The sequence below is a fragment of the Phalacrocorax aristotelis genome, chromosome 5 (genome assembly GCF_949628215.1).
Source record: "Phalacrocorax aristotelis chromosome 5, bGulAri2.1, whole genome shotgun sequence".
In the NCBI taxonomy this organism is placed as follows: Eukaryota; Metazoa; Chordata; class Aves; order Suliformes; family Phalacrocoracidae; genus Phalacrocorax; species Phalacrocorax aristotelis.
Genome location: NC_134280.1, coordinates 13,492,341 through 13,563,710, shown reverse-complemented (window position 1 = coordinate 13,563,710; position 71,370 = coordinate 13,492,341). Strand labels below are relative to the sequence as shown.

Here is a 71,370-nt window from a genome sequence, read left to right as displayed (position 1 = left end):
GTTTGAGTGAATCGATACCAAAGGGTGAATGCTGAAACCAAAGGAGCAATGCCTTCAGATATACTTCCAGTTTTAATCTTCGCCACTTATCAGAAAGTGATGGCACCTGATCCAGGCAACTATCTGCTTGTTTCCTTCCTGTTTTCTTTCTTGGGGTAGTGTTTACACAGCAAAACACATGCAGGATGCACACAACCTTCCTTCTGCGCATCCACATGTAGGTGACTTCTTTGCTGTTACTGATTAACCGTTATGTAATTGAGACTAGAAACACATAAGTGTGAGGAGGGCAACATGGCTGCCAAAGAAAACTTGTGTCTTGAATCTCAGGTATAAGGGTCACCAGAGAACTGTGTAAAGAGTAATCAAAATGCATATGGCTACTGCTGAAGGTGACTGCATCTCAGCAGGGAATGTAGTTCTTTCTCCCTCTGTTATATTCGGCCAATTGCACTGTATCAGTACAAAAAACATTCCCCAAACTCAAAAGGCTAGGTCCAGTCACACTGGAAGTCTGTACAGAACTGGAAACAATGTGAATCATTTAAGCCCTCAATTTGCTTTCTCAAACTGCCCAATCTGAGAACACCACAAATCTTCTACCTGATTCTGTTACCAGCTTTGCTCATTTCTATTTTAAAAAGGTTTTGTTGATTTTTATTTTGTAAATTTTAACCTCTTCAAAAAATATCCCAAGTGCACTGAATAGGTCACCTCCTGCCACAGAACCTGTTTGGCTTAATAATTAAGAGATCGATCACCACCGGCCACAGACATAAAAGTTTAAACTGTGTATAACTGTTCTCTGTACTAATGCAATAAAAGTGGTTTTACTTTTACAGTGGTAATTTTAGCAGCAATCTAAATCAGCACCCTGTTGATGATCAGAGAAATCTTCCTTTAAACAGAAATGCAGTGCAAGTGAGCTAGTTAGTATTATGGGCACATTATTGTCTTTACTTTCCGCAATCAGCTTTTATTCATGGTTTTACAATAGGTGTAAATTTTTATATTTCCTTAGGCAAGCAGAAGAATGAACTGAACTTCTAGAAAATTACTTAAAATAGGCTATGGTGATAAAAAATAGACAATTCCATAGAATGTGTAAAAGGTCAATGGATTAGAGTGCTGAGTACTGAAAATGGGCAGCCCTGCTATGCTGGGTCTGGCAGTCAGGCAGCTGAAAAAGAAAAGCTTGACTGGGTGGTGTTCAAAGTGTGGTGGGGTGTTTTCTGTATGGATGTGTGCTGGGGAATTTGGGAGGGGAGAGGGAGAATGGTGGTGAGAAAATTCTGTGGTATGAGGCACAGCCACTGGGCAAACGGTGTTTGGAAGGGGAATCATCTAATGTGAGGATGGAGGACTTGCTCCTGTGACAGACTGGGGCTCCCTCGGCTGTGGCTTGCCCTCATCCCTCAATCCCAGGCTGCCCTCAGCTGCGACCAGCTGTAGAAGTGAGGGAGACCAGGGAAGTGGCTTTGTACCTTTGTGTGATACAGTGGCAAGCACACTGTGCAGAGAGAAGAGCAACTCTGGAAATCTCTGGGTTTGATGCTCTCAAGCAGTACCAAAAATGTAGGGCAGCCAGTTTTATTTTCCAATTTTCTTGACAATGTTGCTTTCAAAAGTTGAAAGAAATCATTGAGCTCTTGCTATGCTAAAGTTTCAATGGCACTCATGGCATGGAAAAGCTTGTTGCTCCACATGACTCTGTTCCCAAGCTGCACTGGCTCAGACAAGAAATGTGGTGGCAGTTCACACTCACATTGCTTCCAAGAGTAGGGCTTTTGTTTTTCCGGTTTTCTAGGTCCATCCAAAGGAGCCTTGGTCAGTCACAGGATGCCCTGCATGCCTGTCTCTGGAAATTCTAGATGGATTTATGTTTGCAGTTGATTTGACGATCACCACTTTACTTTTGTCAGGAGTGCAATTCCTATTGGCTTCCAGGAGAATCTGTTCAGCTGAACATCTAGACAGACATGTTAATTATTATCCTTTATACTCCTTTTATGTCTGGATAGTCCCTTGCCATCCTCTTCCAAAACAAGACCACCCATGAATCATTGTTTGAGTGCTACATGCAATGTGTTGTTCCCACCTGACAGGGGAGAGCTATTCTGTGTGCATGGCTGCGCGTCGGGGAATGCTTGGAGCTGAGGTCCTGAGGCTGACCTGCCTCAAATAGGAGTCACTGCCCTCTGTTTTCCCTTCTGTAATCTTTCAAACCATTCTCCTGTCTGACTGCTGTTTTGTAAACTCTCATGAAAGTTGGTTGCAAAGTGCTATCATTGCAATTTTGAAGTGAAAGAAAGAAATGGTGGTGGCAGATTCAGTGCAGTATAACTGAAGGCAGTGACATGCATTACATTATAGTTGGTCTTTCTATCTGTGGTCCTTTCTTTTTTTATGAGTAGCAAGATGACAATAAGTCAACTTATATTAACTGTTTCTTGCCTTCAGGCCCTGCCAATGTGTCAAGAGATGGCTATGTGAGGGAGAAGGTTGAATGTTAAGCCTTGTATGTTTGCCAGTCTGGATGATTCCTCATTAAAACAGTTCATATCAGTGCAAGTTCAGATCCTAATGCAGAAACAGCCTCCTTTGAAACCAACAGGGCTGGGCTGGGCCATGGCCTGGTTTCTCAGGCCTGTTCCAGTTTGCAGAATAACCCATTTCCCTGGGCAGGAGCAGGCTGCACGTTTTTAAGTAGCTTAGTCAATTTGGTTCGCTTAGCAATGGGTAGGATGGGTATAGCTGCCTGCTTTGCTTTGTCCTAGAGGGCTATGTCTCCAGGTACTCTTAAGTTATCTTCTCTGCAATGACAGATGGGGCTGGCTTTGATATCTGCTTGCTTTTTCCTTGGGGACTCAAATGGAATCAGTAGCTAATTTTAGGTAGTCTCCTGGAGAGCTACTGAATGGCATTGCAATTGTATTTTGATACCAGTGGAGAAATCCAGGGCTGGTTACCTTACTCATCAGGGCTAGAATGAGCATGGAGACTTCCACAGCCGACAGAAAAGGAAAAGACCAGGGATGGAGGGTCTGTGGATCAATGGCCATCCACATGTTGAAGAACAGAGAGGCAAACCCATCTGTCAGCTGATAGTGGTAACTTATCTCCATGGTTCTGGAGTGACCTGGAGGACAAGCACTTTCCAACTGCATGCTGGAAGCAGAAGGTTCAATGAAATGAGCTTCTGTTCTGTGTCCTGAAGCCAAAGAACATTTATTTCAGGAACAACCCAGTGCTAGGAATGACCTTTCATATCCTACCCTTCTTTGGGGCAGGTGCTTGGCTCTGGTGCTCTGTGTAAGCCAATCCTTTGTCTTGGCTTTGGCTTTCCTTTTCCTCCCCATTTCTGACTTACCTTGCTTCATCACGCGTCAAATTACTTTCATCCTTGCTGCCTGCCACTGTGGGACACGGGCCAAAAGTACTGTAGAGCAGAAGGTACAACATGCATAGCCTGCTTTGACTGGCCAGATACAGCTGTGCAGTCCAAGCCTGTGGTCCCGAAGCTCTTCCCTTAGCCTGTATGCAAGCAGGGAGCCTGTTGCCTTCAGAGACTCTTTTGCCTTAGGAAGCACTTTGTGACTTGTCTTACAGCAAGGTGTTAAGTGATGCAGACTTGCCCCTCTCCAGGCCACCTCTCCAGCCTCTGATGGAGAAGAGGAGCTGCTCACTGTGTTGTCTAAGCTGTGTTTGGCCATCCTACCATTTGGGCAGACCTGCTGCCCTTTGCTGGCTTGCACTTCAATACCAGCTGGCTCAGGCATCCACCCAATGCATCTGCCGCAGTCTTACAAAGCAGCTGCAGCTTTCATTGGCATGGCCAGAGTCATCTGTTCTGCATTAATTGAGCTGACCAGCATGCAGCCCTTCTCTGCACTGCTGGGATCTGTTGTAAACAGTGAGGGACCAAGTACTCCAACAGCTTGACTGTAGAGTAGGATAGTCACTGTAAGCAATGTCTCTGCTCTTACATGGTTGCCTTTGAGCTTTGAGCTAGAAAGAACCAGGCTTCTTCCCCATTTAACACAAGCTGGATCCACAGTGTCTGGCAGAGTCACGATATCTGTCACATAGGCAGTTTTCTGGGTGCCCATGGCTTCAGTTTCAGTGTTGGATGCTCTCTCCATGTAGAAGTTTGCTCTGGCACCCAGCACATAGCAGAGGTATGTGAGTCTGCCCGACCAAATGAGGGCTGGATGGGGTGGATAGGTGGGGCAGATCTGGCCTGTGCAGGTATCCAGACTTTTCCACCCTGTGCAAGTAGCCATCCTTTTTGCTCTGTCCTTCTGTAACAGCAAACACATCCCCAGAGCTTGTCCTCCTTGGATGGCCGGTAAATGAGCTGTGCTTAGCGAAGAGGCAGCCGAGGCAGCATAAACCTGTATTGCCACTCATTGTCAATAACCTGCCTCATTGCATGTGCTTTGTCCATGTCAGTACACTGTGAGAAAGGTGGAGAAGTGGCAGGAGAGTGCACTGCCAGTGCAGTTGTCTCCGGCTCTAGAAGATCTGGGAATGTATTAGTCTTAGAAACTCAGAGATGCACATTTCTGCCCCACCAGAATGTCTGAGATTTAGAAAGTCTTCCTATCTTGAAGCAGAACAAGCTGCCTGCACCTTGAAAAACCGAAAAACTTGACTTGAGTCAGTAAAAATGTTTTTGACATGTTTTATTTCAAATGTGAGCCTTTGCTATGTGTTTGCAGATTTTTAAAATATAACAAGTAAAATCTTTGAAATTATGGGTTTGAATAATTTTGAAACTTTATTCTCTCTCTCATTTCTTAAATAAAGGTAATCTTCTCAATTCCTTTCCCCTGCAAGCCCACGTTTTTCACCAGTCTAAGTGAATCCCTTCTTCCTGTTAAAAAAAATAATCAGTTGGTATAATCTAAATCTTCTTGATTCAATTAGAAAGAGCTTTTGCGGAGCTGCAAAGTCAGGGAGTTTATCTCTCAAATGCTAAATGGTGGCAAAGAGGTCACCACTGGACATAAAATTAACCCTAAAACCAATTTTTCCTAGCTTTTAGCTGAGTTTTAAACACTGGTAATTCTGACTTTGGTTTGAGTCAGGATATCACAGTAATAAGCCTCATAAAGCACCTCAAAATTATTTGATAGTGAGACATCAGAAAAAGAGATGCGCATCCACATGTTTTACAGTCCTAACGGCAAGTGAAGACATTAACTACTCATTCACTGTCAGTTGATTCCAAATCCCTATAAAACGCTTTAAGAAAATGTATGTTCTTGAGACTTACCCTCAGTCAAGCCTCCCTTCGTACTAGGTCTTGCAGCTACTTGACTAATAATGTGAGGCACAGGGGCACGAGCCACCTTACAGCTTATACTACAGTAAATCTATTCGCTCCTTGCAGCAAGTATTGGTTTTTCGCTAGCCTTTGCTCCAGCTCTGCAACCCTAGCACACAGACTGTCTTGTTGGTGACAGCCCACTGAAATCAGTGGAGTTACACTCATATCTGTGGGGCTGGTCCTACAGGCTGCACTTTTCTTGGTTCAATGAAAGTTCATTTTTTTATTGATTTGGGAGATTCCCACCATGATACCATTGATATGGCATATAGCAACCATAGTAGTGATGACATACAACATTACATAGCAATTAACAACATACCATTCAGTTCATTGGCTGTTTTCACCCAAAATCAAATCCCCTTGAGGTACGCACTGGACTCCTCCATCCTCCTGCATCACCCATCAAGTGCACCGAGGTCCTCGAGCAAACGCAATCCCACAAATGGGTTTGCCTTTGCCTGAGGCAGGAGTAATCCAAACTGTTTTCCCCAACATATTTTTTACATGTACTACAGGGACTCTATCCCCTTCCATAGTACGTAAGGGTTCTGATTGGCAGGGCCAGCTTGATTGGCAGATTCCCTAGTGTTGACTAACCAGGTGGCGTTTGCTAAATGTATGTCCCGGTGTTTACATGTCCCACCCCCCATTGCTCTCAGTATAGTCTTTAATAGTCCATTGTATCTTTTGATTTTCCCAGAGGCTGGTGTGTGATAGGGGATGTGATACACCCACTCAATGCCGTGCTCTTTGGCCCAAGTGTCTATGAGGTTATTTCGGAAATGAGTCCTGTTGTCTGACTCAATTCTCTCTGGGGTGCCATGTCGCCACAGGACTTGTTTTTCGAGACCCAGGATAGTGCTCCGGGCAGTGGTGTGGGGGACAGGATATGTTTCCAGCCAGCTGGTCTTTGCTTCCACCATTGTAAGCACATGGCGCTTGCCTTGGCGGGTCTGTGGGAGTGTGATATAGTCAATATGCCAAGCCTGCCCATATTTATATTTCAGCCATCATCCCCCACACCACAGAGGCTTTACCTGCTTCGCTTGCTTGATTGCAGCGCACGTTTCACATTCATGGATAACCTGTGCAATAGCGTCCATGGTCAAAGCCACCCCTTGATCACGAGCCCACCTGTATGTTGCATCTCTCCCTTGATGGCCTGAGGTGTCATGGGCCCACTGAGCTAGAAATAGTTCACCCTTATGTTGCCAGTCCAGATCCACCTCAGCCACTTCAATCTTGGCAGCCTGATCTACCTGCTCGTTGTTTCGATGTTCTTCAGTGGTCCGACTCTTGGGGATGTGAGCATCCACATGGCGTACTTTCACAACCAGGTTCTCTACCCGGGCAGCAATATCTTGCTGCAATGCGGCAGCCCAGATGGGTTTGCCTCTGCGCTGCCAGTTGCTTTGCTTCCATTGCTGTAGCCAGCCCCACAGGGCATTCGCCACCATCCGGGAGTCAGTATAAAGATAGAGCACTGGCCACTTTTCCCGTTCAGCAATGTCTAAGGCCAGCTGGATGTCCTTTACCTCTGCAAACTGGCTGGATTCACCTTCTCCTTCAGCAGTTTCTGTGACTTGTCATGTAGGACTCCATACAGCAGCCTTCCATCTCCGGTGCTTTCCCACAAGGCGACAGGACCCATCAGTGAACAGGGCATATTGCTTCTCATTTTCTGGCAGTTTGTTATACAGTGGGGCTTCTTCAGCATGTGTCACCTCCTTCTTTGGTGATAATCCAAAGTCTTTGCCTTCTGGCCAGTCCATAATCATTTCCAAGATTCCTGGGCGACTGGGGTTTCCTACTCAAGCCCACTGGGTGATCAGTGCAACCCATTTACTCCACGTAGCATCAGTTGCATGGTGTGTAGAGGGGATGTTTCCTTTGAACATCCAGCACCAGCAGTCAGGGTGCCAGGAGCACCTCTAATTCAGTACCAACCACTTCTGAAGCAGCTCAAACCCCTTTATATGCTGCCAATCTCTCTTTTTCGGTTGGAGTATAGCGGGCTTCGGACCCTCTGTATCCCCAACTCCAAAACCCTATGGGTCAACCTCAGGTCTCCCCTGGTGCCTTCTGCCAGAGGCTCCAGGTAGGGCCATTCTCCCCAGCTGTGGTGTAGGGCACATTCTTTACATCTTGTCCTGCCTGGACTGGCCCAAGGGCTACTGCATGAACTATCTTGTGTTTAATTTGTTCAAAGGCCTGTTGTTGCTCAGGGCTCCATTTGAAATCATTCTTCTTCTGGGTGACTTGATAGAGAGGGCTTACGATCAGACTGTAATCTGGAATATGCATTCTCCAAAAACCCACAACACCCAAAAATGCTTCTGTTTCCTTTTTGCTAGTTGGTGGAGACATAGCTGTTATTTTGTTGATCACATCTATTGGAATCTGATGATGACCATCTTGCCATTTTATTCCTAAGAACTGGATCTCTTCTGCAGATCCCTTAACTTTACTTTGTTTTATGGCAAGTAAAAGCAAACTGTGGCCTGCACTCTGCTGCCAGAGGGATTGAGAAGAATGCATTAGCGATATCAGTCATGGCACACCACTTGTCTGCCTTTGACTCCAGTTCGTATTGCAGTTCTAGCATGTCTGGCACAGCAGCACTCAGTGGTGGTGTGACTTTGGTCAGGCCACGATAGTCTACTGTTAGCCTCCACTCTCCATTAGATTTCCACACTGGCCATATGGGACTGTTAAAGGGTGAGTGGGTCTTACTGATCACTCCTTGGCTCTCCAGTCAATGAATGAGCTCATGGACGGGAATCAGGGAGTCTCAGTTGGTGTGATATTGCTGCCAGTGCACTGGTGTGGTGGCAGTCGGCACCTGTTGTTCTTTGACCTTCAGCAACCCCACAACAGAAGGGTCCTTCAAGAGGCCAGGCAAGGTAGACAGCTGTTTAATTCTCTACATCTCCAAGGCAGCTACTCCAAAAGCCCACTTGTACCCTTTTGGGTCCTTGAAATACCCTCTCCTGAGGTAGTCTATGCCAAGGATGCACGGAGCCTCTGGGCCAGTCACAATGGGGTGCTTTTGCCACTCATTCCCGATTAGGCTCACTTCAGTCTCCAATGCAGTTAGGTCTTGGGATCCCCCTGTCACTCCAGCAATGCTGATGGGTTCTGCCCCTATATAGTTTGATGGCATTAGGGTGTCCTGTGCACCAGTGTCCACTAAAGCTTTATACTCCTGTGGGTCAGATATGCCAGGCCATCAGATCCAGTGAGCCCGGTTATCCCTTTCCTCCACCTGGCTGGAGGCAGGGCTCCTCTATTCCTGGTCATAGTATTCGTCACTCACTTCCTGTAAATATGAATCACAAGTGTCTCTATTAAGATCAGAAAGAAAATCAGTGCTTCTGCTCCTCTGTCTGGGGAATTGCTTACTGGAAACTGGAGCAGCAGCTTTCCTGGAGAAACCCCCCTGAGTGATTGTTTTCCCTTGCAGCTCACGTACCTGTGCCTCTAGAGTCCAGGTAGGTTTTCCATCCCACTCCTTCATGTCCTTTCCGTGGTCACACAGGTAAAACCATAAGGTGCCCCGTTGTGTGTATCCTTTCTCTCGAGCAAAGGGTCGCTTACTCCTAATGGCTGAGATACTGGTCTGTACTGGTGGGGAGTAGGACATATCTTCTTTGAATTGCTGGAACTCCTGGGACAGTTTCTCAACAGCAGGGACAGGCGAGGAAGAGATATTTGCTTCATATTCCCAGAGTTTATCAATCAGCTCCGCCACTGTTGGTGTCTCGTCATCTTTCCAGGACATTACTGCCAATGAGTTCCCATGTGTTGAAGGTGCACTCTGTGCAAACTTCTGCCACATGGGTTGTGTGCACTTGGCTTCATCTGGATCTTTGGATGACTGTTGATCGTCCAGGTCACTATAAATCACCTCAAGCACAGCTAGTTCCCTCAGGTACTGGATACCTTTCTCCATGGTCATCCATTTTCCTAGGCAAAATGCAATATCTTCTTTGAAGGGGTACCTTTCTCTCACACTTGACAGGAGTCGCCTCCAGAGGCTGAGGGCTTGTGTTCCTTTTCCAATTGCTTTATCAATGCCCCCTTCCCTAGAGAGGGATCCCAGTTGTTTGGCTTCCTTCCCCTCTAATTCCAGGCTACTGGCCCCATCATCTCAGCATCAGAGCAGCCAGGTGATAATGTGCTCACCTGAAAAACAGCCGAAATATTTTCGTATATCCCGCAACTCACTCAAGGATAAGGATCGGGTAGTTTCTGTTTCTTGTACAAGTTCTTCCTCTTCATCCGCCTCTTCTTGTGACGGCCCTGGTTCTTCATCATCTCTTTTTAAATGAGTTGACTTTCTCTTCTAAGATTTCTTCTTGAGTATAGGGGTGACTGATACTGGCATGGGTTGGTCCTCTGATTTAGCTGCAACGCTTGTCACTGGGGTTTGAGTAGCTGCAGTGTCTGTTGTGGGGGTCTGAGTGGCCGCAGTGCTTGTCACCAGGGTTGGAGTAGCTGCAGTGTCTGTCGTGGGGGTTTGAGTGGCCACAGTGCTTGTCGCTTTCCTTGTCTTTGTCTTTTTAGATCCAGAGGCCTTTTCTTCCCCTTGGGGGTACTGAATAGTGTTAAATAGGGCTCGATAGGCATGGGCCAGGCCCCAGCACATTGCAGTGATTTGTACCTCTCTGGAATTGCCAGGGTGACAACATACTTACTCCAAATATTCTACTAATTTTTCAGGATTCTGCACTTGTTCAGGGGTGAAGTCCCATGACACTGGGGGTGCCCACTGTCTTAGGCATTTGCCCATACTATCCCACATACCCTGCCACGCATAGCTGTCAAGCCTTGGGGCAGATCTCTGGATGATATTCTTAAATTGCTTATTAACCTTAGACAGAACTGAAACGGTCTGCCAAAGCAATACCAACAGGTGTATCTTAACTACCCAAGGATGTTCAAGATACTGAAAACTTGTTGTAATGGAAGAGGAGATGTTATATAAGATGGTAGCTAAGGTGCCATTCTGTATTTCCTCCATAAAAAACCTCTCAGAAGAGGAGGTATAATTGCTAATTGTCTCCATGAGGTGGTAGCTGAAGTACAGTAATGGCTTCCATGCAAGACCTAAATAACCGATAACGCTCAAAGCCAGTGTTTAATAACAAATCTCCTAGGCAAAACATCTCTAATCACTGCAGAGCACAGCAAACTACAAAAACCAACAGCAATTTTTAACGTGTACTTTACAATCAGCATGGTAGAGACTGGACAAACTAATATTGAGAACAGATGAATCAGTGCTGTCCAGCAACTGTTATTATCTGAAATCCTTTGTGCCCCACGTTGAGCGCCAAAATGGACTGTTGTGGTTCAGCCTCAGTCGGCAACTAAACACCACGCAGCTGCTCACTCACTCCCCCCACCCCTGTGGGATGGGGGAGAGAATCAGAAGAGCAGAAGAACTTGTGGGTTGAGATAACACTGTTTAATAATTACAATAAAAATAATAATGATAATAATAATTATTATTATAATAATAACAATAATGATAATATAATAAAATGGTAAAGGAAAAAGAAGGGAAAAGACCCAGAAACACTAATGATACAACTGCTCACCACCTGCCGACCGAAGCTGCCCGTCCCCGAGCTGCGATTGCTGCCTCCCTCCCCCAGCCAGCCCCTCCCAGGTGACATACTGGGCATGATGTTACATGATATGGAATATCCCTTTGGTCAGTTTGAATCCACTCTCTTAGCTGTGCCCCCTCCCCTCCCAGATTCTTGTGCACCTGGCAGAGCATGGGAAGCTGGAAAAGTCCTTGACTAGTACAAGCACTGCCCAGCAACAATGAAAACATCTGTATGTTATCAACATTGTTTTCATACTACGTCCAAAGCACAGCACTGTGCCAGCTGCAGTGAAGAAAATTAACACTATCCAGCTAAAACCATGACACTCCTCTTGGTTTTCTGCAGCCTCAAATGCCAGACCCCAACTTCAGCCTTGTGTGTGACCTGCCATTGGGCAGGACGATGCCTCCTCCAAGGCCAGCATATTAAAATGCCTGTGTCTATACATACTTGTATGTATTTTGATGATATATGGTGTCTGTAATTTTTTGAACAGTTCAGCCTGAGGTGGGTTGAACTGAAGTGCAAAGGAAGGTCCCCGGTCCCCTGTCTGGCCAAGATACAGCAGAGGAAATCTTTGCCATAACCAATGATAACAATCCACACCAATTACTCAGTTAAAGCTAAACCCATCTTTAATCAAGACAGTCAATTTAAGAGGCCTTTGGGATTTTTTGAGAAGGATGAACTTCTAATCAGTGCAAAGGGAATTGCTCCTATTTATTCTAGAGTTGAAGTTGCCCCCAAATTTGCAGATGCTAATTTTGAAAAGGAAACTCAATCATTAGTTTTTAATAAAAATATTACTTCTTGGGAGGTGGTGGGAGGGACTGAAAGCATTTCCCCAGCCAGTTTGGAGTTCATTAGTGCACCGATCAGGGAAAGTGTGCACAAAAAGTGCAGTCAGATGAATATTCCTTATTTAACCTCTGAACCAGTAATTCAGAAAAAAGGCCATTTCTTCTAAATCTGAGTTCCAGGTGGCTGCCTTTTATGTGAGCTCTATTAAATTATTCCCCTGCTAAATTCTTACGAAATAGCCTGTTTGCTCCAGTAGTTGTTGACTCCCTGAGATAATTTTTGAAACCAAAACATTCTGTTTTTATTAGTAATTATCCATCTTTCACCCTGGTGATGTGAGGGGCTTGAGGAAGGTGTTTGTGCCTGGGTATCATCTTTCCTCACTGAATCCCTGTTTCTTCACTGGCATGGGGAGAGGCTGGATGAGCTGGTTCCTGCTTGTCTTCCTGGCTGTGGGTAGCACCAGGGTACAACGGAAAGATGTGAGAGCATCTGGCAGTAGTCTTACCTCCAACCAAGCCAAAAGGCACTGTCCTTGGCCTCATGCTCACTGCACAAGCTTGTAGCTGGATCTCTCTCCCCTCATTTCCACCACAGTGTCTCAGCAAGATCTCCTTTCTTCGGCCTCAGTTATGATCATTTCTTCCTTCCTTGGTTGTCCCATGTGATTCATCCCCAGGGCATATTTCTGTGTGGCAACCACCAGACATAATTTTTCTACAGTATCCTGTTTATTCTGGACTTACACACTGCAAATTCCCTACACAGCCCTTTTTAAAAACACATATTTATGTGGTTTTACTGACTCTGGTCAAAGTAGCTGTTCTGAAATCCCATAGGGATGGAGCATTAGGGGCTGGCAGATATGATGAGCTGGGGCTGCTCCACATACCAAATGCAGCTGCCTGAAACTAGCCTTGGTCTTGTTATAAACTGAAGTATTGTCCAGCGCTATTTTCACTGACGTGATGTATTAATGTGCTGAGGGGACAGGGCAGGAGGACTGCCTCAGCATTTCTCAGGTGGTATGTGCCTGGGGCATGTTTGTCTTGACCGATTTCTTCCTGTGCATGAACTCTGATGCAGAATGAATATTTTATAAAGCTTTTAAAATCTCCGTCTGTGACTTTTATGGCAAATTGAGCTCCTCTCCTGTTCTATTGCTTCTCTTCCTTTCTCTCCTTGTGACCTCACAGTCATCAGTGCCTGAATTCCTGCCTGTATGTACCTCATTTTCTCTCTCTCCTGTCTTTGAGGAGGTCCATATCCATGACCCAGCATATGTGGCTTTGATGCTAGTTGCTAGGTCTGAAGGGCAGTTCGCATGGCTTGAGCAGGCGCAGGCCTATCTAGGTGTGTAGAAGACCCCAGAAGTCTGGAATTCCCTGCTAGGAGCAGCAATGGGAACTGCAAGCTTGTTGCTGGACTTTCAGGCTCCTGCCTCTGTGCCGGGGAGCCTGGAAGCCCCCAGACCTCAAGGGTTTGCAGGGTCCTTGCGATGGAAATGGTCTGGGTTCCCTGGACAGCCAGACGGCATTGAGGGCTGGGGACTCAGATGTCCTCATTCCAGTGTGGTCCTGCCAACACCCAAGGTGAAGATTCTTCCTATCGAACCAAATTACTACAGGTTTAGTTCCACAGACAAGGCAGAGCCTCCTGCTTCTCACCAAAATAGGTGAGACGAGAATCAGGCTCTTAATCTCAAAGGCATCTTATCATGTCCTCTGAATTATTCTGTCACAAGCATCTTGAATGTCTTGTTTATCTCCTCTAAAATTATCAGTACACTGCTCATCAATCAGCCTTATTTAACAACTAACAGGCCACAGGTTGTTTAGCAACCTGAGCATTGTGGCTGAAATTCTAAATAATTGCGTTCTCTGGAGCCCCGTGTCTGAATGGGGAGGGAGCTGCTGGTGCCTTTGAGATGCTTGAGCGCTGTGGGGATGGGGGCATGGGGTGCCTGGGTAGATGGCCAGCCGGCCACCCGTGTCAGGCTCTGTCCTTCTGCAGCATACCAACCCTTAGGAGCAGCAAATTTCAGTTTCACAGTGGATTATGAAGGCAAGGCTGAAGAAAGTGAAAACTTGTTTTCTTTCTCTGGCAATTAAAGAACTGAGGTTGTTTTGCCTTAGGAATATAACTTTACCTGCCTGGCTTGCTCCTTCTTCACTGCAAGCTACACTTGAATGGCAAAGTGATTCTTGCATGTGTAGAAAGTGGGAGCGCCTCAGAAGTTTTTGCACTCACAGGAGGACTGGTTTTTTGGAGAAGCGGAGTAGTCAGTACAGTGAGTTTCCCTCCTGCTTGCCATTCACCAAAGCCTAAATCTAATTTTAGGCATCAAGTTGAATATGAGTTCTTGAAAACATTTGGCATCAATTCTGATTGCTGATCACTTTTGGTAAGTTGGCTTGGTACAGCCAAATCCTCTGAGTTACTTTCCGTTCCCCAACACGGAATGTGAAAAAAGGAGGAAGCTTTAGGGCTGAGAGATACCAGGTCTGGCAAGCTAGCACCAACACAATCCCTGTTTTAGCTGTCTATCCTCCCTGTAGGACCAGCTGTTTCTACAGGAGCCCTTCTCTGGAGCACATACAAGTTGGAAAGAGACCCCACCAATAACTCTACACTTACAAAGGCACTGAGTGGTACAGAAAATATGAAAGACTCCCCTGAAGTACATGAATGATGAATTAAAGAGTTAATGAATCCTCAAGAAGCTTTCCGTTTTCATACAGAAATCAGAGAGGGGAGGTTCACCAGTACATTTCTCTTGCCAAACCCACAGATGAAGATTAACTGAAAGCCTTCAGGGACAACAAACAGAACAACGTTACAGTGAGGCCAAGAGCTTGTTTCGCCATTTGTTCTCTGTATGTCAGCATGGTATGCAAGTGCTGCTGTGGGTAAGAGAAGAAATAGCCTTATTTCATTCCCTAAATTCATCTCAGACACATCCTGAAGTTTAAATGGTTCATAGCACTCTTTTTTTGTCTTGGACCACTTCACTGCTTCCTCCATGGAAATCCCACCACCTGGGGAAACTCCACCGACGCGTTTCTTTGAGACTTGCTGCAGATATTTCCGTAAGTAGCATGCTTTGATTGTGTTCCTGTTCTTTCCGTGTTCCCTGGCTGGGCGTGCTCGAGCAGACAGACCTCATGTGAGGAATGTTCATGGGAACGGGCTGTTTTGAGGCAATCATACAAAATATCCATGAAAGAGCTTCAGAATGAGAGTTGCACAATTCTGCACACTGAACCTGTTTCTAAGATGTGTATTCATGCAGGTGAAAAACTCTGAAGTGTACAATGTAACCTGTGTGTCCCCTTGTGCATGCTTATCTTGCAGATCACTAATGCTGTCAAAGTACCTGAAATTGCTTGCAGAAACTACTTGCCATATAGTTCTGAAAAACAAATAAACCTAACAAAAACTCCTCTGTTAATAGGGGAAAAATTCAAAAGGCAGAAAATGAGAAAGTTACTAATACTTTTTGTGAATTAATCACCCGTCTCCAGATCTGACAAAATAACTCAGGGAAGGCTGGAGTCTCTTTTTGCTCTATTTTCAACCAGTGCTGGAAGCAAAAGTGCCAGAAATCTCTGCAAAGCCTGTTCTGATGAGATTTTCAGCCAGTTTCATGAATCAAGTTGGTTTGGATTAACTGTGAATAAGCCCTTGGGCAGAACTAGCAAATCGTGGGTTCATTGATCACAGACACTTCTGTGCATGGGGTCTGACCCAACACTCAATAAAGGCAATGAGAAACCCACTGGGACAGCTTATCTGATAGCTGTGGAGCCTCTTTGTAGTTCTCTCCAAGGTAGCTGGAGTCAGCTATTCCAAGATACTGGAAACTGGATGGGCGTGAATTTTGTTTATGGTCCATTCACCCAATTTGTGGGGGTTTGCATCAGGCCCAGGGACAAGCTCCCTCCACAGTACACTGCTCATTAAAAAAACTGGTGCAGCAGATGAAACCTAGTAGAATCCAGCTTGTAGTTTCTTCCTGCTGCTCTGATGCCTTGTTTCCCAGCAGTGATTAACAGGGACAGATGCCTACTTCTGGGATTGTTTAGCTGTGGAGACAGTTTCAGGGCTGTCCCTTGTGGCTGTCTCCACAGGTAACATGCTTTTTAAGTTATGCCCCTCTATTGATCCCCTGTCTGAACAATTTCCAGTGGTGCTTGCTCTGAGCCTAAAGGTGTCTGCAATCAACCCCGTAACAATATTTGAGGAGAGCACTATTTTAAAAGGCTGGCTCTCCTGAAGCATGCTGTGTGTTTTAAATGTGACAGGCTACATGAGAGGGCTTGAAACAGAGACATTTGAGAAAGCCTTTTAATCCTGGAGTCTGAGCCCAGCCATACTTTCTGATTTTGGTTTGGGACTCAAACACACTCTTTTCACCTGGCATCCAAGCCTTGAATGGACCATGTCCCCTCTCCAATCTGGAGGAGTCCAGAAGTTTAAAAAAAACAAAAAGATTTTACAGAAGCTTTTGCCTCAAAATGATTCCTCCAACATGGTAAGAATGACTGATTTTGTGAGATTTCATAATGGTGGAAATCTTGTGAGACTGTCCCCTACCTTGCTTTGAAATGCCATCCCCTGTGCATGGGTTCCTCCTGTGCGCCCAAATCCCAGCCTCAGTCTAAGCTAAGCAGAAAGTTGCAGCTGCTGCTTCAAAATATGGATAAAACCTTTCATACCCCTCTATCTTAAGGACAGTTCAAAAATAGATGGTAAAATGTCTACAGAATCAAGCATGGGAAGAACTCAATTTGAGATGAGGAAGAGTGTGAGTTAATGACGTTTGAGTCTTCACCAAGTAATGATGGGGTAATGAGTTTAATGAGATACATCTGCAGAATGAGCTGAACTGTACTTTGGTGGTGATGGGACAGTTTAAAAAGCAGCATGTCCCACTAGCGTACTTGGGCAGTGTTACTGTGGGGGTTGGATTTACTGAATGCTCCCTGGGATGAAGTGTCAGCCTTATGGCATAGGGGTTAGTAGTTGTTTTTCAGGTTTGTGTATAGCACAACAGTGCTGTTGTAGTGTGATTGCAACATGCATAAGAGCTGCTTGCTCTCTAGCTGCTTCTTATCATCCTGCTGCCCTTCAGGTTGTATTTGCTGTGCTGCCCTTGAATACAAATACTGTGAGTTCTCATTAGAAGGGGAATCCTGAGGTCTTTGCTGGGGTTTTTAGCTTATGAGCACAACTGGACGATGTTTGAAGGACTGGTTTGTGTAATAAAGAAGGAGAGAATATAGGTTTCTAGGTTCCTCTTGTACTGCAGCTTGACAACCTGTCCTTGCCTTGTAGTCCTTCTGAGGAATGAAAGAGTTAATGTATTCTCCAGAACCTTTATCATTCCTGCAGAATAACTGTTCTAAAGATGCCTGCCTTGGTATTACAATGTAATATGCTGCCTGACTAAGCCCTGAAAATCTGGTGTCTGGTAGATAAAAATAATTGATAATGATAATTTTGTTTGAAGCATTAAAATCTTCAGCAGAGCTGTTAGGACAACAGCTCAGCTGCTCAGAAAATGGCAAAGAAATTTTTTTTTTTTGTCAAGTATCTGACTTTGCTTGCCACGCAAACTCCAGCTGAGGCTCCTGGGGGCCAGATTTTCTGGAGGTGGAAATCCAGTATTGAATGCCTGACAGGGCTTCAGGGCTACCAATCCTGCTCGTGAGGCCGTGTGGAAAGGTAACATGTTCACTGAGAAGTAAAAGCACTGACTGAATGATCATTCAGAAGTTGTGGGCCCAGTTCTTGTTTCTGTAGCTGGTTTTCTGCACAGCCTTGGGATGGTTGCTTTTTCTCCTTGTCCTTATATCAGCTCAATTGCTGGACCAGTCTTGCAGTAGGTGGGAGAGAGTAGAAGGGGTCGGACCTCCTATCTGCTTCTTCAAGCAGTCTGGAGGGCCCCACAGCTAGCAGGGCTTCTGCCTGGAGTGACTTGAGTCAACCAAGAGCCAAGGCAGCAGGGCATTATGATCCCTGTCTCTGTATGGGCTGTCACTGTGCTCATAAGCAGCTGTAGCACTAAACTGTGCTCGTGGAGCCAGAGGTCATGCTGGAGATGGGACTTGCAGGGAGCATCCTCAAGGCACTCGTTTTCTTTCAGAGCTTGTCTTTTTGTAGTTGGATAGTCCTTGGTCACTTCTTCCCAGCCTGGTGGCAAAGCTACTTGGGCTGACAGCCCTCAATTTGGAGGCTGACGCAGGAAGACAGGTTGGAGTGAGCCTGTGTTTGAAGAGGTCTCTGCTGATTAGGGTCAGATGCTATTACCACAGGGGCAGTTAATTGAGGGGGTATCAATTGACAGCAGTTCATCTCTCTCTGCTTTTCCTTTCCTATCTGTTATTTAAAAAACATATTGAGAGGAAGGCTGTATTAACTTTACTTTTAATTTTAATTCTGTGACTGCAGTAAAAACCAGTATTTGAGAAGTCACTGAATACGGGACAGAATTGGTTCTGTAATAATAATAATAACTTGCTTTCCCTCTTTGAAAATAAATATACTCCTTAGCAGAAAGATTTACCCATCACTGGCAGTCAATCAGCCAGGACAATTTGGGGCTCTGAGTACTTGATTAGAATAACTTTAAGGAAAATTGCCTTCCTGAATCAAGTAGGGATCCATTAACCTGATGAAACAGGGTTTGCTTATCTGAGAGGTTAAGGCTCAAAACACAGCCTGGGCTGCATTAGATGAGGCCTCTTTTAGAATGGCATAAAGATGGAAAGTAATAAAAACACCATCTGTCATGTCTAGTCAATCAGATCTGGTATAAGAGAGGAATTATTCCTCTGACTTTACTGTTAAAAGATCGTCTGTTTGTTAACAATGGCAAGTGTCAGGAATGTTGAAAACTGGTTTTATTGCCTCAAATTATTTCTAGCTGTCTTTATCTCAGAGGGAATGAATATTAATCTGAGTTTATACTGCAAAGAAATATTTCTAGATGAGTACAATGCAAAGGCATTCCATGTTGAGTCTCTTTAGTGATTTATTGTTAGAGGTAAAAGTGAATGAGAGAGGGATAAAATGTGCCATGTACACTTTGCTTCTGAGAGTGATTATTTCTATAAACTAATCTCTTGCAAGTTCCTGAGTACTCAGAGGTTCTTTGAAGTCAATTGAATATATAGCTCTTGAGTAGCCCTCTGCATCTTAAAGGACTGGTGTGGCTAGTTCATCTCATGTAGCCTAGGCATAGCTGGAGGTCATGGAAAAGGTGACTGCTTTTTTTTTTTTTTTTTTTGGCACGGGTTTATTAAAGCTAATAAATGTTGACACTAATGGATTTCTCTGTCACGAAGTACCAGTGTGCTCTCCTCTGTTTACTAAGGGCTACTCAGGAGCACTTGGAGACTTCTAAAGGGTAAATGCCAAACAGCAAAGACATGCCAGCTGTGGGCACAGAAGGTGGAAGGAGTGGTGGAAAGCCAACACCAGCATATCACCAGCACTGTTGCTCATCAGCTGGCGTGGAAATGCCATCTGCCTTTGTCAGGCATCACAGATGAGACTGTGGTGGATATATTAACTGACGTGAATGGGCACATCTTCATCATCTAGTGACTCTTGTTGTAGCTGGTACATACCTATACTACTTCACAACCCACATGTACCATTTCCATCTTGCAGCTGCTGAGCTTTACCCTGTTTGCCAGGCAGACATCCTCTCCAGAGAAATTGGCTTAAGAGAGCAAGTACTGGGGCTAGTGAAACCTCTGCTAGGTCTGGGCATTTTGCTTTGCTCAGGTACAGACGGGATTGGCTGCTAGTGAAGAATAAATATAAAGGACCAGATGAGGAGCTGATACCTCACCACAGGAAGGTCCTGGAAATCTGTGGAGGGTTTGTATCCTTATAGTGTACAAGGAACTGCTTAGAACTAGATTAGGAAAGCTGAAGGGCCTGGAGGAGAATGTAGTGGCCTGAAGAGTGAATGTGGCTTAATTTGACTTCATTAAACCTCCTGCTGTTGTGTAGGATTCATGCTCTGAGCCTGTGTCTGCAATCACTCAAAATGCATAGGGCTGGCTCTGTTCCTAGTGAAGCCAGCAAGGCTCTGGTGGCCTGCAGGTGCAGTAAGAGCAACCTATGCCATTGCCTGCTGCTTGGGCATGTGCCGTGCTGCTGCCCTGCGTGCTCAGCACTGCTCTATAGCTCCTGGGTGGCCACAACCTGGAAAACACCAGAGGTGGTTTTGATGTGCCCATGGGAAAAACATTTCTGTGTTCAGGGTTGCTGTTTGCACAAGTGAAGCAGAACGTTTGCAGGTATGTGATGCAGGATTTGGCTGTTGTGTGATGGGCACAGCCCCAGGCAAGATCGCAGGAGAAAGGAGACAGGTTAGAGCAAATGTGTAATTCACTATTCGATCATAGCCAGAAAATGTGCTCCAGTTAAACTGCTGAGACAGTTCTGGGAGAAAGACATGTTGAGCAGAGGGAAGTTAACATGTGCTGTGGGGTGGCTTGTGGGAAAGGCTGAGCCCCCCTTGTCCCACTGATGTCAGGTGGATCAGAGGCTACTCAGCTCCTAGGAAAAGTGGACCTCTTTGGGGGAGTTAGCATAAGGAGGAAAAGTCACAGATAAATTCTTCATCCTATGCAAGTATAACCTTTCTCCCTGCCAAACTCAGAGGGGATTTTCCACCAGTGCCAGGGGAGAGCAGACTGCCCTGGGCACAGGATGGTCAGGACAAAATTAATTGTGCCACAATGTGTCACGATCCCTGGAGACTCAAAGGCTGTATGTTTAGAGCAACCTTTTAAAAAAAGTAAAAATGGTCTCTAATTTTGTGCCTGTCCCTGAAGGAACTGATGCAGGGAAAACCCACATGACTGCGCTTCCTGCTGGAGCTGGTGAGAGCTACTCGCACTCACTGTGTTAACAGATTGATCCCTGTGGTTGCTGCAGGGGGAGGCTAAAAAGAATGGATGGCACTGCAAGCTCGTTATGAAAATGCAGGGAACCAGAGTTAATGAATCTTGGATGATCCCCTGATCTGCCTGGCCCTTGGTGTGGCAATGGATGGAGCTGGCTGGGGAGGGTCTGATTAACATCTCGGTGGAAATGACAGTCCCTAGAACGCAGAAGGTTGTCTCATATCTGTCTGTGCTTCTATCTGGGAGAGGTCACTGTCAGAGAGCTGAGATCTCTCTGGATTAGATCTGCATTTTTTTTATCAGAACAGAGGTATTTTTGGGATTTGCATGTTCTCTGTCCCTGGCAGCTTGCCCTGATGAAACACTGATTACACAATTGTAATCCAATGTAAGCTGTAGTCAAAAAATCAGCTGTGTGCTGGGATATGGTGAGAATACCCTCTCTGTGATGGCAAAGATTTGAATCTGTGCAGTGCATTATGTCTCCTGACATAGGGAAGCTTGCAAAGAATAAAACAATGAGGCTGTTTACTGTGGGTGCATGGAAAAAAATCAGAAGAACTGTAATTAATGCCTTCCCTGAGATTCTCCTAGTCCTGTAGTAGATTAATGAATGAAGATGCTTGCCCCAGATGTACAGGCAATTAGTGCTGCTTGACTCTTACGGCCGGTAGAGTTAAGGCTAGGAAACTTGAAACATGCGCTCAAGGTGCCTGACCAGTGGCGTAGTCGGAACTGAACATCTGGGTCCTGCTGCCACATCCTGTAGCTGTGCCACGTCCTTCACTACCCGATAGAACCCCCCTGCCAGTGCTGGGCATCCCTGTGAGCTGGCTACGAAGAGTAGTTACAGGATTCCTGCTTTCTCATTACCAGCTGCCTCTCACCAAAGGATAGGCTAGCAGTGGGTAAAAGCAGCTTTTTACTCCAGAGCTGAGTGGGAGAGGGTGCCGGACTCACCAGCAGAAAGGGGATGCTGGCCAGCTGAAGGGTCAGTGCAAAAAAGGAATTCCCAAGGCAGTATCTGTCCCAGAGGCTGGAATTCAGCACAGAGAGGAAGGCAGTGCACCCAAGGGATGACTGAGAGACTGGATGCAACGGTCTTTCAGCGTTTCTCCAGATCCAAGGCTGCTGCAAGCTGTGATGTCTTCAGTAGCTGAACTATCCTTCAGAGCCTGTGGTAGAATAAATCAGTAGCTGTTTTTTCTTTGCTGCAATAATAATGCAGGCAGGGAAGCTTAATGGATAGACTGCTGGGCTGGCATGCAAGAGGTTTCAGCGGAGTCTGCCTTCATTAGGATGGTTTTTCCTTCTTTTTCTCATCTCTGAAAAGGAGATACTGAAATCTGCTTGGTGAAATGCGCCAAGACCTTCTGCTCAAAGCTACTATGTAAGATCCTGCTTCTGATACCACCAGGGAGAAAATGTTCTTGGTAGACTAAACGGTCCTCAAGTGCTTTTCCAAAATCCTGCCATAACACATCCATCTTTCTTCCAGCTGCGGGGACCTCCTCCCTTCTCACTCCATGAAGGGGACAACTCAGCCTCAGCCCCAGGCAAGTGGACTGGGTAAACCTTCAGATTTTCCTGTTTCCAGGCTCTCTGTTATTCAGAGGTTTTGGGCAGAGAGCCTGAGTTATGCCTGAGCCAGACAGCTGTGGCGTTGGGTGTCTGAGGGACTAGCACCCACTGTTTGTTAGGGGCGTAAAAACGATGTTCAGAATTGATCACCTGCACCCTTGCAAGTCAAACAGTGGTGATTAGTTTATTAGAAACTGAGCTTGCATTCCCTTGCACACTTCTCTTGGATCTCCTTTTCTTGATTTTTTTTTTTTCCAGAGCACTCTCTGTTGCTGACTGCACATACCTGTGTGAACAGTGGAACAGGCTATTGTTTTAACTAAGGACTATCTCTAAGAAGCAGACAGCATTCCTAAAATGCTTTAAATCACTATAAAGGGGAAGCAAAGGGCAAAACATAGACACATCCCAGGGGCTGGACGTGTTCCCATGGGTCCAGATTGCCTGGGGCACCTGGATATCCACTTCTCTAGGTCTTGAACTTACTAAAACCAGTCAGGTCTGAGTCAGGGCACAGTACCTTATCCCATAACATCAAGTACAACTTAGAACTGGAAGGGAAAATAGCTGGAAAGGAATTTGAGAAGTCACTTACCCTGTCTCCTTACTGACAGACTGAATAGTTAGATTATTCTTGATTTCCTATGCAATATATAGCTTCTTTTCCTATGCAATATATAGCTTCTGTGGTATTCGCTTACTGTTAATCAGTGGTCTGTTCCAAAACGCCACAAGTCTTATTCTGGAGCTGACTTCCAATTTTTTGCAGTGATTTTATGACACTTCCATCCTGAGAGCCTAGAACCTAATTTACATTTGTGGTTATATTTTGTTTGTGCTGCGTTTTCTTCATTTCCTGCCTCGGCTGATCAGCTCTATCTTTCCCTGTGTTTTGCTTGGACATTCCCTCCAATGAAGGAAAAATCTTAATTTTTCCGTGCTATGACAGTCTCTTAAACAGTTCTTTGGAAAGAAAAGCTGTTTCCTGGTGTGTTTTTTTCCTCCCCTAATCTTCTAACAGAATTCACAAGCATTACCAAGTAAAGCTTTTTATTCTTCCCAACAACTATTCTTCCTCCAGCTTTTCTTCTGTATTGCATTGTCTGACCTGTAGAGCTCATACTTCTTTTCTTATTGTTTTTTCACAGTGCTTGCCCAGAGTCTCATACTGCTAGCTTTGCCATGCTGTGCTTTGTACTTATCTGTGGTATATCTTATTATAATATGGCTAATGCTCCCTGGATCCTGATCATACATCCTACATTCTGGATTTAAATCTTTCTTACCAGCTATTTTTACTCTAATATATCTTGTGTGAATAGCCTGCTCTTTTTTAGCCATAATTATAGTTTTGCTTCAATCCTCCTTTCACAAGCTACTCAAAATTTACCATCGTCTTTTTATGAGTTGTTTGTGCTGTTCTTCCTTTTACTTCAGCCTGTGCATTCCTTGTTGGTCTATCAAATGACTCAACACATGTAGGAATTTATTCCTCATTTCATTTTGAAATTTGATCTGTGATCGGCTCGGGCTGCTTGCTATTACAGAGCCATTTTACAGTAGCTGTTGCTGCATGTTTCTCTTCACTGTAAAGTTAGGATATCTCTTAGTGTTTCCCTAGTGCACCTTTCTACTCCTGCCCATTTCCCTTGGGTCAACCCTTGTTCAGCTAATAGACTTCATTAGGAACTATGTATCTATCTGTTTGTAGACTTGACTATATTTTGTGTATTGAGGAGATGATGAGAGTTATGGGGCCATGAAGCACATGGGACTGGGATTTCAGTGCAGTGAAGTGGGGAAGGATGCAGGTGGCTTCAGGGCCATGATATGTAGTAATGGAAACCCTGTTTTGCTCTACTGCTGAACATATAGAATTTCACTGTGAGCCACTTCTGTGTCTGCAGAAAATACCTGGGCATTTCACCTGCAGAGGAGATGCCTTAGAGCCTCTCTGAAAGGAAGTCACAGCAGTTTAGGGGAGGGTATGGGGGGAAAGCAGGAAGAAACAAACAGCAAAAGTGCAGTAGCAAAAATGTTGATCCTCCTTTAGGCAGCTCATGGCTTTAAAATGAAAAAGGGTCTGGGAGGACAGCGTGTCAATGTTATCTCTGCATTCCTGTGTGACACCTGCAGAACCAGGAACTGAAGCCAGTCTGTCAAAAGGTGATGAAACTCTGTGTCCTGACAACCTTAACTACTAAAACGTGTATAGTTAAGACCAGCTCTGTAGCTGGTGTACAGCGTCAAGTTTGGATTTATGGCCAGCTGTAGATCCTGTTTAGTCACAGGTCCAGTCCCTGTTCTCATCCAGAAGTAGCAATTTTATTGAAAGATAGTGTAGCTGCAGTGCAAAGTGATTGATCGTGAACATCCGTGAAAGATGCCATGCAGCCTTAGAGGCTGTATTCAAGGAGAAAGGCAGATTCCCTATGACATTTGGGAGCTGAGCAGAAATTACTTCAGTTTGACTTCAAGATCAAAAATAAAATGAAAGTTTAACTGTTTTATTGGTGACCGAAGGACTGCTGTTGTGAGGTGAAACATTAACAACAGGGTGAGAGCGAGCCAGGATTGCTCAACGAGGTCCATCTTCAGGTGCAACAGAGCTGGAGTCGTCCAATGCACAGGAAGCAGAAGGCATGGCAGAGGGGGATGACATGCTGCAGGCTGCAAAGGACGTCCAAGCTGGTGAGAGAATTTTTTAAAGACTATTTCTTGCTAATCATAGAAGAAACCGAAGGCAAAAAGGCACCAGGAGGGACAAGAAGTTTCTCTGATTGTTTCAGGTTGACCAGTGACCAGATGACAGGCTCTTAAATACAAATTAGGTACTTGAGATTGTTAGTGGTATTAATCTAAATACCTTTACCGTTTTGAGTCTATAAGGACTGGCGAATAGAGCAGAGATGCGGGTCTGAGGACTTCTGGCATATTTTCCTGGTTGTTCAAGTGATTTGATAAATCATTTTCTTAAATTACTTTGAAGTTTGAGAGAAGTCTGCAGGCAATGGAAACAAGTCTTGATCCATCTAAGTCAGTTAAGCCATGCTCTTTCCTGTAATCAAAGAATTGGAGAAAATAAGCCAGAGGAGACCTGGAGGGGTTATCTTGTCCATCCAGGGCCAGGTCATTAAGCCCAAAGTGTTGCTGACACACCTTCATCTAGCTTCTTATAACCTTATCTTGGAGAGAGAGAAAGAGGAGAGAAACACAAATATGGCCCTTTGGCTATAGAAGTTTGGCCAGTGTATATGAATTCAAACTAAGACTCATTATTAAGAGCCCAGTGTGGCTGAGCTGAAAATCAAGAAGGGATTGTACCACAAGATGGATGCAGATAAAAATGAAGAGATCAGTCGAGTATAAACAGATTAATGTGCACGGTACTGCAGCAGGAAGCAGTGAGAATCTGAGGACTGTAAATGCAAAGGGAAAATGCAGATTATTTTCCTGTGGATTTGGGAACTAGAAAAAATTAAATGAAGAACTGAAAGACAGAAAAATGTATTCATGGGAACTTCTGGCTATGCAAGGCATCTGCTAGCTGAATATTACATTTAAGCATGAATCATCCTGCAGGTTCCCCACTTGCATAAAGGATAACTCAGAAACGAAGAAATTTTACAGAAAGCAATCCTTGCTTTCCTGCTTACCAGTTGAAGTTGTTTAGCATATGATTTTCGTAGAAATTCAGGAGAGCACCTCATCTGTCTGTCTGTTCTGGGACAGGACCCGATATTTAGCCAGATATACGTTCTTATATAACAGACACTAGGGATTGCCTGAACCTTGCAATCTCAGCCATGCCACATCTGATTCAGTTTTTACCTGTTCTTGCAGAAAGGGAATTTGGCCAAAAGAAGCCCCGAATCTTCTTTACTGAAAATAAAGTCAGTTATTTTTCTCATCTTATCCTCAATAAAAATGGAGAATGGTTGGTCTCTGTGGCTGTTTTTCCTGCCAATGGGTAGGTTTTGGGCACAAACATGAGCAGCACGTTGGCTGTGCTGACGTTCTCTTTGCTCATGGAAAAGCTGAGGACGTGTGTGTTCCATGCCCTCCTAATCTGATGGAAAAAACATTGATAGCTACTTTGAGAGAGATTTCCCAGTTGCTCACTATATGGGTATTTCATCTGGACCCTCTTTTCCTTGTGAGACATTAGAGATGCTAGAGTTAGGATATGTCACATCCACAGCTGCTCTAGCTGTTACACCACTGACCCTGTCATCAAAGAATAAACCAGCCTTGTCCGAGAGCATTTTTACAATCCAAAATTGATGTTTTGTAATCCTCATTCTTTTGGTGCTTAGAAGGGATTATCTGATCAAGTATCTATCTGGCCATGGACGAACGTGCCTGGCTTGTCCTAACCTGCCTTTTCAAAGGCAGTGGAGATGCCTGTCCTGCTTCTGTCCTTCACAAGGGAAGTGGTTCAAAAACTACCTTCAGCACTTGAAGGTGAACTTCATCAGGCTCTAATGATTTGAGCAAATTTGGCATATCCAAATATTCTTTAAGCTGTTTTTGTCTCATTTCACCCATATTCCTACTGGTTCATTTTAATGGTGTTAGGTATCTTGTTGCAATTTAGGTTTTTTAGTGAAGACAAACAAAAAGGACACAACTACTCTGGCTTCTCTGGATAAGCTTTTGTTTGCTTGTTTTCTAGTTTAAATAACAGACTTTCATCTTCCTTCCTCTTTCTCCAATATTGACAGCATTTCTAACACCTTTTCTTATTGCCTTTTGTGTCCCCCTGCTAGCTGTAATTCATTTTGTGCCTTAGCTTTGCAGCCTCTATCAGTCTATGCTTGATCTATTTGTTTATCCTTGTCTTCAGAAATGCCACCTTATTTCCATTTGTGGTACAATTCCTTCCTGATTTTCAGCCCAGCTGCACAGGTCTCCTTCTATCGAGTCTTATTCTGAATTCATTTGTATCTGAGGTACTTGCAGATTTATTCTCTTTAACTTGTTCTTGCTGTTTGCCACAACTTACCTTTTATTACTAGATATTTTAATTCCTTTTCTCCCTTTCTGTCTCAGAAAACCTTCTGGCAGCTAACAGCCTAAACATTTCTGCAGTGTATTTGACAAGTAATATGTTAAACCCACAGATTGATATGGTTTTTCATGCTGGTATTAAAAAAAATCATTTAGCTTATGTGACGCACGCGGCCATGTACACACTCAGGAAATAGCTGCAGGATGCTGAAAGTACTAAGGCATCACACTGCAGCAGTGTGGGAGCCCTGCACAAGGGATGGTGAAACCTTTTGTGTCTTCCTTTTGTATTACTCCTTTAATAACTTTGCTGCTGTGTTTGCTCTGCTCACCTCTGCAAGGCAGAATACAACAGGCTTCTACTGGGAGTTGTCTAGAGATACTTAGGGCAGTAAGAGATACCACCAGAGGGCTCAAAAAGTATTTCTGCTGCCTTGAACACAGGGTCAGACTTGCAGGACTCAAGAGTATGTGCTGACTTGGAGTGCAGGAGACAGGACCAATGTGCGCAAGTCTGTTCCTTGCACGGCCCCCAAAGTTGGGGGTGCTTTTGAGTCACTCTTGCCCATATAATGGGCTTGACAAACCCGAGCTCCCTGGAGGCTGTTTGTGGCACCTGCGAAGTGTGACCCAGGTGAAAAGCAAGGTTGTGAGGGTGTGCAAATAACTGGGAAGGCTGAAGATGAGGAGCTGGTCTGTGGAAGTATATAGAGGAGGTATCAAACTGTTGCTTTGCCACTGCTGTAGAAGAAAAAAGGAATAAGAAAAGGGTAGACCTTCCTGGCCTCATCTGCAGTTTGGCCCATGTTTAGCTGCTCAGTTAGCAGGAGTGAAACAGGATCCCTGGGGATCTTCACTGGAAGCAAAGGGAGTGCACATGGGTCAACACTGAGAGTAATTATGCTTCCTCCATGCATTCTCTCACATCTATGTCCCTTATCTACATGTTCTCCATGTCTTGTTAGCAATAACTGAAGCCAAATTAAGGATCTATGGTGTAAGCAAAGGTCTCTTTCCTGGTTTGTCAACTGCAAACTTGGTTCCTGTGGTACCCAAGCACTAGCAGCAACTCTGTACTGGAGCTAGGGATGAGTTTATGGAGACTCCTTGTACCAGTTGCAGATTCTGGATGTGGTCTGTACTTTTACTGGTAAGAGAAGGGAGAAATATTTGGGAAAATGCTTTGGACATTTGCCTTTTAAAGAAGCCAAATGTAAGGGGATGAAAACAACACCTGTGCTGAGAATACTGCAGAGCCAGAGCCACTGAGGATGGTTTATGGAAAGGCTGTGAATTTTACTCTGTAATTGAAACTGGCACTGGAATAATACTGATGAAGAGTTCCTCTCTTCCTATGGGAAGGGTATGGAAGGATGGACAGCAGGGTGCTTGCAGGGAGCTGAGCCACATAGCTGCAGGGGCTCCCAGCACAGCGTAGGATGCATTTGCCACATAGGGAGCCCCAAGGTGGCCTTTTGGATAACAGGAAGCAGAGAAGGGGTTTGGGGCTGCTCCTGGGTGCTGGCTGTCCCACTGAAAATGGTAAGGTCATTCAAGGGCATTGGTGCAGGAATGAACCCTGGGTTGCTTCACTCCTGGGATACCAAAGAAATAATTTAACATAGTGCAGGTGTCTGTGACATCCAGTGTCAGAGGGTTTGGTGTAATGAGTGTTTTAGTAGTTATGATTTGGGATGGGTGTGTGGCTTTTCAGTGGAATGAGATCCCTGCAGAATAAAACTGTCATTGCCAAATCAGGAGGGAGATGCACGCTCTGCCTAAATCTGCAGGAGTATCTGGGACCTGGGATTTTTATTCAGCTCACATCTGTTCAGCATACAGTGCTGGGCTGGGCTGGTGCACGTACAATAACTGGGGGCATGCCAAACAAAAGGGAGGTCTGTGCCACAAAGTGCTGACAGCTCCAACCTGTGAATGATTTAGGCTGCACTCCCTGACCCTTCTTGAACTCTGGAGTTGTCTTTCCTGGTAGCCTCTCCCCTTTTTTTCTTGGTAGCCTCTCCCCTTTCTGCCCTGGCTGCACAAATGTGCTCAATTAGGGTTAACTCAAACTGAATCAAACTTCATGCCTGAGGCTGGAAATCTTCCCAGTCAACTCACCACAGCCACATAGCATGGTGGGAGACAAGGCAAGAGGGGAGATGAACGCTTTTCAGAGAAATGAATCCAAGGAAACTTTGTTCGCTTTTATTTCTGCAGGAGATGATCCCCCCAAAGGAGATTTCCCTGTTCAGAAAAAATCCCCGGTGAGTGTTACAGCTGGTTTCCTTTTCTTTGCTTTCTGCTCAGCTTGCTCTAAACATTGCAAGATCTCTCTGTTCTTTCCTCTGTTGTGCTCTGGCTAGGGACAAACACCCTTTCTTGCAGAGGGTTGAAATAAGCATTAACAACTCAAGGCAAAAATCCTTCCACTAACCCGATTAAGTTAGAAAGGGCAGCTTAAAGAGAAAAAATCAACTGTCCAAATATTTGGGGAAAAGCGTAAGTGTTTTGATTGCAGCCTTTTTTCTGAATGCTACTTTCCTTGTGGGAAAGGGCTTACTTCTGTGAAGTGGAGGGGGTGTCATGTGTGGGAGGAGGGAGCTGACCTGTGCATTTGCTTCATTTGATGAAACCCACCAGGAAAGGGTTTCCAGATGCTACAGAGCAGAAGGAAGGACAGGAATTGAGCACGGGCCGCTAATGTGAGTTACAGAGCCTAACTGTAGTTCCAGAGCCTCAGGTTTACATCTTTGTCTCTGATTTAAAGCCAGATTCAGGTGAATATTTTGTTGCTTTGCAGATTTGATGTTTTCAGGCTAATTCTAGTTGAGCGCTTGACCCCCTAAAAACTGTATATTGTATTGACTTCAGGGAGAAGAGGGCTTGAATTGCACCTGCTTTGACTTGCAGGACAATATGGTAATACTTGCTCTTAAAGCTCACAGTCATTTCATTAGCAAGCCAACTATTTAACTTGCAATTTTAAGTACTGTGCAGACATTAACTATTGGATATCCAGAGCTCCTGTGAAATATTAATCTTAGTCCCATTTTGCAGCTAGTCAGCAAGGAGAGGTGAAAACAAACGTCTCCTGTAGCCAGCACTTTAAATGACCTTTCTTTTTTCCAAAGACACAGACTATCAACTTCCACAATATCTTTAAGAGCTCCGTAATCCCACAGATCCCAGGCTTACAGTAGTAGCTAAGCACAGCATACTATCTGTAGGCTCATGAATCCAGGCTTAGCCTCTGCTTTTGCTGGGGCTGTCTTCTGAGCAAGGTCCTGCTTTGCGAAAGCGAGGAAACTGGATCTGGCTCTCTGCGTGGATGAAAGCTGCCCACTTTTGGATGTCCAGGCAGGCCACAGGCAGGTCAGTGATACAGTGGAGAGAATACATGAGGTTTTCTGTGCGTGCCAATGCCTTCTCATGACATACAAGCCAGATGGAAGTACCCCTGCTTGTAAGTTGTTGCTCTGTGTATGTGAGCGCTTACTCAGGATCCTGGCTCAGGCACCTGGGGAGGTTTAGCTGAGAAGTCACGGTCTCCTGCTCTCCTTTCCTTGCTACTCACCTGTAGGAGGTGCCCATCCCTGAGCAGGAGTGGCTGAAATAAGTCACTGCCAGGTTTTCTGTCACTGCAGGTTGCAGTGTGACATGTGATGCCTTAAACCGCTGCAGCTAAATCCAGCAGGGCTTGTGCATTGGGTGTGGAGGAGTGAGTTCAGGCAGCAGGGTTCCCAACACCTGGCCATCTGGGTTTGAACAGCCACACTCTGTATCTCCATTAAATGTTATTAAATCTCAGAAGTACTGATAGCGAGGTCTGTGAAGGAGAGGAAGAAAAATATCCCTGTTACACAGTTTTACTTACAAGAAAACGCCTCCAAGCACCCACAGGAAACATAATTTGCCTCTTACGGCTTTTCTTTATTATGAAAAACTTGTTGGAGAAAGGTATTCTGTGTGTGCATATGTCTGTGTGCATTTACAGCTTATATATGCTACCATTTTTAGGCTAGTCTAAAAGCAGGAGGCCCCAGTGCGGTTTCCAAGGGAGCCCACTCTGTCTTACAAGCCATATGCTGAGCATGATGGTTTCAGAGTAAATAATAGATGAAATGGATAATTACATATTTACTATAGTAAAGCAAAGAGGCCAAGGGTTTCTTAATAAAAAGGCAGCCTATAAATAGCAAAAGAAAAATATATCTAAAAAAGGACAAAAGTATTTGTCTTTATAGATGCTGGGTTAAGTAATGGAAAGTGGTTTTTGTGTTTTGCTTTTTTCTGTGGGTGTGTTTTTTTTTTTTGCAGAAAGCCAGTCTCTTCTCTTTTGTTGCTCTTGTATAAAGTTAAGCAAGACAGCATCATTAAGATAGACTCTTCTAAACTTGATGCTATTGCTTTAGGAATCCAAATAAGATCAGGTCTCTTGGTGGTGAAGTAAACCTGAATAAACACATCTATTTTGGTGTTTGTATTTGCATTTGGGACTCTGGGAAGAAATACAGGAATTCATTATTTCTGACACAAGGCACAGAAATGCATGTGAAGAGTTCATTTCACTTCACTGGCCCATACCATGTCTGTTTAAAACAATAAATAGAAATGCAACTGTTAATATCACACTCCCCCCCGCCCCATCCCTCACCAAGTGCATGGCCAGACCCTCTCTCCCACTAATTGGTAGAGGCCAGGCAGTGCTGTGAAAACCTGCTTTCCCTGTTGCAAGGCAATGGAGCTAAGCAGCTGGAAGCTGCTTAGCTCAGACTGCAGTAGGGTAGCAAGAGGGCCGGAGGCCCATGCAAGGTTATGCTAAGACTCATCTGTTTAAACGCCTTGTATTTCACTTGGAAAGTGCTGATTTTAGCTGAAGTAAAGTCAGATTCGGTGAAAGACTGGCTATGCTCAGACAGGTTTGATAGTCCCATCACTGTTTTGTTTAAAAAATTGAATTGTCCGTAGCTATGCCAATGTTCTGGGAATACGAAATGGATGCTGTGCCTGAGGGATGGCAGGGCACAGGGCTGATGCTCCACTTCAGTGAATGCGGTGGTACAGTTCAGTGCAAGTGAGGTGCAGACATAGAGGGCAGTTGTTGCAGGGGAGGAAGGAGCTTCAGGGAGAATCAGACAGCAGCTCCCTAGGGTCTACCAACTGCTGAAGCAACTTCTGGTACTAGGAGAGGAAGCAGTTTGGGGCCAGGGTAGTAGCTTTATGTGAAGTGTAGGAGAAAAGGCTTCCAAAGGCGTTTTTGCACCTCAGTGGGTTTTTGCATTGCAGCAGAGAGGTGGAAGGACCCTTCCATTGGAGTTCCTGGGGCTACAAGCATGGTGTGTTGCTGACAGCCCACAAATCCCCATGGTGGTCCTTACTGGGCCCGTGTCAGCCAGGCTGATTCACTGGGAAACACTAACCAAAGCAAGATAGGTGTGGGGTCCCCTCCCTCCTTTGAGTACAACCCATAGGCCAGTCAAGTGGGCACCTGGTTTTTGGACTGGACTCTTCTCCACCCACAGGCACTATGGGGATATGTTGCTGGGGTGAAGGCTTTCACAGAGCTGATATGTTCTCATTTGTCTCCTGCAGAAACTCTGTGGCTCCAACTACCCCCTAAGCATTGCCTTCATTGTGGTGAATGAATTCTGCGAGCGCTTCTCCTACTATGGCATGAAAGGTACGTTGCCTGTGTCTGTGAAGCGACTTTCCCATCCTTGGGTTTCTGTACACACTGGTCTAGTGTTCCAGGGCTATCCTGCATGTGGTCTCAGCTGTCTCTCAAAGTCAATTAATATTTCGGGATGCAGGTATGAACATTGTGCCCTAACATTGATGCTACACCTGCTCTGAGCAGAAGCTGGGACCAGAGAGCTCCAAATGTATCTTCCAGTCAAAATTTTAATATGATTCTTTGTCTCAAACCTGGTTTTCTAGTGTGTTACGCCTTTCAAAGTTGTGTGAAATAAGCATATTTGGGAATTGAATCATATAGGCACCTAATCTGCAAATAGAAAATGTGCATAAACTGAACTACAGGTTACAGTAAGCTAGAAAATACATTTTCCAGCTAAACGTAAATTTTTATGAGCAAAGAACACCTGATAGTCATATATCTCATTTTAGCTTTCCCTGTGTCAGGGATTGAGGAACAGGTCTGAAAGCATAGATCTTTCCACAACAGTGCTCATAGCTGCCGGACAAATCAGTGGTTTTCTTGCCACCGTGATGTAGTTTCCTGCTTACCTGCAGCTATACACAGTAATTATCTGATGTGATTTGCTTGTTTCCTTTTAGCTGTCCTGACGCTATATTTCTTAAGCTTCTTCCACTGGGATGAGAATCTCTCCACTGCTGTGTACCATGCCTTTTCTGCGCTCTGTTATTTCACACCTGTCATTGGAGCTATCATGGCAGACTCATGGCTGGGGAAATACAAGTAAGTGAAGATATGACTCTAATTCAGACAGCATATACATCTACACCATACAGCCTGTGTGAGGGCAGTGCTGTGTGCTCCCACTTTTAAGCTAGTTCAGTGCAGCAGACACACACTTGTGAAGGTCAGCTCCTCTCTTAATGGATGAACAGCTGATCTGTTTGCTCATGCTGTTCTGTGCTCCTCTTTCACCCAAGGGCCAATAAGCAACAAAGTTGGAACAAATTAAATGTCACACTTTTCCTCCACTGTCCTTCTCTACCCACCTTGAGTAAGCTGAGGTATAGGGTGATTAACCCTCAGCTTGCCAAGGTCTGCATCTGAGAAGGATCCAAAGATGGTGAGGAAGTGGTGTCATCCCCTAGATCTCGCAGTTTCTGATGAAATGCCACTAACTATAGTATACTTACACTTTCACAGTGTAATGAATGTATAAGCACACCCATTTTTATGCCAGAGAAACCTGGGTTCACTCAAATCTTCTCCCTCAGCACACAACCATGTAAACTCTTCCCTTACACTGGTAAGTTGTGGGGCTGTCATCTTCCCCAGAACGGTGGTGAGCAGCTGGATATAGCAAAGGATATAGATATATATAGAAAAAGGATATAGAAAAGTGCTTTGCTTGGCAATATTTGTTAATTGTCTGAGGAGTCTTGGCTGTCAGAGTGATGAAGTGTAGGCCGAACCCTCTCTCTAGGACTAAGCATATCTGGCAGAAGAGTCTCAACAGGAGAATGGCTGCCTTATGTCTTTCCAGCAGAAAGTTCTTAAGGAGATACCGATGCTCTTTTTTTCTTTGTGCTTGCTTTTAGTCATTCTCTTGTCCCTTTGAATGAAAAAAATGACAGTGGGAGTTTATTAACTTCATTATTTAAGGTCACCTAACAATGTTCATTGGTATTTCAGGATATCTATATTGCAGCATGATGTTGTGAGAAGGTAAATACAGACTTTTGTGTGTTAGGCTGGAGTCTTGCCCTGGAGTAATCCCTATGACTTAATGGGAGGTGGCTTTTGCTGTAGTAGCTGGACCTTGGCCAATACCGAGGACAGGATAACATATTAGAGGGACTTTTAGGAATGATCTGATGTGGCTCTAAATTAGCTGATGCAACCAGGGTTTGGATGCGTCAAGGACTGCTTCCATGCCCAAAGCTCATAGGGCTTCTTCTGGTGCCTCTGTCCTAATAAGTCCTTCCATTCCATCTGTGTGTTGTCTGAATGTAAATAGATAGACACCTCTAAATCCTGAAGGAATACACTCAAGAGCCTGATCCTCCTAGTCAGATTTCTTCTTCTCCCTCGCCAAGACATGGGAGGCAGATAGATGAGCACAGGTCTTCAGAGGTACTTGGGATCTGAAACAGACTTGTAATGAGGAAACACCACTCCTGATTTGGATGTGTTAGGTGTGTTGAATGTGGGCAACAGTCCCTATAGACATCTTCCAGCCAAGGGATTCACTTAGGTGCATGCCACAAAATACCAGTTTTTAGTAATCTGGAAACTGACTTGGACCTGAACAGTACTCTCCTATTTGCAGCCTTCTATGCATGACAAGGCTGAAATATTTTTAGTTTATTCTGCTCAGCACCTCTGCAAAGAAAGCAGGGGCTATCCCTCCCTGATCTGAACCCATTTGCCTATCTCTTTCTTCTACAAAGAGTTGACACGAAAGAGTTATAGCTGCCTGCTATACCAGTGGTATGAACGAACCAGTTCCTTGTGTGTCTGCCAAGTAGACTTACCACATCAGGAAACACAGGCACACTCTGTTTTCAGATCATACATCACCCTGCACCTTCAGTCACTGCTGTTTACTTTCCTCACAGGACGATCATCTACCTCTCCATTGTGTATGTGGTTGGCCATCTGATAAAGTCAGTCGGTGCCATTCCATCCCTAGGCAACCAGGCGGTTCATGTGTAAGTAGCTGTTGAAGCTGCAGCGCTGTAGTACGTTGCGATGGTAGTTGGTTTACCCAGGACTGTCATTAGTTTCACCTGCATCAGGACAGCAGTTTGGGGACTGTGCATGGGTTGCTTTTTTGGGGGAAGGGTTTGGGATATATGAGTAGGAACAGAAGGATCTAGAGTGTGGGTGCGCCAGGAGTTGGAAAGCACCACAGAGATGGTAAGCCCTTTGAGGTGGGGACCTCTGATCACCCTCCTCTGCTATACCATGCTACTGGAGTTTGGTTTTCTCCACCCAGCTGCCAGCACCAGGCTCATTCATCCCTCATTTCCTCATCAGCAGGGCTGCCCAGCTCAGCAACGTTCCCCCGTATGCGTGGGAACATAAAACCAAAGAAACATTTTCTGATGTGACAGAGGAAGGTCTGTCTCTTCCATAAGGTACTACTCTTCTTGCCCTCTAAATTCTGAACTGATAGGCTTGTCAGAGTAGTTCCCCAGCTGGCGTCTCTGAAACCACCAAGATGCTTTTGCCTAGGTGGTCACAGCTCTAAAAATATGCACATGCAGGCAGGAGCACCTCTCATTTACTGTCCCAGACCTGGCCAGTCCTGACACTCCTGTTCCCTACAGGTGTAATCTGTCAAGCCAACCATGGTATTCTGAGGAGCACTGGGAAGTAGAAAGCACCCAAGAATGAGCTGAGGTCAAACAGTTTTTGTGCTCTAACCCAGGCTGGAAGGCCACAGGAAAAGGCTTTTATTTTTTCCTTTTTTCTCAGTCGGTCTCTACAATCTTTTGTTCTCATATGAGTAATAAATAATCCCACAGATCTTTGATCCCTAGTAAGTCCCAGAACAGCAAGAAACTGACAAAATCAGTTTGGTTAACTGACTGGTACTGAATGCAGAAATGAAGATAACTAATTTGTTTTTCACACTTAGCTGGCACATCATCACTACCCATGTGCAAAAGACAATGATACCAGAGGAATCGAGGTTGGGTGACATTAAAATGCACTCATAAGCAGTGGAAAGGTTCTGCAATGGTGATATTTTTGTTCTTGTATGAAGGATCCTGTCTATGGTTGGTCTGTTTTTGATCGCCCTTGGAACGGGAGGTATCAAGCCCTGTGTCTCTGCATTTGGTGGGGACCAGTTTGAAGAGGAACATGTAAGATTTCTTTTCTTTCCTAAAATCTGCAGTGTCTGCTTACTTTATGACGATGTTTATGTGATTAAATCATGTTGTACTAGAATAAGGGCCAGTTTGCTAGGAAAAGATGTAGTAAGATGTGAGGTAGGATGGTTTGCATAAGACTTAAGATAATCTGGATGCTTCAGGAAAGGAAAATGACAGAGCAGGACTGATATTGGGAAGGATAGGTCATAATTGCATCAAATCATCCAAATGTTAATTGGATGTTAGAGCAGCTGGAAAATCCTGTATCACAGAACTTGTAGTAATTTCTGAACCAGCTTAACAGAGGTGATAATCACAGAAGGGTAGGGGTTGGAAGGGACCTCTGGAGATCATCTTGTCCAACCCCCCTGCTTGAGCAGGCACACCTAGAGCAGGGGGCACAGGAATGCATCCAGGTGGGTTTTGAAAGTCTCCAGGGAAGGAGACTCCACAACCTCCCTGGGCAGCCTGTGCCACTGCTCTGGCACCCTCACAGTAAAGCAGTTTTCTCATATTTAAGTGGAACTTCCTGTGTTTCAATTTGTGTCCATTGCTCCTTGTCCTATCTTTCGGCACTATTGAAAAGAGTCTAGTCCCATCATCCTGACACCCACCCCTTAGATATTTATAGGTATTGATGAAATCTCCAGCAGTTTTCTCTTCTCCAGGCTGAACAAACCTTGTTTCAGCCTTTCCTCGTAAGGGAGATGCTCCAGCCCAGAGATCATCTTTGTAGCTTTCCGCTGGACTTGCTCCAGCAGCCCCCTGTCCTTCTTGAACTGGGGGGGCCCAAAACTGGACACAGTACTCCAAATGCTGTCTCACTAGGGCAGAGTAGAGGGGGAGGATAACCTCCCTCCACCTGCTGGCCACACTTCTTTTAATGCAGCCCAGGATACCGTTGGCCTTCTTGGCCACAAGGGCACAGTGCTGGCTCAGGGTCAGCTCGCTGTCCCCCAGCACTCCCAGGTCCTTCTCAACAAAGCCATTTTCCAGCAGTTCAGCCCCCAACCTATACTGGTGCATGGGGTTGTTCCTTCCCAGGTGCAGGACCTTGCACTTGCAATTATAATGCACTGCAATGGAATACAACAAATGAACATTGGATCACCAGCCTATGCTAGGATTCCCTGAATCCTTGGGAATTTTCCCTCAAATCAGTCATAGTCTGTGTCTTAGATGTTGTTCAAAAAGAACTTTAGGAAAATCCAGTCTTTTGAAAGTACTGCTAGTACCAAATCTATCTGGAATGTTTCCTAGATATTACAGAATGAAAAGTTCTGAAGAGTTGGGAGTTTCTTTTTTAGTTCTGTTTGTGCTCTGCATCCTGTCAATTGTAATCCAGTTGCCTTGTGTCCTCATTATCTACCATGAGAGCTTAGCCCCTCACCTGCACCAATATCAAACTCCCATTATGCAGCACAGTCGCTCAACCAGGGATAAGGTAGTGCTTAAAGAAACAAAGCAGGTCAGGAAGTACTAATCCTCAGGCAAAATGCATAATTTTCAAATTGACCTGAAATTAAACACTTAGATTTAGGTTGACCTAACATATAAATAAAAATTTCAGTTTTCTCAATGACAGCATTCAAATCAGCAACTTCTGTGTGTGGCATAAGTCCTCAAATATGTAGAAGGCCATTGCTACAAGAAAGAAAATAAGTGTTGTGGTCTGTGATGAGTAGGCTTAAATTCCAGGAGGATTATTTAGGACTGACAGTAGGAAAAATTAAAAAAAAAAAATCTAGAGAAGTACTGGAAAAGATTAAGACCTTTGGGAGATGGCAATTCCCATCAGTGGAAGCACTGAAGAAGGGCATTGGACTAATGGTCTGTCAGGAAAGGCACTGGTAGGGTTGAACTAGGGATGGGATCCCCATAGGGCCATTTGCTGTTTGCCTTTTGCAATGCCCCAGTTTGTAGTCAGCATTTAATGAATGAATAATATAGACTAGAATGTTTATTTTAAAATTATGGGAAGACATGTGCTTTCTGCACATGAACTGTGCAATGCTGAAATGCTGAAGTTTATGGTTACTAAAGAGTAATAAAACACAGGATGTTTCATGGTCACTTGTTCAAAGTGGATCCTTCTGCAGGCATGTCCATCCTGTGCTGCCAGTTAGTCCCAGTGCTTTAGGGGATGCTGCAGAAGAGGGAGCAGCAATCACCTGGTGGTCACCAGCTTCCCCTGGTGGCACAGCTCTGAACAAAAGCAGGCTAGGGCAGTACAGCACATGCTCTGGGAATAGACTGTGTGCATACTAGCATGTGGGCATCCCAGCTTGCAATGCCAATAGTTGTTTGAAAAGGATTCTAACAGGTGTTACAGCAGCGTTTTCGGAAGTGCTACTTCTATGAATATTAATGATTAATAATATTTATCCAGCATCTTTCAATTACCACCTAATTACAGTATGATAATGTGTACCACTTATCTTCAGAGTGTTTTATAGACTTCAGCTAATGAGTCTCAGCACCCCAGTCAGGCACATACCTATTATTATCCCAAACTTACAACCACAACTGAGTTGCAGAGAAAAACCTGAATTGCCTGTGGTTGTGTGGGCCTGTGACCATTCGCCAGTGTTCAGACTACACCTCTCCAATAAATTTATCAAATACTAAGGATCAAATGTTCACCTCTGTGTTGCCTTCAAGAAAAACTAATTTGGAGAAAGAAAACTGTAAAAACCTTTGTGATAAGGACAATGTGTTCTGCTCTATTCATTCTTTTCAATATAGGACGTTTTGTATTTTACTGTTTTGAAAGGACTTGACCTTTCAGAAGAAAAAAAAGTTTTATGCTATGTGGTGGGAAATATAAGTCTTCAAAATTGGAATGGGAAGTTTTGGTTTTGTAAGGAATGAAAGTTTTGGGGCCAACTAGGGTATTTCTCCCCTCCGGAGTGGTGTTTGAGAGGACTTACATTTTTCATCTTCCACTCCAGGTAGGATGAAATAAGTTTTGAAAATTCCCAATTAAATGAAGCATTTGATTCCCTCTTAGTTTTCAGGACACCAATAAACTTCAGCTGAGCCCTTAAGTGCACAGGCTTAGTTGTTCCATCTAGAAACTAGTAGCAGAACTAGTAGTTCTGTGTATAAAATGAGTAAATAAATTGCCCCTGCTATTCCCATGTAGAGACAAATTTATGTTTTGAGGTAAATGCACACCATTGCTCTGGTTTTCTTTTAAGTACTTTATGAGTGTAATAGTCTTGATCTGCCACTTTGAAAACAGTACTACTACAAACAGTGGTGGAGACTGATTCAGCAGGTGGTCAGATAGGGAAAGTAGATTTACCTGCAGGAGATTTCTAAGCATCTTTGTCTATGGGATTAGGAATCCAAGCTAAAAGTGCCTGAACAAAATTATATTTATGATATGTTGCATGAATGCAAAGGCTGCTGTGCATATTAATTAAAGACCAAAGCTGCTTTCAAACAGTGTGATATGGTGTTTAAGGTACTAAATAGCGTTCTCTTTGTTTCTTTATTTTCTTGTTGCCAAGGAGATCAGGATTATAATGTATGGTACCTTTTCTCAAATTAGCTAATCCAAATCATGTTGTTAATGTATGTCTGTTCCAAAGATTAAGAAAATAAGGAGGGAATTCTTTTTTCCAATCAGTGTAATTTGCAAGGTCATTAGTTTTGTACTCGCTTATGCTTTTCTCTGACCATTTTTTTCCATCACTGTAATCTGAAAATGCGTGAAATAAGATGCCCCAAATTCTTTATGCATCACTATCATCTTCTCTTACCAACACATTCTTTTTGGTAATTGTTACTGTAGACTTTATCATGTCAAGAGCTGCATGCTTGAGTTTTTCCTTAGCTCTCAAATTCTGAGTTGCTCAGATAGGAAGGGTTAGAGATAACGGCATGAGAATTTGACTAGAAGAGGGCAGGACTGTGAGGACTCCACCGCACCATCCATACCAAGCCATGGCAGGGCTACTCTGGGAGTGGGAGAGATTGCTGAGGCTGCTTATTTCTCTAGATTTCCTTATGATGACAAGTAACTAGTTACAAAGGTAGAATGAAGAAGAAAATGTACTTTTTCTGGCTTAGCAGTAGAAAGCTCCAGGTAACAGAAAACACTGGTAGGGACAGAAATGGAGTATAAGAGATCAGTGCTATTTGTTATTAACTATGGGAACATGCCATAGAGATGATGATTATAAGGATTACAAAATCCTTTAATCCAGGATAAATAATTTATGAGCGATGTATGGATTAGATTGCCTAGGACACACTAGGAAATAAAATTGTGGGAAAGCCAAAAGCTCAAGTTGGGGCAAGGCAAAAAAACCTTAATCCAAATGAGTTCTTAATCCACCCCAGACTCCTTGGTGGGTGGCAGTGGGAGGCAGTGGGGCTCTCACCCTCGCCTTCCCAGTACTAGCTACACAAGGGGACATAAAGCCCTCCCATGTCCTCCCACCTGCCCACCTTCCCTGCAGTAATCCCCTGTGATAAGAGGCTTCTTGCCATATGAAGTAGCAATATTTCCTGTTGGCTGCACCATCAGTCACTGGGAGTTCTGTTACATTTTTGGATCCCAGGCTTCATTCTTTAAGAGCTGTCCTCTTTTAGCCTCCTGCAGTTCTTTGCGTTTTCTCCTGTTCTCTAGCCTTGTGAATATTGTTGTAAGGAAGCAGGACATATTAGAAGGAGAGAGGGCAGAACCAGGCCCCTGAGGAGCTTCCTCACACTCAGCAAAGTTAAAGCTTTGCATTCAAATGATGCTCAGATCATGGAGATGTCTCAAGGTGCTCTAAGGAGCTCTCCACTGGGCACCAAGCCATGTCCTAAGCAATTTGCCCACTACCTTTACTGGACCTGGTGACAGCTGGGAGCAAAGCCTAGATGCATATGGAGTATATCGCTTGGGCTGTCCTTAAGTGCTGGTTTCACCAACTCAGGTGTCCTATAGATGGTGATACAGATGAGTATGGGGTAGGTCAGGTAGCCTGCTCTTGTTTCTCCACTCCACTGGCCCACCCAGGCAGAGGGAGGAGGTTTAGCACTGTGTACGTGCATGTGACTGTGCATGCATTTGTCCCCCACAAGCAAGGAGACACTGCTCTCAGCTGAATGCCCTCACACATTACTCCTGCAAAAAGGACCAAACTCAACATCAAGTTCTTGATTCCTTCCAAATTATGAGTTATGTAGGAAGACAGACGATGAACAGGAATCCTTTGACTGTATGAACTATAATATGTTACATCATCAGTTAAATTCTGAACACTCTCTTAGAAATCATCCTTCCATTGGGCTCTTGAATTTGCTCCCGGAGATTTAATTTACCCTATTAGTTTTAGGTTGACGGCCCTCAGCTTGGTAATCTCCTGTCTGATGGATACCTCTCATTTGCTGGCACTCTCTCATCTATGCTGTCATTACCACCTTCTCAAAATACACAGGTTTCTTTTTTTATTTCTACACAGGAGAGGAGGGGAAAAAAAAAAAACCAAAAGAGCTCAGACATAGGAAGGAATGATGAGCTTGTCAAACCGTGCCAAATTAGATTGAATTAAGTGACAGAGGATCTGAATCATGCTACTTGTTCTGAATAAGTAAATGCTCTCCCCTCCTTCCAAACTCACAACACTCTTAAAGCAGTGACTTTTCCTCTGAAATGCCAAAAAGCCCCAAAGCACTTCTCAAGTAACGTGAGCTGATTTGTGTGAACATTTACCATCACCTGAACGCAAGCTTGTTTGCTTAACATTTTATGCACTGTGTGTCAATATTTACCCAGGCTTCCTAACAAGAGAATTGATAGTGTTCAATTTGCAAGCCCAATGCTGTGCGTTAGCTGTGACGTTGATATTGCCTTCTTTTGTTTTAGACCTCGGAGAGAAGCAAGTTTTTTTCCATCTTCTATTTATCCATTAATGCTGGAAGTTTGATCTCCACGTTTGTAACTCCTGTATTAAGAGGTCAGTGTTGATTTAGAATAAGACAATAAATTAGCTGCCCTCTGACTACTCTGCTGTGCACAGTTAGGCTCTTATGACAACTGAATGGCAGAAATTACATTATCTGTGGAGTGGCCAGTGTATTGCATTTACGCCTTGTTAATCCTGCCATAGCAGCATAACAGATTTATAGTACTAGAAAACGAGTCACAGAAACTATATTCCTGGTTGTATTTCAAAACCAGCCTGAACTGTGGAATTAAAATATGAAAGGTGGAAGGACCTATATGGTCATCTAATCCTCCCCATTGCCAGTGAAGGATTATTCCCTGTCTCGCCTTCAGGTAGCCTGTGGATGGGAACTGATCTCTGCTGTCCTGTGCAGGTGTCAGGGCCAAAAAACCTAGCAGGGCTGGTTTTGAAGTCCTACCTTCTCCCTCCTGCAGGGTGCTGCTGACTTCTGGAGGGCTCTGTCCTGGCACCCACGTGGGTCTGCATGGGTCTGCTTGCAAGATTGCATCCCTGAGCAACTGTCCTTGAAGACAAAGTACAGGCTTATGCCCCACTTAAGACCTACTTTACATTCTAGCCTGCTTGCACAACCCCTTTTAGTCCCTTAGTCTTGCTGCACTTACTTCATTGTTCTGCGGTGCCTGGAAGCCAAGGGAATTGGCACGCTCTAAATACATACACAGAGGCATAGCAGCAGGCCATAGGGGATGGGGACAGGGACAAGGTAGCCATCACACTTAGCAATTTTTTTCATTCCTTCCCATGGCCTCTGGGAAGCTTTCTTTGTTCAGAGTGGTTATTTTAACAGGCAATTAATTTCACAAGGCTATGGGCAATTGTGCTTGTCTCATATTTACACTGTGCGTGTGGGTAAAGACAAATGCTGTATCTCATGCTCTTTGTCTCACCGGTGTCCCTAGGTCAGAATTCTGTTGGGAAGGGGCTTCTGCTCAATGTAGTCAGTGGGCAGATGAAAATCCAGTCCCATTTGAACATCAAAACCTGTGCCAATACAGCCTAGGAATAAACTAGCTGCAACATGGAAATGAGGTAGAGAGGATGGGGAAAGAATAAAAGTTCTAAGTGTGAAAGCTTTTCTTGGAAGAGCAAGAAATGCAGTTCATAGACATTTGGCAGAAATGAGGAATATATACTTTTAGGTGGAGCAGTCCAACTCATTTTGCATGCCAGAAGTTCAGTGTGCCCATAATGTCTTGCTGCCAGCTTTTCTGGATTTCAGCTGATTTGCTGAAAATAAGTAAATAAATGCTATGCACACACACAGCTAGACAGCTGACTATGACTGCCCAGGGACAGAAAACAGGAACAACTGAAGGCTTCATGGATTGGTTTCCTGTTAACTATGTTGCCTTATTTTAGCCATTTTGTTATTACTCTATGTAAGAAAGCAGTAATTTGTAGCCACTGGCATACAAACACTGCTGGCTTTCTGTTTGCAGCTGGACTCCTAAATTCACATGGTGTGAGAACTGGCCTTGCCCAAGAGGCGCAGGGTTTCAAGGAACCATTGCTCAGGTGATTCAAAGCCATGCTGTAACAAACCTGGCTTCCTGATGGGTTATTGCAAAACCTGGCATTTGGAGCAGGCTGCCTCTAGAGAATTGGAAAGGCGGCAAGAAAGCAAACTGGGCTTTTAAGACTGAATCCTGTGCTCCCACTTATATAGTAGGGTTATTGGCTTCCAGTTTGTCTGCTGTAGGTTGCTATGAAATCAGATTCAGTTTTTAGCTCAATAACCCATGCAGCTGGATCAAATAATGTGGAAACACAGGACTGGTTATTTAGATCTAGGCAAATACAGAATGGCTTCAGGTTATTTTAAATCTTATGTGTTCCTTCTCAATTACAGCTCCTACTACTTCTTTCTACCTATTTGTCTCCCCCTCCCTTCTACCATTCTCATCAATATCCCATTATCAGCTGCTTTTGCTGGCAGACACTAATCCAGCTTCCAAATTGTCTTCATCAAGGGAGGACAACTGTTTCAAGGAGATGCAATTCACAGTGTCAAGCACCAGCAAATAAGATTTAAAGCCAGGGGAAGCGACTGATTTAGGGGAAGCAAATCAAAGGCCCCGGTAACATAAGTCTGACTGTAATGAGGTGCTTTTATTTCTGACTTCTTTTTCAGGGGATGTGAAATGTTTTGGAGAGGATTGTTATGCATTGGCTTTTGGTGTCCCAGCGGTACTGATGGTGTTGGCACTCGGTGAGTGAAAACAATAATGCTTGGAAGAGGAGTTACCACTTTTGACTCCATGGACAGATGAGAAAATGCACAAATTAATTAGCTCTGGATGGATACTGTGATGGGGAAACTCGAGGGTTCAAGGTCATCCAACAATTCCACAGTTCAGAACAGCAAGAAAAATCATTAATTCATTTAGTTGTGGGGAGACCATGGTTTTACTGCAATCCTTTATCATCATACTGACGAGGGGGTGGGCTGGTGGATGTTTCACAATACAATTGCCTTGTTCCATAAAGCAAAGCCAAAATTATTCCCCTGATGGCTTGCAGTTTTGCCTACGAGCAGGCTTGGCATTTGAACTGCAATATGAGCAGTCCTCAGAGTTCCCCAGCTTATAGAAGAGAAGCTTAGCATGCCACTTCTAACCTTTCCACAGGCTCTTTGCGGCTTGGGGCCATCTTTAATGGCTCAGACTTCTGCTTCAGAATCTATGCACCACAGAAATTGCAGGAGGAGCTGAATGAGATGTTATTTTATTCTGAGCTGTCTCACTTTGCTTGGCTGAAGTAATTCCCACAATTACAGTGGCAACTTATTATGTTGCAATAAAAAGCCCTTATTATTCAAGTGTCAGGAGGCAGCCGCCTTCACCCTGCTTCCTAAAGCTTGCATCGTAGCCCCATTAATGTACTTGTCAAGATTTCTTCTTCAACCCTTATAAAATGCTCAGTAATTTCTGATTTCTACATTCTTACTGCTAGTCCTTGGTAGCCAATGCAGAGGACACCCCGTTAGCTTTTGTTTCACAGTTGCAAGCTGCTGAGGGGAGCGGTCTCCTTATTACGCTGTATTTAAGAGGCTTTGACACAGCATGGGGTGACTTCTCATTCAGCTTGTTAGCTTAATTGAGAGACCAAGCAATTTTGTGATTTCACCACAGCATCTGTGATTTGAAAAGTTTGTCCCGCGGGGAATGTGAATGTTGCTCTCTCCACTCAAACTTCCATCAGAGAGAAGAATCAGGACACTGGAGAAATGTCATCAGGCCACAGCTAATGTTGCAGCTATTATTTTCAAAAAAGTGCATGGTCATGAGCCTCAGAAGCTTCTCTTTCCCCTGTGGCCTGTTCCTATCTGTTTAAGGCAGCAGAGGCTCCTCTGTGCACCACTGTGTGATGAATGTTTCTAGCAGAGTGGTAGTTGCCCAGGGGAAAATGGACGTGTAAATATTGCCGTTTTGGTGAGGGCATCAATTGAAATGTGTTTTTAGCTAGTGTCCTGCTGCCAGATTCCACGACCTGCCCAGCAAAGCAGCTCTGTGTTCTTTTGTAACCTGCTAAAATGCTCTTGGAAGTGATATATTTGACTATGTGAGCAGCATGCAGAACTGGAGAAAATACCCTTTCAGCCCTGACTGGCCCTCTCCCTGTGATGATGGAAACCAAGGATAGATTTAGAGGCAGAACGGAAATCTTATAGAGCAAGATCTTCTGGACTGCTTCAGTTTCTGAAAGATGGGGGAAGATTAACACTGTTTCATTCCAAATGCCAAACCTAATGTAGGAACCTCAGTTCCCAAAGGAGTCAATGGCAACACCAGAAGGTATTTCAGTGAACCTAATGAATCACCTTTTAGAGGCACCAACAAGTCCGCAGGGAGATGCTAAAAATTAGGTAGTGCAACTACCTACTCTGGGTGACTTTGGACAGGTGTCTTCAAGTGCAACTCACCTAAACTGACATGAGAGGTCTCTCTGGCAGTTCTGCAAGTCAAAACTGGATGCAAAGGGTCTTCATAATCAGAAAAGAGAAATGAGCTCCCTGCAGTGTCCCAGGCCTCCTGTGTTAGGACAGAGATGCCTGCTTTTCTCCACTGGCTGTGGACTGACCCAGACAATTAGGTTAGTTTAAAAAGTTGAGACTGGTTTGTTATATGGATTTCATGCTCGGCTTTTATTGTGCTTCTCCCTGCTAACGTCTTTGGAATTCCAATGTGCTTAGAGGCTCTCAGAGAGCAGGACAAATTAGATGTAATCAGATAGCCCCATCTCTGACAGGATTTTGAAGCCATGGTTTAATATTCTTTGTGCTTTGAGGGAGAAACCAAGACAAAACAATATCTTAAATTGTATATCCCTTTGTGGAAACTGTAAATGGAGGTAATTTCTGTTAACACCAGTGTGTGATGCAGTGACCTTTGTGGAAGTTTCCACTGAACTATGTGTGAGATGTAAGTACACACAGCCCGTGCTGGATCTGGATTAATTCTCACACGGCTGCAATGAGTCAGGGCTGATTTCCAACATCAGGTGAAGCAATTCAATGCAGATTTAATTTTAAGTTTAGCCTACAAAAAGAATTGATGGACAGAATTTTCAAAGCTTTGATTCCCAGCATGAATAGGATGTGGAGGTGCCTGTTGTGCCAGAGCAGATCATGAGAAGATGAGGGTGACTTCCTAGGAATCACACTGCTTCATGTAGGATGTTGCCTTTGCTTCCATATGAAGGCATTAAAGGAGTCCTGTAAATTTATTTTGTTAAAAAGGCAATCCTGTAAACCCCAAGAGCAGTGGTTTTCTGTTGAATACAGGGATGTGGGATCCTTCCCTGAAGCAAGTGCAGGATTGAGCCTCAGTCATTTTAATTCCCATTTGGATGACAATATTTTTCAGTTGTGTTCATTGCTGGAAGTGGACTGTACAGAAAAAGGCCACCACAAGGGAACGTCTTACTGGAAGTGTGCAAATGCATCTGCGTAAGTGTGTGCCGTTCTCTCCTTTTCATGCATGACTCTGAGGTTGCAGTCAGAAAAGTGCGATGGGGAAGAGGAGGTGATATTTGGAGTTCTTCTGTATGCTGCCCCTAGATATCTTGCTGATGAGCTGTAAGGAATAAGAAACACATTTATGTCCTAGTTTATTCTTTCAACATTTCAATTGTTTTTCCTTAGCTCCATGAAATGTTCAGTTGTCAGTAGAACCGCTAGTGGCAGATGCTGGTGGAGACTGAACTGAAAGGAAAATTCAGAAACTCAAAGTATCTGATATATGACTCAATTTTTTTCACCTGAATAATTTTACTGAAGTTTATCAGTTCAGCAGACAGTAATAGTACACATTCATATTATGCACATTCAGCATGTTCATGTAAATGCAAGAGACACCTGCTGCAGCTGCAGTATAGCTTTATCAATTATTTTGCATAGTGTGTGAGCTGAATGTAGTCTGTGAAAGAATACTCTCTTATTATTAAATGGCTAAAGATGTTTCAGGAAGCTGTTGCTAACAGCAGATGTTTTCTTTTTACCTAGGTCAATCCTAGTGACAGTTTTACCTTGGGGAAACAGGACAGATCTTAAAGATAGGATTTCTAAGTGAGGTCTGCCACTCTTTTTGCCGGGATGGCTGTGTTCAGTGACTGGAGCACACAACATAAACAGAAAAGTTCTCACTGAGTTCTCCTCCAGTGAGAAACCAACTTGAATGCTGGTCTAGGAGTGAATGAGGCACAGGCTGCACCAGGAATATGCAAAGAAATGTCTACAGAACAAGAAGGGAGTGAGAGTTCTGGTTTTGACGTTGATTTGGATAATGAGGCATTTCCTTCCCAGCACAGTGGTCAATCCGACAGGTACTTTTTGGAAGAGAACTGAAGAAATGATGCACAATGCTTTATCATGTAGTAGGTTTTAAATCAAGCATGAAACAGTCTTTTGGGGCTAGTGTCAGATATGTCTCTGAAAGACAAGCCCGTGAGGTCATTCATTCCCACATCACACCTTTTATCAACCAACGTCACAGAAACTTCCCTGCAGAGAATTGGTCGTAGAGCATCTGATATGAGGTTCTGGAAGTGTCCATCAAAACCCCCACAATTTTCTGGTGCTGCTTACATTTGGGGATGGGGAGGGCAGCCTTGAGCTGGGAATGTGACAAAGGCAGGTGCATTATGAGGGAGTTACTCACCTGTTTTTTTCCCCTAGTTTGCTATTAAAAACCGGCTGAAAAACCGCTCCAGTCAGATTCCAAAGAGGGATCACTGGCTGGACTGGGCATCAGAAAAATACTCGGTAAGTGATGCTCTACCTGGCAGGTTTGGAGGGGGAAGGGGAGAGACGGGCAGACAGACAGGGGAAGACGGTAAGACTGGCCTGGCCACACCACTCCTCACATGCACTGGGCTCTCATTTGTCCTGTGCCTTCCCACATCTGTACTCTCCTGACCCTTAATGGACAGTTTAGGTGCTGCACTGAAATACAGAAATGCAAATACATCCAATGTCATAAATTAAGTGCAATAAATAACTGACATGCAGAAAGAAATAGGAGTTCTCATGCTTTGATGCTTGAATCACCTGTTGGCTTTTCACCCCATCTTACCTTTTTGCCTGTTCCCTTTATAGAAACAGCTGATTGGGGAGATTAAAATGGTGACACGTGTTCTCTTCCTTTTCATACCGCTGCCAATGTTCTGGGCCCTGTTTGATCAGCAGGTACAGTACAGTGCATTGCAGGTCTGCCTGCCGGCCTGTTTGCACCCTTGTCCTTCCAGGTTAACATCAAAGCATCCTGGGGACACAGAGTGCCATGCTCCTGCCAGGTGTCTAGGAGCTTGCTAAGACAGTACCCACCATCGCTGCTGGCCATCCCTTCACAGCCCTGCTGTCATCTGACACAGGAGAGTGAGAAGGAAGGATGTGCCCTGCCTAATAGCAGGTGTTACAGGGAAGGGAAGGAATAGATGGGAAATAAAACCTCCAGCATGGCTGTCTTCTCTGTCCCCATGTTTTCTAGTCCCATAGGACATCTTGAAGGCTTTACAGCTGTCTGTTTTCTCCTTAGGGATCCAGGTGGACTTTGCAAGCCACAAAAATGAATGCTGACTTTGTAAGTACTTAATATCACCAGGGCTGGTAAGACTAGTACTAACATCACTGCTCTTGCTTTTTAACCGGAGTTTCACAGTACTAAGAGCATCTGCCTGATGAGTCTGGGTGAGTTGCACTTATGGTGATTAGAAGCAAGATGTTCTGTGCAGCCATGTTCAGTTCATCACAGCACATCTTGGCAAGGAACAAGGACTGGGGAGCCATCAGCAGCCTGCAAGGTCAGAAGTGCTGACCTACTGGCAATCAGTCCCTCTGTGACCTTGAGCAGGTACAGTTTCCAGCCTGCTACCCCCACTGAAGAGAGAGAAGTCAGGGAAAGTTCACACAGCCCTTGTAAGGGTAACTAGAGCTATCGTAGTTGTATATTTCTGCTCTGGCTTACTTGGTGATACATTAACGAAGCCTCTCAAAACCAGCAGGCCTCTTGCGTATAGGGTAGAGGTGTGATGAAGATTAATTATTTAGTAGCCATAAAGTTCTGCAAAGATGTGAATGGCAAATAGTGCAGGGTGCAGTGGCAGATAAATGTGGATCAGCTATCTGCCTAAAGATGCCACCATCCAGGGCTAGTTTCCAGACATATGTGTTTTCACAGGTAAGATCTGGGTGGCCTGTTGATGCTCACGTCAGAATTTAGGACTGTAGATGCCCATTTTCCAGTTTAAAATTGACTTAAAGACCAAAACTTGAGCCCTCTGTGTTGCACCTGTTAAAAATTGGGCTCGCAGCATGTGATACTTATTAGGCTTAATTAATTCAAATGAGGCATGAAAAAGACTACACCTTGGGTAATATTTATCCACCTCAGAAAGACAAAACAGTGAAAGTTCATGCAGTCTTTGTGTATCTAAAACCTTTGTTTTCTGCTGTTTTGCTCACATGCACTTAGAGATCCATTAACAGAAGATCTAAGAATCACCAGGTGTCACTTATTAAACTCTCCCCGGTAGAGAAGGACATATTCAGGGCTTTTTTGTTACACCAACTTGGATAGATTTTTGGCTCATGTTTCAGTCTCATCTGCTCTCCACTGGTGAGTTGTTCCAACACATAAAGGTGAGAATTAACTGCAACATTGGCATGATCCCACCGTTAGGCTTGTTGGAGTTCATGTATGTAACATTCCATGCTTTTCCTTTCTGCAGACACAGGGCTCAGCTAGGAAGTCCGGAGTTAAATAGGGAATATTTAGTGTGAGATGAAATATTTGCAGATTTGTTCCCTAACGGCACATTTGTATAGTGTGCGCAAAGAAGCAGGAGGGGATATTTGCCTGATATTTTTAATTGTAAGACTCCTTTGCTGTGACCAGTGCTTTCCACTCTCCCAGGAGGCACCTGCTGGCAGTCAGGCAGCCATTCTAGATTCACCTCAGGACAAGCCTGGCAGACAGGAGACAAACTCCCACAGTGCTTTCATGGAAAGATATTATTTACATCCTAATTTTTCCCCCTCTCTGTCTTAATTTCAAAACAAAAGTGTTGTGTGGAGTTCAGACAAACACCAGACCCTCCCTGGAGACAGCTCATCAGTCCTTTTTGGGGACTGGGATCCCTCCGTCCATCCCTGTTGACCTTGCCTGATTGTGGGGGGCTGGATACAGTGATGCAAGGGTGAGGCTTCTGATAGCTTGAGGGCTCTTGGCTGAAACCAAGAAGTCACAGTTGACCAAAACCCATTAGGTGCCCTTGGCAGATGGAGAGAGGTAAGAGGCATTTGTGCAGCCCACTGCCTCAGGGGTGGTCTTCTGTTATCCTTTTGGGGTGCTTGGGAGAAATGCCAGCAGAGCTCAGGGTCCTGAAGCTTGAGAGCACTCACTTGTGGGATTTGGGCTTTTCCCATTACAGAAGCAGGAGGGGAGGAAGCTCTAAGACCCCAACCCAACTTGGGCACTAGCATGCCCATTCCTCCCCACCTACCTAGTTCATGGCTCAGCCAGTCTGAAAGATGAGTCTCAGTACCTGTCATAGGCTGTGTCCCATCTGCCCTATATCAAGGACTGAGTATAGCTTCCTTGTGCAAAATTATTCTCATCAAACACTGTGTCAAGAACACAATATCTCTTGCTAAAACCAACATAAAGCATTTGAGGAAACCACCTTTGCTGGTAAGGCCTCTACTGGACCTGCTGCTTATTTGCCATACGCACTGTTATATTATGTGTTTATGAATCACTTTGAATATCTTTTTGTTTCAGGGAATATATGTCCTTCAGCCTGACCAAATGCAGGTAAAAGATACTATAGGGTAGGAAATAACCTTTTGAAATGTATTTTCTTTTTCTTTCTCGTTTTTATTTTTCTCATGGGACCAGTATCCTTTCTCTGCTCCTTTTGAAAGTAATAGCAGTGCTCCTGCTGACTACTGTGGTATGAATCTGCCTTATTGCTCATTAGCCATTTTGCAAGCTTAGTTTTGGGGTTCAGAAGACCCCAGGGGTGCCCTAACACAGAGGTTGAATCTTGCAGAATAGTGCAGAGGTGTGGGGAGACATGCCACCATAATAGTTCTGGAACTAGTGCTGGCATGTGGAGGATAGAGGCTGTGTCTCCTTTTAACATGCCCCTGTGCTGGGGTGAGTGTTGTAACTGAAATATGTCTCCTTCCCCTTTTTTTCAGGGCAAATGAAAATGTGAAGGCTCTAAGATGGTGCCATGTCGTCACAGTTTATTACAATTCTTATGACAAACAGCTTTGGAGAAATTCAAAGCTGTTCTGTTCCCTGAAATCTTCCTTTGAAACTGAAACAGCATTTCTCTCTGCTTGTTCTCTACCACTCTATTTTCTTGCTCTGCCCCTGCTGGCTGGCAGACAAGCTCTGCCCCTCCCAGGAGAAATTTAGTTCCTGGGGGATTACCAAGCTGTGTGGAAGTGCAAGAAATCGCCAGTCTCACAGAATACTGCCTGTTCCTCTGGGATTTTGCTGAAGTCCCAAGATGTTTCCATTACTGCTGATTTGTTGTAAGGTCCCACCACAGCACCGAAGGTCACCTGCCTCTATTGTCAGTGGGTTTTGTACTCTTTAAAAACATAACGCTGCAGTTCTCTCTTCAGGGAAACTGGGCCAGTGATGCTTGCTTACCTCTTGGAGGGGAGGATATGAACAAAATGTATTCATGCCTGTGAAAACTAAATAGCAGAAACTGTCGGAGTGCAAACTATGATTATATTTTAAAAGGAGGTTTTTAAGTGTTTTTTCATGTCCTTTCTGTAATGGAATTATTTCTGGAGGACAGTGCTTTATGAGTTTAATTAATGAAAGTTGCTTTCTAGTCACTAAACTCCCATTCTTTTGTATTGCAGTTCTTAAATCCACTTCTTATTCTTGTCTTCATCCCACTTTTTGACCTTGGGCTCTACCCCCTGATAAACATGTCCAAATTTAATTTCACGTAAGTACTTGGGGACTGTGCAGATGCCTCGGTGCTTTTTCTTTTGTGGCAAGTGTGCAGAATAGGTTTTAAGGAGGAGAAACACAAATTTCCATTCACCCTTCCCAGTACTTGCCCCTACTTTAGACCCAAGTGGCAGCATCATCCAGAGGGGAAAATTCAGTGGTGTTCGCTTCTGCTATGTACAGATTTTCCCTGAAAGCCGATATGAACAGTCCCTCTTTTGAATTTGATCAACATGTTCTTCCCTTGATCTCCTTTATCACCCGTAGATAATTACCTCCCTGAAATGTCCCTGTGGAACCAAATTCACTGTCTCATGTGGGCTACATGTGGTGGTGTGAAAGCAGATTCCACACTAGGGTCTGAACCAGTGAGTATGTAAGGGAATTTCCATATGACCCAAGCATTTTATCCCTAGTCTGTGTTAGCAAAACGTGCAGTCTAACAGGAGCAGACTTCCACGTTGGTTCTGAGACCCGCTTTATGCATTTTGGGGGATTTCATTTCAGAGTATCTGTAGTCTGCCTCTGTGGACTGATGCTTTTTAGCAGTGGGAGTGCCCTCATGGAGTGCCTCTGCCAGTGCAGTTTCAGCTGAAAGGAACCAAATTTCCATGACTCGGCACTACTTCTCAACATGAACCACAGTGTGGGAAGGGGTGATGAGTGAGAGTTTGGTTTAAAAACCATGTTCCTAATCTAAAGTGCTGGATAGACAAAACCATATAAAATGGGGATGGAAGGAACCTCAGAAACCTACCCCATCACCCTGCTGATCCTTTCCCATCATGCTGAATTACTTACACCTAAAGACATATCAAAGACAAGGTCCAGCCCCGTGCTGGTGGCCTTTGGAGGACTCACATCAGAAGCTGTGCTTGTCCATGCTACCTCAGTGTGAGCCCATGCCCTGGACTGAGCCCTAACTCAACAGGAAACTTCCTGCATGATGACCAGTTCACAGATTAGTTCACCCAGCAACACAAAATCAGGTCAGGACTGAATGACATGCTGTTTCTGTCCCCTGGATGCAGGATACTAACAGGCTCCTATCCAGTTTAGCTGTAGAAGTGGCTGTGGAAACACGGTAGCCTGCAGGGTGTTAGCCTATGTGGCTGCAAAAGTTTGTGCCACAGAATCCCAATGCAGCATTGAAGATCAAAACAATTTTTTAATTACAAGATGCAAGCAGTAAATATTTTCTTATCCCAGGGCATGTAACTGAGGGACAGAATTTGGGTTCGTAATCTTGATTTCCCACCTCAGGTGGGAATGTGAGTCCAGACCATTACAAAGAGTGGACACCACTGAATCTAGAACCAGATTTGTTTCAAATCTCAACTACTCAATGCTCAGTTTAGACCTGCCATTCTGGGCCCATTTTCTTCTGCTTTATATCAGCTTCTCATGTAACTCTGGTAGAGTTGCACTAGTTTTGCTCTCAGTTCAGAAGCAAGCTCTTTATTCTCTAGAAATGTAAATGTATTCGCATGAGAAATAATCCAGAATGATGCCACAGATGGTCAGAAACACTGATGATACACGCTACACGTTTTTCTGCTCCTCATTCCTGCTGCTAAATAGCATGCCACTTTTCTTTTGCCTTTCCCAAAAGAGACTTGAAGATGTATCATTTCTAGTGCTCCTTCCAACATCACAGGTTAACATAATGGCATGAGCTATTCCCACTAGAAGAGCTAGGAACAGGATAATATGAAACTTGCAAGCAAAGAGCTTTTTTTCAAGTCATATCAGTTTTAATTGGCCTCAGTGCTGGCCTCATGCAGAATAATAGAACAGTTTTAAGTTAAATGATTGGCAATTTAAACAGCACATCATCCCCAGTGCCACCTGTTGGACAGTTTATTACATAGTTTTGGCATACCTTTGGCTCTGAGGAATGGTCTTCCATATTTTAAATCATTTTTTTTCCTTAATGACACCTCTTTCATTTGCTCCATAGACCTATTAGGAAAATGGCAACAGGTATGATCCTTGCAGGGATGGCATTTGGACTTGCAGCTGCTGTAGAAGTCAAAATAAATGTAAGTATAGCACAAGGGACTCCTCAAATATTTTCTTTCCCTGGGGTGGTTTTACTGATGCCTGTTAGATGATCCTTCTAACCATTGTGTTCCTTGATCATAATTTTTAATGTCTTCTTTACAATTAAGCATACCGATCCAGTTGCTAATGATAATTCTTACTTTGTCTACTTTTCCCTCTCTTTGTCTCTTTCTCTGTCTAGTCTTTGCAGTTTTGCTGTGCTGGTCATCTCCATTGGTCTATATTCTAGATTTCCATCGTCAAAGTGCTTGACAGACATCTAGTTTATGCTAGTGATTAATTCCTAAAAGGTAGTTGGTTCTCTCTCATTTCTTGCTGTAGCTTGCCTGTATTTTACTGTTTGGGGTTTTGTATGTGTGTGTGGTGGCTTTTTTTTTAATTTAATTACTTTACTACTTCAGGGTGGGGATGTGGTTTTTTACAAGCCAAGTTGTTTCTCCAGTGAGGCAGGTGAATGCAGTCACTTCTAGAGTCACAGGCTTCAGCGACTGCCAGGCATCCCCAGACAGGATGGCAGCAAATCCCTTGTAAATTCGATGTTAGCCCCTGCAGATTTGTATGATGTGTTTTTGGCCTGTGACCAGCCATGTGCAAACTTTTTCTGACCTTTGTCTCCTGAACGCTACTATAGGATTAATTTTTTAAAGTTTCCATGTATACTTAAAACAGTCTGTTAAAGTAGCTGGCTCACAGCCCTGGATTGACATCTGGTTCCTCAAGTGAATCCACTGACAAGTCTCTTACTAAAATGAGACTCTGTGGGTTCAGGTCTTCTTTCTGATCTCTTTACATGAGCAAAGAAATGCTCTCATTGCCGCCACTAGCAGCTCTGACTGAGCACTGAAAGTCTGCTCTGGCTGTGAGTGACTCCTCCAGGCAGAGGCGTAGTGACTTAGAGGTTTCCCCCTGCCCTGTGCATGGAAATTTTATCTTGAAGGACACTAAAAGCTCTAACAAAGAGGGGGATAGGATGGCCTACCTTGGCTTGGCTCTAGGTATTGCAGCTGAAAAGCCACAGTAATGGAATTTGCTGGATAACATTAACAGGCCTGTTGGTCCAGAGCAGCATATGGGTACAGGGAAATCAGTGTTGCACTATCTTCTCTGACAGTATGTCTCCCCACTAAGCTAGGTTCAAACTGCCCTGCCTGCAATACCCAAATTATAGGATAAGATAGAGAAAAAATTAATAGCTTTGAAGTATTGCTGGGAGCTACTTGAAAATGAAGTGAGGGGGAAAAAAAAGAGACCGTTTTTTAAAAAAATTCATTTTACATCTGCAGGTAGTACAAGGCTGATACTGATTGATGTACACTTTCTAGGAAATGATTCCTGACAGAAAGAGATACCTCTGTGCTGGAGGCATCGTCTTTCCTTTCTCAGAAAACAGGGAGTAAGATCTATACAGTCTGCTGTTAGATAGCATGGTGTCAAGTGATACAAAAGCACCGATTACAGATGTGGAGCTCAACTTGGATTTTCAAAACTGCTTAGCTTCTGGCCTAATTCTTTTCCCAGTCACTGACTGCAGTGGAAAATAATTATTCTGGTCACTGCTTTTGAAAGCTAAGCACAATTTTTTTTTCTGTTCTGATATGGCAGTTTGTTAAATCCAGGCACTAGGGAGCTGTATAATGAAAGCAGTGACATTGTTCTACCTACCCAGCAGTTGTGTAGCCTGTACGGTGGTGTGAAGAGCAGTTTTTGGGAGGAATGATAGGTTGGCTGTTGAGCTACTGTGCAGAAACCTCCCTAAATAAGATTAATGTTCAGTTTTCTCTCAGTGCAGCTTCTGATGAGGAAGGGATGGAAAAGTATCATTACAGAGAGGAAGACTATTATGGCTAAAATGAAGAGATATTAAAGTGCTAATAAAGCAAACAGATGGCACTTAAAGCCTTTTACTTTAATTAGGAAACTGATTTGCCTCGACTTGTCCCAGAAGAAAGTTTAATTCGGGTTCTGAATTTGGCAAAGAACCCTGTTCAAGTGACAATCCAAGACCGGGACCTATTTCAGCAGCCTGTGGAGGCTTTTCAGGTAAGTATATATGTGGGGCTGGAAGGCCTGACTTGTATCCCATTGAAGAAATGGTGGGCTTTTTTTCAGGCATTTTCTAATAAAGCCCACAGGTGGTAGAGCTTATTCTCCTCCACCGCCTTAGAAATGCATGGGAATATCTTTAAAAATGGAGCATATTATCTCCATTGAGGAGACAAAAATGGAGAGTTTTGAGACATATTTCCATGACAAAGGAGGAAATGGCTAACCACATTCACCTATAATTAGAAATACAGGATAATTGTCCTGAGATGAGCATGTTCAGCTCACATCTCTTGGTGCTCAGACCAGGCATTGCTGCTGGGATCTGGATGGCATCTGAAAAGTATTTACCTGCAAAGGAGGAAAGAAATAGGAATGCAGTTATCTGGGCACGTGCACTGGGTTGTTTCCTATTTCAGCTTCCAGATTACAGGTCAGGCTAGTTTGGAACTCAGCCCAGCAGTCCATTGGCCACCAGCAGCCTGACATGGTTTAGGTGTGGTCCCACCGGGGCAGAGCAGGGCCAGGAGAAAGGGTAGCTGTGTGGGCAGCAAGTGTTCCCTGGCCTTTGGGATGCATCCAGCAAGGGAAGGTGCTCCAAGCTCTGGCTTGACCAGCCCAAAGCCTGTAAGTCAACATAGATCCTTTGCTGAAGAAGGCAGCTCTCACTGTTAAACTTCCCTTACAGGCTCCCTCAAAGAGAGGATAGGGTTGCACTTGGTGGGAAGAACCAGATCCTTTCTCATCTGAAGAAAGTGTAACAAAGTTTGTTTTTTTCCACAGAACCCAGCTGAGTACTCAAAATTAATATTGAACGGAGAGCAACAGAGCCTTCACTTCACCCTGCAATATCAAGGATTGTCTCTTGCTTTTAACTACACTGTGAAGGAAAAATCAGTATACAGCTTAATTGTTTTTGAGGCAGAAGAAAGCCTATCAAGCCACTTAGTAAGTGTGGGAGTGAAGTGTAAATACAGTATTAATTCAATGACTGTGATGATACAATGGGGTAATAGGCTCATTAATTCATTTGCTCAGTTGCAATGTCTTTCTGATTGCTCTCAGATGCTCTAAACCTGACTTCTTAGCTAGCAGGACTGGATCTGTATGCATTTCTGCTGGTTGATTAATAGAGGTGTTATGGCATCTGAGACTTTCTGGGCACACTTTAATCCAGTGAATGCTGCAGTGGGAGAGCAGAATCATGCCTGCTAGGCAGCAGAGGTTGAGAAAGCTGAGGAAACAGAGCACCAGAGATTTTCCCCCAAAGATGGTTCTATAAAGCAAAGATGTTAAAGAGGCTCTAGGGCTGGGCATGGAATGAAAGCATTTGAGGAATGATTCCGGGTTTAGTTATTGCAAGTGTTTAGTGAAAATGCACAGAAGGGCCATTTGTTTTGCTGAACAGAATAAATGATTAAGCTCATTTCAGGCTCTGCAGCAGAGCCGGCTGTGTTTGGACTTTTGTGTATTGCTGCGACAGAGAGAGGCATATGGGATGTATTGGCCGGATTGTGATATCTTTTATGTGTGACTGTATCCTAAGAAGCTCTCTTGAAATGAATGGTGTTACTGCACATTGTGGTAGGTGTGTAAATGTCATCAGAATCTGTCCTCATGCTAAAATGTCAATTCTCTTTGCAGTTCCTCAGCCTCTTCCCTTACAGGGTTGCCACGCCAAGCAGTCAATCTTGTACAGTAGAAATCATATAACTGTTTTTAAAAATGAAGTGTTTAAGAATTTACTTTTTCCCAACATTGGAGTGTTTTACTGCTTTAGAGTTTAGAGCCTGGGGCTCATTATCACACAGTGTTGTTAAGTTTCCCTGTGACCCTGATGACTGTATGCTGTTACTTTAAGGAATGGATACTCATACAGTTCTTAAGTGAAAGCCTGCAACAGGCTGGAGCAAAGCAATCTATGAGCTTCAGTACATCTCTGTGCTTCCCTAGCTATCTAGCCTGTACTTTAATTAATTAATTAACCCTGGAACAAACAGGCTGTCATGTGCTGGGGAAGAGCCGTGCTGTTGGGTGATGCTATTGTAGGGAAGTGATCATGCCCCTGTACTTGGCACTGGTGAGGCCATACCTGGAATACTATGTTCAGTTTTGGGCCCCTCACTACTAGAAGGACATTGAGCTGCTGGAGCGTGTCCAGAGAAAGGCAACGAAGCTGGTGAAGGGTCTGGAGAGCAGGTCTTATGAGGAGAGATTGAGGGAACTGGGGTTGTTTAGTCTGGAGAAAAGGCTGAGGGGAGGCCTTATAGTTCTCTACAACTACCTGAAAGGAGATTGTAGCGAGGTGCATGTTGGTCTCTTCTCCCAAGTTACTAGCAATAGAACAAGAGGAAATGGCTTCAAGCTGCCTCAGGGGAGGTTTAGACTGGATATTATGAAAAATTTCTTTACTGAGAGAGTGGTCAGGATTTGGAACAGGCTGCCCAGAGAGGTGGTGGAGTCACCATCCCTGGAGGTATTTAAAAGACATGTAGACGTGGCACTTCAGGGCATAGTTTAGGAGACATGGTATTGTTGGTTTGACGGTTGGACTTGATGATCCTAGAGGTCTTTTCCAACCTTAATGATTCTATGATTCTATTGGTCTATCATTCTCAGCTGTAAGTAAGGGAGGTGTGGAAAACAGTGTGGTAAATGATACTCACTTTTCCAGCATTGCAACACAAGGATAACAATGCCAGCATCACTGCTATGCTGTAGGGTTTGCCCTGGAGTAGCCGTGGCCCACGCCAGCCTCCCTCACTGCTGGGTTTGGCCCCCTCACTCAAGTGGGGGTGCTTTCCTGGAAGGATCCAATCTGCAATTGGTTTCTCCTCCTTTGTGGGCTGTTGAGTAGGCAGGAAATGAATTTGTGAGCTCTGGGGATCACCAATGAAAGAGGGTAATGATTTGGCTGGCTTGTCTGCAACGAACTAGAGTGTTAATCCCCATGCGTCTGCCATGGGAAAAAATGTTGTTGTTTATTATTTATTGCTCTGACATTTATTATTCACTGTGGCAATTTATTATTTAGGGCATACATTTTTTGTGGGTCAGCATATCACACTGAAGTACAATAGAAATTTTATAGGTATACTGAAATTCTGGATCCTTGGTCTCAGAAGTTCAGGGTTTAACATCAGGAAGGAGGTGTGGAGAAAGGGCTAGAGGATTTTAAGAGAAAGCCAGTTTCTGAAGGTAGATTCACCCCCTTTTGGCTTGTCTGCGTTCTTTCTGTGGGCAGCACAAATTGAAATTACCGTGGCTGTTTAAGTGGACATGGCACAACTGTGGATTTCTACCAGCCAAGAACCTTACTCTGTGTTCTTTTTGTGTGACATATAATCTTCAGGCAGGTCTGTCTCTTTACAGTTTTTTTCAGCATTGTACACCAAATAGGCTCTCCTTGAATGAATGTAGGTTATGTTAACTATTGAGCTGATGCTCTAGCTGTGATCTCTAGGAGAGGCACACTCATTCCCCGGTGTGCCCAACCAGGTGGCCATTTCAGGATATATCTGCAGAGACTGTGAGCGCAAACAAGCTCCATGCATCTTGGTCTCTCCTGCTCACTGCCTGCACCATAAAACAGTTTAATCTCTTGAGTATTGAGGGTCAGGGAAAATATGAGTGATATGTGATGATCAGAATAGTAACCTAGTGGTTCCTCTTGGCTTTAGGCTTCTGTGAAGTCTACGAGTATGCCAAGAATCAAGGCCTGGAAGTTAGGCAGTTGCAGGTTTTGTAGGAGTAAGGCACTCATGTTTAATTGTAACTAGTCATTGGAAGAGGCTAATGTGGATAATGCTCTCTTGCTATCTTCAGATCAAGACAAATACTTTATTGGAGGGTGTTACATGCCTCAGTAGAAGGGTGACTGGCTGAAACTCTTTAGCCTTTGTTATGCAGGACATGAGGAAAAAAAAGTATGATCTCATCTTAAGCCCTTGGCAGAGCTGAAATTTTGCCATTGGTTTCATTGTACCAGGACTTCACTTCTGTGTCCTGATGTAAAACTTATGTGAGAGTCCAGTCAATTTCTGTGGGCTTTACAACACACGCGTAACTCCACAAACACTAGTATTTTCTGCTACACATTGTTACAAGGCAGCATTAACAAATATGTTTGATTTTTTTTTTTTCTTCCCCTTTCTAGATTACAGACTTGGAAGCAAAGCCAGAAAATGGTTTGACAGCTGTTAGGTAGGAATAGCTTTTTTTTTTTTAAGATTTGGAGGTGGTGGGCTGAGGGAAATGGCTTTTGTCTAGTGCAAACTGTATGTAACATACACCAGATGTTCTCAGGTTGGAATCTAGTCCACACTTCTCATGCAAGACTTGGCTGTCAGCTGCAGAGGCTTGACAGCGTGTCACCTCCCACGCTTGCCATGCAGAGCTGAGCATTATTGCTGCTTACTGCCTAGGATAGTCTGGGCTGAGATGGCAACATAAAAGATCTCCCCTGGAAGAGTGGTAAATTCATCTCACTGTTTCCCACCTGTTTGGGAAAGAAATGGAAGACGCAATGTGGAAAGGAGCCGCTGCAATTTGTCCTCTGCAAACTGGCCAGTCCATGACGTTCATTGATCTCGTGCAACTTCATGCACATATTCCTACTAAATTAGATACAGCAACAATTTTACATCCTCATAAACAATTCAGCTGGGCTTTGGGCTCTGCTTAAGCAACTAGTCTACTTTCCTAATCTGAGCTAGTCCATGAACAGTCCTGTGCCAGTCTGTGCTGAGATGCCGTCTCACTGAGGTCACAGTTACTTCTAGCATAACATCACCAGACCTATGTGAGGCTGCTGAGATTGTGGAAGCAACAGATTTGCGAAGGGGAGAAAAAAAAGAAAAAGAGGATTCCAGCTGGTCTTTCTGGAGGATTTGGGCAAGCTGCAATTTAAGAAAAACAAAACAAAAAACAAACAAACCAAAAAACCACACACAAACAAAAAAAACCAAACCACAAAACCCAGAAACAAACAAACAAAAAACCAAAACCAAACCCCAAACAAACAACCACCCCCCTCAAAACCTTTAGATAGTCTAAAACAATGTCCAGCCCCTCCCTTATCTGAAAGCCTATGTCGACAGAGCAGGAGGGCAATCTCTTCACAGCCCTGTTCTTGTGAAGGCTTCCACTGACTAAACACCACCTTGGAGACTCGATTAATACCTGCAGTCAGGAATGTTTTATATTTTCCTGTCAACATTTTTGACAAAATACAAAAACTTTCCTTTCAACAATTTGTGAAGAGGTGTCATTAGGAAGAAACTTTTTCCACTAAGAAGTTACTTTTGTTAAGCACTTGACTATCCTCAGGGATTTCAACCCCGTTTTAAGAACTGGAAACCAAAGAATTCTAAAACATAGATCAAATGAAAAGTGTTTGGTTTGGTGAACAATTTTTGAGTTGTCAAAAGGAAACTGTCTTTTTTTTATGAAAAAGCATATAAGCACTGGTGAAAAACCCAAACCTGAATATTCCCATGGAAGTTTTTGTTTTAATGAAGTTATCTTATTTTGCTAGAAAACTCTTTCCCACTGGTAGAAACTCCTTGGAAAGTATGCCAGCATGGTGCACGTGTTCATCAGGACACCCAACTTTGTAGTTTCATGGGATGGGCTGTCCTCTCAAACAGCCATGGAACAATCTTTCAAGGTGTCTGAGAAGAGATTGCCCAGAAGTTCTAACCCACAAAAAGTGAGGGTCACTTTTCACAGGAGAGAGAGTAAAATGGTAGAATTACACAGCAGGAAAAACTAATCTTATGTTGAAAAATTGGGCAACAAATTGGGTGATTATTTCGGTAGCTTGCAGGAGAGGCTGTCATAACCTTATGGAGTTACAGAATGCTTTGTGAGAGAGTGCACTTCGAAAGTACCTGATATTATGCTTCTCCTGCCCTGTCTGACAACCCAATGAAATATGCTTTCTTTGCAGATTCATTAATGGTTTGAGCCAAGATGTCAACCTCACCATTGACAGCGAGCAGTTCATTGCTGTTCAGAAAAACTACAGTGCTTCTGAGTACTTGCTGCTAAAAAGGGACAAGTAAGTTTCCCTTGCTGTGCTGAAGGTCCTTGCTGAGACCTTTCCTTGGATACAGTTGGCCTTTTCTTGGGTAAATGGCAAAATCTTCATTGCTATTGTCTTGGGATTTGGCCGTGGGGGCAAGTGTTTGTAAAAAAGTGGAATTATTGGCTCTGCGCAGGGCAGGTGCTCTGGGCCCCTCATGTGTCCAGAAGCACCACACATTTAGTCTGCAAAGTGTCCAAGCCAAAGGACAGCAAATCAGTATCTCTTTGTAATATGCAGTTGAATAGGTTCAGCCTCCAAACAATGTCTGGGATAGCTCCCTTTCCGTGGCTGTTATTGCTTTGGTAAAATAAAATCAGTAGGGATGAAGCTTGAAAAATTTATTCCCATGACAGGGTATAATGACATCCTAATTTAGGCCATCATCTGAGTTTTCTTAGAGTCAGGGGAATTTTGGAAACCCCAAAAACCTTTTGAAGAAGTCCAGATATAGCACTTAACTTTCTCTGAGATTTTATTCACATTATGTGGTGGCCTGGAGGGAAGAGAGAGGCCATTCCTGTGCATCTGTCAGCAGAGCAAGGTGGGACATGGTAAAGCACCCTTTGCCATTTGATGCCTGCTCTATTTTGATATTCTCTCAGGTCCAAGGTCTTAGCGTTAAGGTGCTCTCAGGGAAAGGCCAATTCATATTCCATGCTACAAAGCATTGGTATGATGTGGGCTGGTAACATCAAATAACATTACATGGCTTTGCAGGCTGGGCTTTTCTTAGACAGGGGCTCCATATGGCCTTGGTTTGGCAGCACTGGAGTTGGCTCTTGCAATGTTTCAAAACAAACTTCATAGCTTTTCTCTGCATCAGCGCCATCCAAAATATTTATTGCTGCAATTTAGCAATGCTGCTGAGCCTCTGTGCCACCTCACACATCCAAAATCAGAAGAACAAATATGAAGGCTAATTTGCTCTACTGAAAGGAAACAAAGTGGCTTGTGGGTGCATATCTCTGATTTCCTGAAGGCTGCTTGAGCCTGGCTAACTTGTCTAGCCCATGGTTCCTGAAGGAGTAGAGAAAAGTTTGGAAGGAAAATAAACCTTAAAGGGGGGTCAGAAAATAGCCCAGGTCATTAGGTGAACTCCAGTGAGCACCTAAGTGTTTCTGGAAGGAAAAGATGGCGAGAACTGTAGTGTTCATCTGACATAAATATTACTGCATCTTTACATCGTACATCTTCCTATTCCCATTGTAGGGCATGTTTGATAGCTCTGCTCTGTGTTCTTTGTCTGTGGGACTAACTGGGAAATACTGTACTTCATCATTGTATCTAGATATAATGATGGAAAATGCATAACGGAAACAGGAGAATTCACCCTGGAACTAGGGCTGCTCGACTTTGGCGCGTCGTACACCATTGTGATAACTAATGTAAGTGTCCCTGTGACGGTAACAAGCTCCTCCTGTTCTGGTCTCTGGCAGTGCTTCTGTTCTTGTTTTTGTGACTCTCTTTTGCTTTCTTCACTCTGCAAGACCTGCATGGTAGCCATCTGAAGGCAGTACATAAGCAAGGTGGGTGGGTACTTATTCTACCTTACACTGAGATCTTGTCAGATCTCATGGGTTAAGAAGTAAGATCTTTTCCTTGATGGAAATCCTGCATGGAAAATCATGTGACCCCCGTGGTTTGTGCTGGTCTCATGCCTCCCTTGTTCAGTCAACATTGATGCAGCGTGCTGCAAAGAGCTATTGCAATCTGCCAAGAGCTGACTCTGCTTGTGGTCTTTATAATACTGCACCTAGTGGTACCTCACACCTGAAAAACTCTGCAGAAAGTCTGCTGTATCCTCACATTTAACTTACTGATCTAAAGGCTGGTCTTCCAGGATTTGTGAATTATGCATGGGGGAAGAGGGACAAAGTGTTGAGGGAGGAGGTTGGTGAGATTGTGCATCTGTTTTTCCTCCTCTCACTGTCTGTACAGCTCACTTGGAGCCTAGTGTAAAGTCAAGGCATGGTTTTCAGAACTACCTAGCCCTGACAGGATGTGAGCACTGCTGAGAGGGTGTATTCCTTTCCCTGACTGCCAGCCTCCTAGGCCCACTGCTAGCAGCAGCCACGGAGATGTATGTGATTAGCTTAATTTCCATTTTAACCTTTCCACTGCACAGGCACACAGACAAACCAGGCCTGACAGGACACACTGCTAAGATGCCCTCTGAGACTTTGACTACTGTGTTGTGGTGAGCAGAGCAAAGTGCTGTCAGCTACTCCCTGGCAGTAACATCTCCCCGTTGGGCAATTAATGGGAGCTGTTCATGTCTGCAGAGTCCAAATATGTAGGGGGAAAATATAGCTGCAAAGCACCTGGCATTTTTTTTTTAACTCCAGTATCTGGAGTAGGATGCACAGGATGCACCAACCTGGACGAAACAGGCAGATGCTGCCATCTGTGAGTGCAGAGTTTTATGTACATAAAGCACATACTTTAAGTGATGTTGGTCAGACTCTTCCTCCATGGCTGCAAGCCTCTTTCACCAGATGAGAAACCAAGTAGAGAAGTTGCATGAGGAATATTACATTAAGAATATTGCCCCAGAGCCTCTGGTAACACAACTAACTCAGGGCAGTTGAGGTAGATGTGTCCCACGTCACTGTGGGATTCCAATTCGTGGTCCCATCTACAAAAGTCCCTGCTGCAGCTGTGGCTGCTCGGGGGTGGCTCTGTGCCTCAGCCCTTCTGGACCCTGTGCCTAGTCCTTCAATCTTTTTGAACCTCTGTTTTTCCATCTCTGTCCCTGTGGTTCCTCCTTCTGTACAGAGTTAGTTTGCTCCAGGCCAAGGTAATTTTTAATTATTGCAGTGATTTGTACCGAGCCCTGCTCCTCTGCCAGGAGTGCTATATAGAAGAACCAAGAACACAATATATTAGTCTGCTAATGTGGCTGAACTGTGATACTTAAATCATGGGGGTGCTGCCTTTTACCCAGCCTTCCTCAGTGTGCAGTTATAGTATGGTGCTTGTGACATTTCTTTGTGGGCTGAAGAGCAATGCACAGCTCTCCTCTCCACCCTTTTGGCCTGTTAAAATACAGCCTCTCGATTTGCCTCCCTGCATGGTGATTAAGTACATCTTGTAAACATCCCTTGTATTTTCCCAAATACTCTCCTTAAACGCAGGGTTTTCTGCCTGAAGTAATTTCAGCCTAGTGTTTAGCCAGAGAGGCTAAATCTCTCTCTGCCTCTGTGCATCAGAGGCACTATTAATTACACCTGGGAAAGCAAACAAAAAGAATGAGGAATACAGCTACCATAACTATCTGAATGCATCTGATATGGGGCAGTGTCTGCTACTCTTGGTGTCCCTGAACCAGAATTGTTTGGGTGTTACAGTTATAGTAGGGGAGCTGTACAGTGCCGATGAAATGGGAGCAGTGGCCACATGGCTGCAATGAGCATTTATCCTCTTGTCCTCTTCTGGCCGTGGGGACAGCAGCAGGTCACAGGCTCTGCAAGAGTACCACGCAGGCTTTTCCCAACCCCACTACTGAGGGCAACTTGTTGATTTGCAATAACTCATGCAACTCTTGTAGGACGTGAATGAGCTGGGATGCTTCCATCCTGCCGCCTCTGCCTTGTGCAGTAGCAGTCAGCCCATTCCCAACAGGCTTGGAAATGGCGGGGGTCAGACCCAGTTTTTCTGCCAGGGCAGAGGTTTGCTTCTGCCTTTACTTAAAACTCCATTTTGGTAAAGTTGCTGTTAGAGTCCAGGCTAAGAAGGGTCTGATCTTTGAGCAGCTAATCAAGGTGCCTTTATTTTCCTGCTAGGTTTTTGGAGATGCTGTTAAGGCATGGAAGTCGGAAGACATCAAAGCCAACGATGTCCATATGGCTTGGCAGTTACCACAATACTTATTAATATCTGCAGCGGAGGTGATGTTCTCCATTACAGGTCTGGCCTTCTCCTATTCTCAGGTACTTCACTTAAAGATTAGACTTTAGACCAGGCTTACAATTAGACTTCAGGATTTATTCCTGCATCTGCAGGAATACATCCTTTGTCATGATGCTTACTGACAAGGTTATCTGTGGTTCAGTTAAAAGTGGAATTATAACACATCTTGCTGGGTGCCCTCAAGCTAAATTAATTCATACTCTGAAGATACCCGTTCTCAGTTATTCTCAGGAAACTCCTTTTCTGGTAAAGCTGAGAACAGAACTGGATAGAAGTTTATCTTAATGTGAAAACTCTGAATACTGTAATATCAGGTTTTTCTCCCTGTGAAATATTTAGTGATACATGTTTTCCAGTGATAAAAAGGCAAAGTTGTCTCAAGAGCTCCAGGGTGGCATGGGGGCTTGGAACCTGCTTTAAGTTGAGAGACTGAAGGGATCTAACTCTACACAAGTCTCTAGCAGGGGAGCAAGGAGTAATGAGTGTGCAAAGGATGATTTGATTGTTGTTTGGGGAGGTGGTTTATAAGAAGAGAGGACTGGGACACTATGGGATCAAAAAGCGAAAGCTACTCAGATTTATCCTTGGAGTAAAGTGCAGATATTTATTAACGAGGGTGACTAATACAGTGGGATGATCTGTCTTGGTATGTGGAAAATTTGTCATCAGCAGGAAGTTTAACATGAAGATCCAGTCTCTTTTCCAAAAGTGTACAGCCACATGGCTCTAGACTTAAAGCTGCAGGGCTTGTTGTGTGGCTCCCTGAACTTCCTGATCATACGATTTCAGATGATGCAGGCTGGGGATGATCAGGATCCAACTCTGCAACAACAGCATCTCCGCTTTCTTCATGTGTCCTCATGGAGGACATGTTTTGAAAGCACCTTGTATGGAGCTGTTGAAATTAACCACAGAGGAGACTCTGTGCAGAGGAAATTCCACCATCTCCTCCTAGGTTGAGCCCAGTGACACCTACACTGGGCAGGGCATCACAGGGTGATGGGCACAGCATGATACCCACTGACCAGGCCCTTCTCTTTACAGTCTCCGGCCAGCATGAAGTCGGTGCTGCAGGCAGGCTGGCTGCTCACAGTGGCTGTTGGGAATGCTCTTGTGCTTGTTGTTGCACAGGCTGCGCCAATTGCACAGGTACGGTTTGGCTCTTAAAACAGAGGTAATGCTTTAAAACAGGCCTGGGCGGTGCTTCTGGACATCTGTGTCCTGGAGGCATGGCTGCTCTGCACAGCCCTAGCCTCCTGCAGTAGAGTGGTGGCAGCCTGCACCGAGCTGCCTCCCAGCCAGGGCTCTGTGTTGCCCTCAGCATTGTTGCCCTCCAGAGCAATGGCTCTCCCTAAGCCTCCCAGTGGCAGTAAATAAGTGATCTGCACTGGGATAATGTTGCTGGAGCTCAGGTCTAGGCAAGCAAGCTGTATTTGGGCCTGGAGCCTGGACAAGATGCCGGCCATGCATTGCAGTTGTTTACCAAAAGCAGCTTGCCTTCATCCAGCTAGCCCAGTGGGCAGGCATCCTCCTCAAGTGCTAGTTTGGGCCTCCTTCAGGGCCAGCTGCCTGTGGCACCCCCGAGATGTTGAGCTTGCATGGGGAGGTTGTGGTGCAGAGCTTGTTTAATTCAGGCTATCAGACTTCTGGGATGATGGCATGAAGGTGTGAAATGGAGCTCATTTCTGGCTAACATGAAACGGCCTCTTCCAAAGGCATCTTGTGTGCAAAAAGCCCAGATGGGGTATGTTCCAGTTAGGACAGACTTGTAAGAAAAGATTTAATGAAACTAGCCCAGTCTAGCTGGTTTGTTTCAAGGTATATCACACTTCCGTAACTACATTATGTGTACATGAGTTTACCAGAAAAGAGGGTGAGAAAGCTGTATTTGCGAGCAGTCTTGGAAGCTAAAAAGTAATTTTCATCTAGCTCTTTAAAAAGTGCTTGGAAGTACAGAGAAATCCTCTGGACTGAGAATCTGGGGTGCCCTGACCTGCTGTTCTTTTTTCTTTCCTAGTGGGCTGAATTTGTCTTGTTTGCTCTTCTCCTCTTTGCTGTGTGCATTATTTTCTCCTTCATGGGATATTCCTATGTCAGTGTGAATCCAGAGGACCTAGAAGAAAAGGAAGAGAAGAGAGAGATCTCAAGCAGTGGAAACATGATTAACCTTGTTACTCAGAAAACAAAGCTCTAACACATGGGCTGGGATCTTTTTTTTTAACTCTGTAGATGGGAGGGTAAAAGAAGCGTGGGGGACAATGTTATTTTATTTTATAGCATTGCAGTCTCTATTACTCCAAATGTAGCCACCTTCTAAATGGGACCAAATAGCCCTCTATAAAAACAATGGGGGTCCTGAAATCAGAGCAAAACTCCCTGGGAAAGCTCCTCTGGAATTACAAGCCCTTATAAGTAAATAGTGTAATTTAAAACCTGCCCATCTTTTTAACCATGGAATGCTTTCCTATGATATTGTTTTAAACATATATTTAGGGCAGCAGGAAGGAAGGGTGGAAGGAATGCCATATGACAGTAAAATTTGGAGATGTTGGGAGAAAAGAATGAAAACCCAGTATAGGAATTAGGGAAGAATAGATGTTACTGACAGAAGACTTTTTAATGCTATCATCAAGGACTGGAACTGTTACAATCCCAAAGGATTTAATCATGTAACTCTTCTTATGAGTATTTCACCCCATTTTTGCTTGTTATGAATTGTCCTGATTTATGACTTTCACCTCCAGGCTCAGAAATAATAACAGGGAATTAAACTCTGCAGCCTAAAATGTTCCCAAAACACTACTGAAGAAGATATGCATGCTACCATCTCTCTGGTACTCATTTTTTCCTAGAAGTTTTTAGCGACTGATGGTGGTGTTTGATTAGAGATGTGATTAGAGAATTGGTTTATGCTTTCTTATTTCAGAAATCCAGGCAACTATTTGCCATCTTCCTATATATTAAGCCTTTATTGGGCATTTCCTGTTACAGCACCTGCCGCTGCAAGTTAGGATACAGCTGATTTTTTATCTCATGCTTCAGTTATTCCCCACTGGGAGACATGTTGCAGCAGTTTCTATAAAATTCCAGGCATCCTGCAGTGAGTTAAACAAGGATGCACTTTATATTTTTTTCAGTCTACAAGAGGAGACCGTGGCATAGGAGATTTTTCTTTTTCCTTCCTGTTTTTGTGTGTCTCTACCAAACTTTGGGTATAGCTATTTTATCAGAATTGTGATATAGTTGTCTGATTTTCCTCGCTTGCGTGAAGCTGTGATTTCGTGTTCTGCATAGAAGTAACTTGACCATTGCTGATCTAGTAAAACTCCTGAGAGAGTCCTTGCCTTCCTCTGTCGCTCCAAGGCTGCAGTTGTAACAGGTATGGCCTGATTTATAAAAAGGTTGTCATTAGGCTCTTCAGGTTCACAGAGACAGATTTTAAATTATGCTTTCCTCTTCCATCTTGGCATTGGTTACAGATGGTCACTGATGCTTTGATTCAGGACATCACAAAATACATGTTTAATTTCACTCCTGTTCAGGAACATTGCTAGGGAATACGCTTAGCTTGACACCTCTGCTGCTTTTAGGTTTGCACTGGAACACTCACAGCCTCAGATTGTTTCCTTTGCTTCCTGTCCTAAATGGTCATGAACTTCCACCACTGGTTCTGCATAAGCTCGTGCCTGCTGTGAAATAACATCTGGGTCTTGTGCCAGAGGGGGACCATTGTCTCAGATAAATGACAACAGGCTGTGGGTGTGTACACAGACACACTTAATGTGGTTCAGTCGATGCAGAGCCATTTATTAAGCTGTGGTGGCTGGAACTGGGCAGCTGAACCCTGTGACTCAGTGGGGAATGAAGGGCATTGAAAGCCATCTATTAGGTCATCCAGCCTGGTCCTCAGAAGCCAAGTGAGGATTATTCCCTCTGCTCCTTTCTGGTATTGTTCTCCTGCTGTGATTCTTTGTGAGGATTCTTTCTCCTCCAGGCATTGTTGTTTTCCT

The 71,370-nt window shown here is 44.2% G+C and overlaps 1 protein-coding gene across 4 annotated transcripts; it reads left to right on the top strand.

Moving 5' to 3' along the window:
• Window positions 1-14,546: 14,546 nt before the first annotated feature.
• SLC15A2 (solute carrier family 15 member 2) lies at window positions 14,547-70,698 on the top strand. Of its 4 annotated transcripts, XM_075093043.1 has the most exons (25): window positions 14,547-14,663; window positions 14,738-14,843; window positions 24,861-24,953; window positions 29,493-29,539; window positions 32,868-32,955; window positions 33,573-33,714; window positions 35,550-35,642; window positions 36,704-36,803; window positions 42,676-42,766; window positions 44,910-44,987; window positions 47,644-47,726; window positions 48,954-49,040; window positions 49,374-49,463; window positions 49,813-49,857; window positions 52,057-52,089; window positions 53,163-53,251; window positions 55,217-55,298; window positions 57,235-57,360; window positions 58,147-58,311; window positions 61,520-61,566; window positions 63,314-63,424; window positions 64,740-64,836; window positions 67,234-67,380; window positions 68,405-68,509; window positions 69,378-70,698. In XM_075093043.1, exons 1-25 carry the CDS (start codon window positions 14,646-14,648, stop codon window positions 69,552-69,554), a joined length of 2,340 nt encoding a protein of 779 aa, XP_074949144.1. In that variant the 5' UTR covers window positions 14,547-14,645; the 3' UTR covers window positions 69,555-70,698. The 4 variants fall into 4 exon arrangements, with proteins under 4 accessions (XP_074949144.1, XP_074949145.1, XP_074949147.1 ...); XM_075093044.1 differs by lacking the exon at window positions 24,861-24,953; XM_075093046.1 differs by lacking the exons at window positions 67,234-67,380; window positions 68,405-68,509; window positions 69,378-70,698 and adding an exon at window positions 65,577-65,621.
• The last annotated feature ends 672 nt before the right edge of the window (window positions 70,699-71,370 follow it).

What these genes read in the sequence shown, in the direction of transcription:
- SLC15A2 (XM_075093043.1), top strand. An exon ending in CTGTTCAGAAAAAATCCCCG is followed by an intron (nt 29,540 to 32,867) that starts GTGAGTGTTACA and finishes TGTCTCCTGCAG; the next exon opens with AAACTCTGTGGCTCCAACTA. An exon ending in TTCAGCCTGACCAAATGCAG is followed by an intron (nt 52,090 to 53,162) that starts GTAAAAGATACT and finishes TTTGTATTGCAG; the next exon opens with TTCTTAAATCCACTTCTTAT.